This window comes from Callospermophilus lateralis, chromosome 17 (genome assembly GCF_048772815.1).
Source record: "Callospermophilus lateralis isolate mCalLat2 chromosome 17, mCalLat2.hap1, whole genome shotgun sequence".
Taxonomy (NCBI): Eukaryota; Metazoa; Chordata; class Mammalia; order Rodentia; family Sciuridae; genus Callospermophilus; species Callospermophilus lateralis.
This window is the reverse complement of record NC_135321.1, coordinates 54,836,371-54,908,459: the sequence shown is the minus strand read 5'-3', so window position 1 is coordinate 54,908,459 and position 72,089 is coordinate 54,836,371. Positions and strand designations below refer to the sequence as shown.

The following is a 72,089-nucleotide window of genomic DNA, read 5'->3' as shown; positions in this document are numbered from 1 at the left end:
ATGGGCCTGAAGTCCCAGCTGCTCTGGAGGCTGAAGCAGGAGGATTGCTTGAGCCCAGGAGTTAGAGATCAATCTGGGTAACATCGTGAGACCTTATCTCAAAAATAAAATAGTTGCCAAAAGGTTCAGTTTTTCCACTCCTAAGCAGTTTCAAAACCAGAAAATTTTTAAAAGAAATAGTCATAGAGAGCACATGTATTCAGAGCAGAATTATTCATAAGGGTCAAAAAGTGTAAACAATTCCAATGTCGGTCAACTGAATAATGAATAAATAAAAGTTAGAGTTTGGTTGATCCACACAAAGGGTACAGAATTACTGATGCATGCTTCAATGTGGGTGAGTTGTGAAAACACTGTTAAGTGAAAGAAGCAGATACAGAAGTCCCCATAACTATGTGATTTAATTCATTGAAATATCCAGAATAGGCAAAGACACAGAAGCAGAAAGTAGAATAATGGTGATGGGGTGGGGGTGGTGCATGCCTAATGGAGAGAGATAGCTAATTGCTTGTATTTTGGGGGGGGGGAATGATGAAATTATAGAATATAGAAATTATAGATGAAATTATATAGTAGTGGTGGCTATACAACTTTGTGAATATATTAAAAACACTGAGCTGTACACTTAAATTACGGATTTAGGATATGTGAATTATATCTCAATAAAGATGTTATATATTCTATTTTTTAAAAAGAGGAAACTCAGTGCATGCCTCAACTTCTTTTAGTTTTCCAAGACTTAATTATTAGCCTGTTCCCATCCTCCTGCATTTCACATGTTCCAAAGGATTGTAATTGCCAACTTAACTTCTTTAACTTTATTTCTGAATTGCCAGCATCTAGTCCAGTTGCTAGCACAACATAACAAAATAGTAGTTTTGGGAGACGTGCGTGACCTTTACACTATTTAACGCACTATCTATTTTTAGAGTGAAATGATCAACTTGGTCATTGTCTGTGAGAACATGGGAAGACCTCACAGCCTCTCTCTCAGCAGAGATGGTCTTATCTGGAAAAATCAGTTGGGTAATTCTGCCCACGCTGGCCATTCAGCTCCTCTTCACTCTTGCTAAAGAAGGAGGGTCCTGCAGCTGCAGGCTCAAGTTGAGATCTGAGATGTGGACTGGCTGAGGGAGCAAGGGCAGGTGGAGAATTGGAATGCCAGACAGGCAATAGGAAAAAGGATGAGCATCTCAGAAAAGCAGAAGGTTCCCTAAGATGGCTGGGTGCCATCTTAGGGAGCCTGAAATGCCCATGGGAACGGGAAGAGACAGACTCAGGTTCCAAACTGCCTGAATTAAGGTAAAGGCCAGACATAGCACTCCTGGGTGAAAAGGGTGGTGAGATGATCTTCTATAAATGTCCCTCTGCCCCTGTAGGAAATATGGGTAGAGAGTGAAAGAATTAGGGCGGCTGTGTGGCTGCTGGAGCCCAGAAGGAGATTAGGGTGGAAAGCAATGTAGGCAAAATAATGATCCATAAGCGTCCTTTCCCTTCCCTGGGAGAAGAATCTCAAAGGGATAATGGCAGATGGTATAAGAATGCTTAGCATGTGTCTGATGTCACGTGAAGGACCTACCGAGGTTCCCCACTTAATTCCCATAACAACCCTAAGACAGGTGCTATAGATCACCACCTTAGGGATGAGGAAACTGAAAGGTCAAGTAGGTGAGTCTGGTTTACTCAACTAGTGGGCACAGAGCTGAGAGACAGGTCAGGTGCTACTCAGAGAGGTAAGAATCTGCCAGGGAGTTTGCAACCAGGGGGGGTCTTGGGCTCTCTCCCCCAGCTTGAAAGGGGTGGGCACAGATGAAGAACGCGCTGAAACATAAAGAGCCAGGGGTTCCTCTGGGTCCTCACTCATCAGTGAGTCTCAGTCTTGCACTGGCCAGATGCAAACTCTGAACTTGGCAGAGGCAGAGGAGACAGGCTGGAGAGGGAGTTGGCAGCAAATCCCTGCCTTGTTTCTCAGTGATTAAGGACAGAAAAATAAAAGACCGTAAAAAGTCTGCTTGAAAACTCACAGTACTTGCCCATCCGGAAAGACAGAGCTTTGAAATTTAAAACAACAAGTCAGGTTAAGCGTGTTTCAGAGCCAAAAAAAGGAGAAAATTAATTGGCTTGGTATATATACCAAGGTACCTGCAATCTAAAGAGAGAGGAAAAGAAACCCACAAATAGAATTGACCCTAATTTTCCTGTGATTCTGCTAGGTGTACACTTTCTGCAACATGTGCTTTGAGGGTCTGTTTTGCCAAAGAAAAGTAAAGGAAGAGATACAGAGGCAGAAACAGAGAAGAGAGAGAGAGAGAGAGAGAGAGAGAGAGAGAGAGCGCGCGCAGGAGAGAGATGGACCTTGGCCATAGTACATTCAAAACTGTTTGGAAAGCTGAGAATCAGGGGCCCCTTCTACTCCCATCCCTGTGTATATCTCCCCAAGTCCATGTATATAATGGGACTTTGTAGGGGAGATATGGGCAGGGGCTAGGGGAAATCAGTGGTGCTTAAGTGATTTATTTATAATCCTTCCAAAGCACATATCAGTGTTCTTGATATCAAACTAAAAGCATGTAATCCATTCTATATTAATATTTATATTAAAGGAGCCACAGTATGGGGATTCATGTGGATGGGATATGTAATGTCATGATTAAATGATACGGATTTCACAGTGGAGAATTTATTTTCAGATTCTAATTAGAACCAAAATGAGCCATGTGAATTCTTGTTAACACACATGGATTATCTTGTACATTATAATATTAATAAACTTCTCTTCCTGTCTCATTTCCAAAAGAGCCAGGGAACCAAAGTGGGTGACCACGTGGAACAGCTTTCCCCCAGGAACTCTTGGTCCCTGGGGCCTGAGGAAAGGCCCATGGCTGACGCAAACACAGCCCAGAAATCTCACTGAAGGTCACCGGAGATGTACACAGGGTGCTGGGGATGGGACTCGGTCTTCGGAGAGGGATGACCTTCCCTTAGTGCCCAGTGATCCCAGGACTATTGTTCTTGAAGAGGTCATTCTGTGTCCCTCCTCTCAGGACAACTCCCTTGGGGATCCACAGGCAGGAGAGAGAGACAGGACTTTGCTGCTTCTGTCCAAAATAAGGTTCCTTTCTTGATTCAAAAAATGGGCAATCATCCAAATTGCTGTTTACTTAGGTCATCTTCAGCCTGGTGACAGGGGTTTTTAGCCTGCTATTTGTGCACTTTTATTCAGGCTCTTAGAACAGGTACCCTTGGGCCAAAAGACTCCAATGCCTCAGCTAATTGAGTATGTGGATTTTACCCATTTGCCCGAGTCATTAGCAGTAACCAATTTCAGTTCCTCTCAGGCTCTTGCCATGTAAGAGGGAGAAGCATCTTTGGACTCGCTGGTAAATCAGAAACCAGTGAGCCTGTTTCCATCGCACGCATCCTTAGACTTTGAGCAACACAGTGTGCTTCAACCAGTAAAAAAGAGAGAGGAAAACAGTACTGATTTTTTGTTGATTTGGTTGTCCCTACCTGCCTGTACATGTCCTCTTGTCTGATTCTCCTGGATCCCCAGAGGGAAGCATTGCCACCTGCCTTTAAAGATGAAGAAACTGAGCCCATGGAGGTAAAGCAGGGGGCTTGTGGTCACACTAAGAGCTGGGTTAGAGAAGGAGGCTTTCGCTTCCATGTGGGTCTTCTGCAGGGCGATAGGTAGTCTGTAGTCCTGGCCTTCTCCCATAGGTCCTCAGGAAGGTAGTACTCCAAGTCCCAAAGAGGGGGCCACTCGCATTCTCCTGGAAAAAGATGCTGCATCCCAGAGCACCCAAAGAAGAAGACCAGGAACTGGAAAACTGACAGCTCAATGGGATCTGACCCATCCCCAGGCCTCCCCCACCCAACCCCAGAACGTAAATAAATAATTGAGAAAACATTCTCTCCCCAAGTTTGTTTAACTTCCTGTGTCTCCAGACTGTGAGAGTACGGGCATTGTTCTCTGCTTGAGACAGTTTTCATATAAATAAGGGATTCACTGCGACTCCTTTCACCGAAGTTAAAATCCCATTTAAAAATAAATTGACTTCCTGAAATATTCGTATTGGCAGCAGTGGCTACCCAGAACCGGTGTCGCATTTTACATTTAGCATGGTGGTGTTTGCCTTGACAGATTCCATACTTTTTCATACATAAATCAATAGAGGGATGTTTGAAGAACTCCAATCTGTCTTTCATATCCCCCCCCCCCCGACTCCAACCCCACATTCTGAAGCCCATAAAGAAGTAACTTTCTAGCAGGTGTCATTTAGTGGGAGAGTGTTATTTACAGCATTTGACTGCATCACCACCAGCTATAAATTCAAAAAGCAAATGCCAGGAGGGAGAGCCAGGAACTTGCTTCTGAAAGGAAGCATTTAAATGATTAAAGAAAGATATCATATGTGTGTATACGCATGTGTGCGCATATATGTGTATGGGCATGCATGGGGGGTGTATAGTATGTGTGTATTTGTGTGTGCATATAGATGAGTTCACTGGAGTGTGTGTATGTGTGTGTGTGTGTGTGTGTGTGTGTGTGTGTGTGTGTGTGTTTAAGACAAATTGCACAGAATTTTTTCAGAACTCCTTACCTGACCATGGTAGACTTGAGGCAAGGAGCCGCCAGTTAAGCCCAGAGCTCCAAGACCAGGCTGAAGGGGCTGCAAGAAGGCAGGGAATGCACAGTGGTGGGAATGGGGTGGGGAATTCTGATAGCAGGAGTTCTGACATTTCAGGAGATTGTCATTGGTCATCTCCCCAACTTGCTTTATAAGATTAATTTTATTTCAATCTGAAGCATTCTGATTTGTTTACATTTCTAAAAATCACAGAATACTTTCTTTCTGTGATAGTTCACTTATAAGGCAAATTGACTAGGTTAAGGGATGCCCAAGGGGGCTATTAAGTTATTATTTCTGGGTGTGCCTTGTTAGGGTTTCAGGGAGAGATTAGCATTTAAATCTGCATAGTCCACTCCCACCCAGTGCAGAGGGCATCATCCAGTCTATAGAAGGCCCCAGAGAAGAAAATAAAAATCTAAAAAATGAGGAAGGGTGATTTACTGTGCCTCTTCTTGAGTTTGGGACATCATCTGTCCTTGGGCTCCTGGTTGCCAGGCCCTCAATCTCTGGGACATTTACCAGCACCTTCCCCAACTTCCGCCCTTGGCACATCCCCTAAGCTCAAAGCCTTTGTTCTCAGACTGAGCTGCATGACTGGAGCTGGCTTCTCTGCTTCCCTTTACAGACAGCAGATTGGGTACTTCTCGGTTCCGTAATCACATGGGCCAACTCTCATAATAAATTCTATCTTATATACCTGTATATATTCTGTTGGTTTTGTCTCTTTGGAAAAGCCCTGCCTTATACATTTTCCCCAATGTTTATAGCATCTATAGTTTCCCATAATTTAATTTTTTCAATAAATGACATGCTTTAGAAAGAGAATCCGATGTGATTTGAGACTTACTCTTTTGTGAGTCCATCTCTTCTCATTTTGGGGTGAATAATGAGGGTTACTTATGTGACTCTCTGGGGACAGGTAGTGGTCTCTGTCCTCTTGGTCCCTCTGCTATATTGAATCAAATGCTCAACCAACAGAAAAGGCCACATTTTCAGGTGAGTTGAGCTTGGAGATAGAAATCAACTTTTATTAGAAAATGAGATCCCTCTGTTCCATTCTTATGTATCAGGAATGTGTGCATCTGGCCTTTCCTACCGAGCAGTCTAATGTAAAATTTAATTTGGTGCAGAGGGAGCACAGCAACTACTTAGATCTTAGGCCTGGACAAATCCAGCTCAGCTTAATTGGAGTTCTGCATTGGGATTTAGGCTCAAAACAGGCAACTCCAGCATGCCTCACCCTTCAATTAGCTAATCATTGTTTCTCAGATTGCTAGAAGGGGCTACTTAACAGGGGTGTGGTATTAATAGTCCTGGTTCACTGAGCAAATGCTCTCAGAAAACCTTCTGGTGGCTTCCAATCTCACCAATCTAACAAGTCCACCAATAAGTCCCCTGATGAAATCAATAGTTGGGGCAAAAAAGATAATTCAATCAATTGGGATGCATGGCTATGAACTGAATTAGAAGAACACCCTTTAGAATCACCAATTTAAAAAAAAGTCACTTGGTGAAAGCAGAGGAAGATAAACCAGTCTACTCAGTGTCCCCTGAGCCCCCCAGTTGAATTCCCTAATAGAGCTGGGCGCTGGTATAGGAGTGGTGGTTAATGCAGTGGTCACAGCCACTGTGCAAATCTTATTCATTCCTCAAGATCCTGTCCAAGTCAGAGTCCTGGCTCTGGTGCCATAGAGATCTTTCCAGAACTATCTGGAGTAGAGGACACTTGCTTGTTCTCTTGGTTGTGATTATTTTTGTTTGATAATATTTTTCTTCTCAACTAAATTATTAACATCTTAAGGTTGTTACCATAGTTTATATTTCTCTGTTCTTTCCACCGAGCCTAGCATAGAGCCTTGAATATAGCATGTGCTCATATGTTATTAGTGGATTTCTGAATGAATAATCTAATACTAGGGGCATGTATTTTCCCTGGGAAGGGAAAACCCACTCAGATTTTTGATAAAAAAAGAAAACTAACTTTTCAAATTTTCATTTACAGACTGGGATTGTGGCTCAGTGCTAGAGTGCCTACCAAGCATGTGTGTTCAATCCTCAGCACCACCTAAAATAATAAATAAATAAATAATTTTTTTTTTTCATTTGCAAGGCTACTCCTGAATTGCAACAAGAGTTTCTTTGGACACCTTCTTAGAACACTGTCACTCCTATTTATCAGAAACTGCACTTACATTAGAAAATAATCTAATTTTGGTCAGAATGTTCAGCAATTCTAAAATACGCATTTTTTTCCTAACATTAAAATCAGGTGATCTTTGTAATTGATAGCTCTTTTCATTGGTAGCATATCTTCCTTTCTCAAAGTTATGTAAAGTAACAGTGTCTCTTATAGTCCAAGGTGATTTAAAGCTGACAAAATACAGGGTGTTTATATTTCTCATTTATCATATTTCTAGCCAGTTATTCGTCTATAATTTCACGCAGTGGGCTTTCCCTGATGAATGGATGTGGAAGCAGTCCATAACTTACGTCAAAACACCACAGTCCTTACCCTGTGCCTTCCCTGGCTGCCGCCGACATGCAAGTTCTCAGACTTTCCCTTAGGGCTCTATCATGTTGGCAGTCTCAGAAGTGGGGAAAGAGGAAGTTACTTAAATAGAAGGGATTTAGTATAGCATCCAGCAGAAGATACCCGGGCATGGGTGAATCCAGCAAATTTGTTGGTGGGTCACCTCTGCCTCCATTTTACCCCACCGTTTGTTATTTCTTTGTGCTGACTGAAATTTCATCAACCTGTGATTGACTGAAGGGAGAGGAGTTGCAATATCTTCTCCTGTAAAACAAATACCCGAGTCACTGACTTATCCATCTTACTGTACTATTGACCCTTCTGCCTTATGCCCAGGACTTTCAGGGAAAACTTGTCCCTCCTCATCCACTGATTGGCTTAAGTCAATGAGCACATCTCATCCCATAGAAAGTGTTTTGAAATAGACATTTGACCCAATTTGGGGGTCATGAGATGTGAGAGTCTGAGAAAGAATCTTTCTGCTTCCAAGAAAGCCAGTGTTTCCAAGGAACACTTTGAGCAGTGTGGTATAACACTGGAGTATCCCATTCTTTTTAAAGTCACATTGATTTTTGTAGACTGACCTGGTAACCTAGCCAACATTTCTATATTTTTTTTATTATTTTTAGTGCATTATAGTTATACATAATAGTGGGGTTTGACACATTCATAAGTGCAAAAGACGTAGTTTTCTCCATTTCAATCTGCAGTATGACCTCCTTCCCTCTCCTCCTCTCTGCCTCCAATTCTCCTCTTTTACTCTATGGGTCTTCCTTCTATTTATTTATTTCATTTTAATTGATACATTATAGTTATATATAAAATTGGAATGCATTGTGGCATATTCATACATTCTCCTAGTATAATTTGGTCAAATTCATTTTTATAGTATAATTTTTTTTTGTATCTTTGCAAAAACCAGTTGACTTCCAACAAGCTCTTGGAAGCCATCCTGTACATCAATTAGAGAGTGAAACTGGTCATTTTTGAGTCATAAGAGTCAGTGATATGTACCAAATAAGTGAAGAATCTTTTCTATCATATTTCAAAAATTTGAGAGTGACACTGTATCCTGAAGTGATATATTAGACTTGAAGGGAATATGACATTCTGATATAAAAAATGCAAGAAACTGAAGTAATTTATGAAGTGCTAGCAGCCGACTTCATGTTAACTCTCACTGTGTGGGCACTAAATTACTTTGGATGTTCTGGTGAGAAGAAGCTTCAGTACATTGTACTATGAAAGTGCCAGGTTCAAGGGTCCAGTGGTAGAAAGTGGCCTCTGGCTCAGCTCTGGGGAAAGGGACCTTCCCAGCTCTGTCCTGGCACGTATGGAGAGTAGTTTTACTTCAGCCCAATCAGGTCCCAGATGGGGCCCCAGGATATTTGAAGGTTGATAACCATTTGGACCCAGGATGGCCCTCAAAGTTGCTTTTATCTGTAGATAATCTTCAGATCCACATAATGAAGAGATTAAAAATAATAACCACAGCCAATGATTTTAGAGGACTTTATGTTTTGTAAAGTGCTTTTGCATACATATCTTGTTTGGGCTCAGTCTAAGCAGCATCCCTATTCTAGAGAGCAGCAAATGGGTAAGGGACATTTAGATACAGCACTCAGGGTCTGGACTCCAACAGGCTCCCTCCTAACTCCCAAACATAAAACTTGATTATCTTAACTAACCCAGATGCTTCCACAATATCTTGCCTTGAGCTTTACTCAGAAAATCAAGACCACCAGGTGTGAATTCCCTTGTTCTCCATCTTCTCCATGTTAATGTACATTGCAATCATCTGACTTCTCCATTTTCTCTCGGGTAGCTCATATATACCTGAAGCTCTATCTTAAGTTTACCTGTGTCGACTGCTCCTCTTTTCTTCCCCAGTTCTTTCTTTCCTGTCTCCTTCCTCCTTGCTATTTTCTCTGCAAACATGGTGGACTCTGCCCTATGCAGTAAAACAAAGCTTTTATCTGCTGTCCCTAGCCTTAGCCTTTTTCTTCATTCTATTTCTTCCTTTGCAGTCTCTCTACATGCATCTTCACCAAGTGCCCTTCTCCCTCTAGATTTATTTCTTCTTATGCCCAAGGAAACTATCCTAATTCAAGCCTTGCATACCCGTGTTACAGGATGAATTGTGTCCACCCAGAATTCCTATGTTGCAGTCCTAGCCTCAGTACATTAGAATGTGATTATATTTATAGATACAGCCTTGGAAGAGGTATTTAAGGTACTAGGAGGACACATGAGTAGGCCCCAAGGCAATATGCCTGCTGTCATTTTAAGAAGGGATTGGGACATACACAGAGGGAGGAACTTGGGAAGATAACTATCTGCAAGCCAAGGAGAGAGGCCTCAGAGGAAACCAAACTGCCCACACCTTGGTCAGGGACATCCAGCCTCCAACAGTGAGACAATACATTTCTGTGGTGGCACTTTGTTATGGCAGTGCTAGCAAATGAATACAACCCTCGGGCTCAAATTAGCTCACTAGCCAGTTTCCACGCCACCAGTTTCTTCCCTTCCAATAACAATTTCCTTCTGCATGGCTTAGGTTAAGAATAATGTCCCTAAATCACCACAGTGACTATGACATTCGTCAAAAATTCCAATGGCCCCTTCTTACCTGCATCATAAATTTGAAAAGCTTCCTACTGACATTTAAGGCTCCCATAATTGTGTTACACTTGCCCTTTCCAGTTTCATCTGCCTAAACTTCCTACCTGAACTTTCCGTCTCCTTTGTCTTCAACTGCACAGTTGAAAAGTGAAAAGCACTTTCCTGTGCATATCCTGTCTCCTCCTGCCACCCCTCAGTGTCTCTATTTGTGGAATCCCCATCTATACGTTAGGCCAAAGCCATTTGGCAAACATAGAAATTCTTACCTTAATTTTTTTTATCTTCTAAATTACAGAGAAAATACTATTACTCTACTCCATGGGACACATACCCACCCCATTTAATTTTATACTCACGTGTATCCTGCAAGTAGCTTAACTCCCCAATTAGGAGTTAATCAATTGGAGGGTAAGGATCAATATTTAGTGTTTTTTTTTTTATTCTTTATACTTCTTGCCAGAGTGTTTTATACATAGCAAGGGAGCAGTAATTATTAATAGTAAATTAATCAAATACAAGTTAAAGTAAGTACCAGCTTTTCCTTCTCTTAAGTTATTAAATAAACAGTATTTTTTTGAGTGAGGAGTATAAAAATGTGGGATACAGCTCAACATTCTATAGTGATTCTTCTTGATTTTTAAGTACCTATCATCCTGTTTATCTCCAATGTCTTAGCTATGGATTGTTTTTTGTTGTTGTTATTTTTTATCAAGTTACAAAGAAAGTGTTGGTATAGAATCCTACTCTACTCCGCTCGGTTCTCACTTAATTACTTTTGTAATGTATTCATTGCATTATTTGAGGCAAGCAGTTCCTGGGTAACTTCCAAGATTGAGTGTATTCATTTCATGAAGATTGGAAAAATGGAGAGCAAAACCACTTTTATTATATGTGTTATTAAGACAAGCACACTATGGCTTTATCACTTTTTATTCAGAGAGAATTTCCTTTTGTTTACTGTACAGTGGTATAATTCCGCTCTTCCCTTCCCCCCACTACTCTCCAGAATTGCTATAGCCCTGGCATGGCTAGCTGGCTAGACAAATATATCACTGCAATTGGAAAAATATCATAAGAGGGACAGGTCCAGGTTTGAAAATAGGGCAATTAGCTCTCAGCATGAGAAGGTGTGTCAGATGTTCCTGAATTCAAGTGACAGATAATATTGGCTTAAGCCAGGCACAGTACCAAGAGCTGACAGTGGCCGTGGAGAATTTGTTCCTGCTGGTCTTGGCCAGAGAGAATTGCTTCTGAGCTGATTCCACTGCTCACCCCAGCAGAATTTGCAAGGAGGTAGTTGTGTTGCCGTGTGTTTGTGTATGTTTGTGTTTATGTGGATGGAAGAAATATTCATTCTCTCTTGCTGTTTTCTGTGTTAATACAAGAAATTCTACTGTACAAATAATATGTCGACCCTTGGGAAAAGTCCTTATTGTAAATACCTGATGTGCATATCAAAAACAAATCCTTTCCTTTGGAGTACAGTTTCTGTACCCCCAAACTCTTTCAATCTGGCTTTCCCTCCACTCCTGGTGTTTCTGGTGGGGATGGCAACCCCAATCACTGAATACCCAACTCACCTCCCTGAACAACAATGACATCAGTCCAATGCCCAGTGACTGGTTGTACTAGGGGACATATTACCATGCTGGCCAATGACAGATTTTGTATGCACTTAGGCAGGAACAAGAGGCTCCCTGTCCTTTGGGGTTGTCACTTTTGACATGAGCCTGGTGTAGCAGCTCCCCCCATGCCAAGAAGATATGATCTGTTTGGTTGAGAAGGGAAGAAGCCAACTCAATCACTAAGGTGATCCATGTAGAGCTGGGGTGAGGGTTAGAGAGAGAACATGATGGGCTTTGCTGCACCCAACCTCCCCCAAGGTTGTTTCTCCCACTGTCTCCCCAATTACACAGGTGCACTATCCTCTATTTATTTTTATCTTACACTCTGCACACCAAGGTGGTAGTGGAGATGGGTTGTGGAAAGGTGGGAGACTGCCTGTGAGTAGTGGCTCTTTGTTCTCCCTGTGAAGCACTGTGCTTGGATGTGCCAGGAAGGCTGGCAGAGGGCCATAAAGGTCACACAGTGTCCTGCCTCAATCTCATGTGAGCTGGGTCATCTGGTAGGATAGCCACCATGGCTGTGGGTGGCTCTCCAGTGCACTCTGTACCCCCAAACTATCTCAATCTAGCCAAGAAGATATGACAACACACTCCAAATAACAGAGAACAATCTATGGCATGCCGATCACGTGAGTCCACCAACATTCATGTTGTGTCCATTGGTGCTGGGCGGGCTGTGAAGAGATGCAGACAAGTGGAATTTGCAGAATTGTAAGGGTTTCCTGGAGACAGTGGCCCTGCGTGAAGGACTGGCTTGGAAGGATGGCTCAAGTTCATAGTCCAGTGTTACTCCAACTCTTTCATTGACAGGGTCAAATGATATTCTCTTCAGACTTTTAGAAAAGCTGGAAGTGTTTGATCCTTGCTTTTCTAGGTTTTTCTTTTTATCTTACTCTTTAATTATTACAAGAATTACCTGGGCCACACCCAAAGTGCAGGCCAGAGACAGCACAAATTCTGGTTTTGGACAAGCAGGTCACCTTGGTATCACCTCTATAGAGGAAAGTATGTCGGTTTGCAATGAAGCCAGATGGGAGACTGCTACCACTTTCTCAACCTGCCTCACAGTGCTCTGGTGACCAGCAAATAATATAATCTATGTGATAACTTTATAGAAAAGCAAATAGAATCAAATGAATATTATCTAATCTATTAATGCATCTCATCCCCAACACCAAAATATAAGGACCACAGTCTTGCAAATTTTTTCTACATGGTTCAGCATGGTCCCTCCTCAGAAACATTAGGACCAGAGGGGCTTGGGGATTTAATTCAGAGTGCTGTTCTGCCCAGTGATCCTGACAGATGCTCTCACAAGTCTGTCTTTACACGGAAAGAACTTATTAATGAAATCATGAATGTGACATATAACAATAAAGCATTTTCAGACTTCTGAAATTTATAAAACTGTAACATGAGTATAAACTCATGATATAATGTATTAAATATTTTTTTTAAAAAAAGATAAATAGAGGGGAAGAGAGAACAGGAACAAAAAAGGCATGTTTGCAAGAAGTGCTCTGCCAAGTCTCAGAGCTAGAGACTTTTTTCCTGCACCATCAGGGGGTCCCTGGGAGGAAAAAGTTGATGGGGCCACTTCCACCCATCCCTCTGAGCACTAGCATCTTGAGAGAAATAGTGAGCAGCTTTTTAAGAGATGAGTCTTCATTCCATGGCAAACATGAGATTTCACAATTCATAAAATGACTTGAGCCAGATTGACAACATGAATAGTGACTCTCAGTTAATGTCATCCATAATAAAGGAGGAAGGATTCTCCTTGTTTCCGATTTGCATTGCCTGGCTTATATCATGTTTTGGTTTTTTTTTTGTTTTGTTTTTAAGTAGCCATTTTCTTCTCACAGTCCCCTCAGGTGTCCCTTATATATTAAAGTACTGTGAAGATGTTTTAATTCGGGACCAAGACAAGGAAGTTTCTGAATCTCTCAATATTTCTCCATACCTAAGTTTGGTGATCAAAACATATAGACTATATAATCTCTTGAGCTTCTTCAAATTTCCATAGCTAGTGGGAAATTTCCTAGCTAATTGTAAAGTATGTCTAGCTCTTTGGATAAAATAACTTTTTGATGGAATGTGCCTTCTTGCCTATAGGAGTTTCCCCCGGTATCCATGGGAACTGATTCCAAGATCCCCTGCAGATACCCAAACTGGAATGCTCAAGTCCCCTATGTAAAATGGCTCAGTGATGGAATATAACCTAAGCACATCTCTAGATGACTTATAATACCTAATCCAATGTAAAAGCCATGTAAATACTTGTTAGTCTGTATTGTTTAGAGGATAATGACAAGAAAACATGTCCAGATGCAGCCATACATACATGTGGATGAACATATATACCTTAGTGCATACATGAGATGCAATGAGGTATGTTGGAGAGATCATTGAGGTCTGTGAAGTGGCAGGAGGGCACAGCAGGATGTGCCCGTGCATCATGTCATTGACAGAGATCTGGTGTCGTCCTCTGGGTATGGCAAATTCAAGTTTTTGATTTGGGGAACTTGCCGCGATTCTTTTATTCTGAATATTTTCAGTCGGCACTGGACTGAGTCTGTGGATTTAGAACCCGCAGACATGAACAGCTGGCTGTGCTGCCTCCCATGCCTCCGAAACCATCTGGGTTTGTTCAGGAAAGCAAAGCCATCCTCAGTAGACCACAACAGGAAGGGACTGGACAGGGGGAATTAGGTGCTCGTAAGACCACTGGAAGCCTGGAACAGGGAAAAACTAGAGGCTGCCATAATATTTAGATTTGCTGTTAGTTAAGAGCTGAGGTTGCCAAGAGTCTGGAATCTATAGACAGTTATTACAGAGTTCATTGATCCTCTGCAAACCAAAGGAAAGGAGGTGCCAAAGCTGAGGCTTCTAAACAACCCATCCCCTGCAAGAGCACAGAGGCTTCCAGAGGAACAATCAAAACAGCTCTGTGACCCTTCCACCTTCCAAATGTCAAGGGAGGTCATCTCCCTGATAGAAATTTAAATGTATGCAGAACACGCCTAGCAAGGGAAAAGGGGAAATATAGTTTTTAAGCTTCTAGCCTGTAAAACATAAGAAAAACCCCACAGCTGAAAATACATTGCCAACAGAAATCAATACTCAGCACAGCTCCATCCTAAACATTTCTAGTTTGGCATTTTTGCTCATTGTCCCATGCATTGCCTAGATAGAAAGGCCATGGCCAAGTTGTCTTCAAAGTCATTTTTCATGCACTTCCGTTTTCTCTCTTTCAGACCTAAAGCTTCCCAATTGCTTTCCACCTCTATTTTTTCCCGAATTCAAACCAAAAATACTGCATAAGTAAACACCCTGACAAAGAATGGGAATGCCAATATGCATCAAGTTTATTAGATCTGCCAACAGAGTTGTTACCATCATAATGAAAGCTATTGAGGAGTGTTGTCACCACGTCTAGTTTAAAAGTGCATTCGTTCAGTTCCACGTGTACATTTACATTTCACTATGACAGTTTGACATGCTCCCCCCACTCCCACACACAACTTGGTCTGTTGGGTGTGCAAGGTAAAATCCTGCTAAGAAAACATGAGGCTGTCATGGTGGGAGGCCATGAGAAGCTAGGCGAGGACATTTTCTATGAATCTTCTTGCAAAAGAAAGGAAATAAGTTGTGCCATGGTGCAAACTCTGAAATTTTATGTGACAATAGAGCAATACAAGGAAATGAGTCAAAAGACTACATTCTGCCCTCTGGGCCAGGAGCCACATGATGGAGGACCAGGACTTCAATCCCAATGGCTCTCTTTCATCCTGCCAGTGTCTGGGTTAAAGCCCAGGGGAGGAGAGCAATTCTGAGTGAGCCAGTGACTCAGACGTTGTCTCTGGGCTACAATCCCATTCTGCCTGTTGGCGGGAATGGGCCAGGCCACATCCCTGGGTGCCTCCACCTCCCCATTAGGTTGTGCCCGGGACGCACCAGAGGGAGCCAAGGAGGAGGGACTTGATTTTCCTGCCCTCACCCTGTTCCCGAGTGTACCCTGGCAGTGCATTTCTTTATCCCAGCAGAAGGACGCCTCTCCACAGCAGCAGCCAAATGCTGTGTTTCGGACACTCATAGAACCAACCTCATCACATCCATCCAGAGACCAGCACCATACCCAGCCCCATGGGCGCTCTGAGGTTTTAGATCCCAGCCACAGGGGTGGCAACAGCTCCTGCTTGTTACTGTCTCCCTGGAACCTGCTATTCTTTATCTTTTTAGTTCTCTAGTTAACAACTTTATGCACGGTTTACAATTCTTTGTATTATATTAAATTCTCTTTGGATAGTGAGTTCCTGGGCTGGACCTGGCTAATACTGTAAATAAAATGAACTTGGGGAAATGTGGGAGTCTTCTAGGTAGGTAAGTACTCACTGGATGAATAAGTGAATGAATGAATGAATGAGCCAATGTTCCTGGTGCTCTTTGGCAGCCGTTTATGTTCTTGTGTACTCTGTAGAAGTGCAGAGAAGTGCTGCCACCGTGGGAATTCATCAGTGTGCCCCAGGAACTCAGCCTTGCCACCCAGACTTTCATCCAGCTCTCTGGAAAGGCCCTTTGTGGGTTCTCTTCTAGGTTCTTCTTGCCTAAGAGGTCAGCAGACACAGTCTCCATAGCCCAGGGTAAACATGCTCCTGTCGCAGCAGGAGAGGCTACTTGGACCCACCAGGAGGAGCATCCATCTCTGCAGGGGAATACAGCATCTCAGCATCTCTGCCAGACCTAGGCTTCCAACTCCTCAACTCAGGCACATCTCATACCCCAGATCTACTCCAGGAAACAAAGTAGCCAGGGAGAGAAGTCTGCTCACTATTACCCAGTTGAAGTCACACAGTAGGAAGCAAATGAACCTGATTAAAGAAAATGGAGTACATTTCTGGCTTGGCAGGGGAAAAAAACACATAAATACAATTTAAAATGCACGTGAAATTTTCCCTTGTTATCCTTTTACTTAGGAGCTGGAATTTTAAAAACCAGAGCGCCACCTGCTGTGCACAGCGAGACCTGGAAGTCTTGAGACTTCAGAGGAGAAACTCAAAGCGAGGAAGTTTTGGATAGAAGGTTCTGTTACTGTGGTTTGAAGGCACACAAGCCATTTAGTGCCCCCCCCCCAAGATATTTGTCCCTATCTAGAGCAGGTGAATCTCCCACATCACTGGAATAATTCCGAGGAAAACGTGTTCCTGAGCATCCGGCTCTGCTTGCAAAAGATCTGAAGGATTCTGGCAAAACTCTTGGCAGTAGAAACCAAAACTGAACAGTTAATGTGTGGAAATAAGTAATTATAGGTGCAGATTAAATACAACGAGAGGATTCCAGAAACTGTTTCCATGGAATCATTGAAGCATGGGAGGTTGAAGCTAGAAGAGGGTGTTGGAATCTTAATGAGAAAACCAGAGTGGGCCAGGTGGGGAGGTAGTGACTTACTACTCATGTCATCCATGACTCATGGGTGTCATCTGAGGGCATTGGAGAGGATGGCACCTCTGGAAGAGCTTCAGAACTATGGAGTGGTGGTGATGATGGTGATGTTGGTGAGAAACACTATTTGTCAGCAGCTCCCCTGAGGCAATGGGGACACCTTCCCAATGGGTTTCCAAAAATTCTCCAACAAGAGACAAAGCTCTTTAAGGAAAAAGTGAAAAGCGTGGATTAAAATGCAAATGAAAATGCAAAGAACACAGAAAAGGAGAGAACCCTGACTCACAGAGGTTACTCTAAAGAGCAAAGTTTTGCCTATTAAAATATTCTCCTGAAATAAGTTTTGGAGTGTGGCAGGTATGTGAAGACTGTGGCTGGCATGGCAGACCTAAGGATGAGAACCCAAAAACAAATTTGATGATGAGGATCAATTCAAGGGGCCAAAGAAATCACAAAAAAAATAAGTCAGCCCCCAGGTGATGTGTTGCTACCCAAGGCTGAGCTCAGAGCGACGTGGTGGGAAGATGGGGCCTTCCACTTCATTTTCCTGCCAACTCAGCCCCTCTACCCTCCAGCCCAGGAAAGTATGAGGAGGGACAATTTGTAGCCACCACCCTACAATCTATAGAATCTTCTGGATGGCATGATACTGCGGTCTCCCATGTTTGAGGGCTTTTTTTCTGCTTTTCAACTTTTTATTGCTTCCTTCCTATTTTGTAACTTTGTTGTGGATATGTGATTTATCTCCTGTCCTACAACCAATAAAATTCCCCATTATAGTCCACATGCATCCATGCCATCTCTCTCTATCTACCATAAAATTTATCTTGACTCTCTATTAACTGGCACAGGAGCAGAATCAAATGATATTCACAGCCAGACACCACAAGATCCTAAGTGCTTCTGAATCAATGACTGGATTACGTCCAGTGAAATGTTAGTGTCAAGGATATTTCCCTGCATTTCAATTTCCTAAAATTGAACACCCACATTGCTAAATGTGACATTTGGTGACTCACTGTCATCCAGGGTCTCAGTTGACCCAAAATCCTCTTCCAAATATTCTTACACATCATTTGCACTAGAAGCAAATAAAGTCAAATTAGTTTCTGTGCTGCCATCCCATTTTTAGTTCAATGATAATTGAAGGCTTTCTGGGCAAGAGAAATGTACCTGAAGGTAAATCTCTAACATCATTAAAGAATATCAAAGCATGACAGTGATAATAGCTACTTGGAGAGTCTCCACAGTGCTTCAGACTTTGTGCCCAGCATCAGCATCATAGGAAGAAAGAGGAAATAAAAAGAGGTTGTGCCTTCTCTGAATGTTTTGTTAACCACTGTCTCCTTCTCAAATTAAAGAATTATTTTTAAAATTGATATTTTTTTTAACTTGAAAGAAAAACTCCCCCTGCCCAGTAACCCCTCCTCCCCATACACTCTTTCCATTAGCCTGGTTTACTTTTATAAAAATATTTTTTTAAAACATTTATTTATTTTTTAGTTGTAGTTGCACACAATACCTTTATTTATATGTGGTGCTGAGGATCGAACTCAGGGTCTCCAGGTGAGCGCTCCACCGCTAAGCCACAACCCCAGCCCCTGTTTACTTTTCTTCATAGCAGTGAACTCCATCAAAAATAATACATGATGTTTATAATGTAAAACAATGTAACAAACACCCACAAATATACCACCATGGTACATTTCTTTCCTTGAGGATGTAAGGTCTTTGAGTGGAGAGACTTTGTCTCCTTCTCTTCTGAATCCTCAGCAATGGGGATTATGTGATAAATGTTCAGTAATCATTTGTTGATCCAGGAACAATGACTGAACACATCCACATCAATATATGTTTGGGCATTTTTACACGGGGTTACTTTTTCCATTTTAAGAAAACCCAGATGTTTCAAATTTATGCAAAATGTTCTCAAAATTTAGAAGGTGCTTTAATTACTATGCATGATACATTTATAAAAAATGAGACCTTTTGTAATCCATATAGATCTTCCTAATTCATTCATTTCCTACCAAATTATGTGTCTCACATTATTAAACACATCCCTTAGGCAACCATCTTTTACTTTCTAGTCATGGCAGACTTTCACATTAAGATATATCAACTCCTGCAATCATTAATTTGAAACAGGTCAGGTCCTGGGCATTTCTGTTAAGTGATTATGTGGGACCAATTGTTGAGTGAATACTATGTGGCAGATAAGTGCCAGCACCTTGCATATGTTTAATTTTAACTACATGAAAACTAAGAATAAATGTCCTCATTTTGCAATTTATTACTTAGTTGGTCTGAGGCTCAGACCAATTTAGTAATAACCTTAAGTTTAACATTGAATAAATGTTGCAAATGGGTCAAACTCAGTTCTAACTCCCAAATCCAGGCTTTACCATGGCCTACGTGGGAACACATTTTGTATAAAAAAAAAAAAAGTGCACAAAAAAGCATTGTCTTTTCTCCCATAAAAATAGAACACAATGCTGTTTGTCAGTAATACCAGTTTACCAGTAAATGTGACACTTTCTTCCACTGATTAGATATGTAAATATTAACTTATGATTCAAGACTCTCAAATGTCTCAAGCAGGGCAGGATAAGCAATAAAATTTTAGGAGTGCTGTGACATCAAGGTTATAACAAGATCACAGGTGCTGCCTTTGGGGTGCAATGGTTTCATGGGTGCTATGAGATCAGGAGTGTCCACTTAATATTACCAGGGGCTGAGAATTGCTATGAGCTCAGGGATTCCATGAGCATACGGGTGCTATGAGTTTTAAGGTGCTGTAATTTCAGAGTTCTCTAAGCTCAAGCATGCCATGAACATAGGGGTGCCATGAGCTCCAGGTGCCATAAGTCATGACAGGTCCACATAGTGACTTTTATCAGCCTTAACCAATGATTTCAGGAGTTGATATATCTTCATGTGAAAGTCTGCCATGACTAGAAAGTACAAGATGGTTGCCTAAGGGATGTGTTTAATAATGCGAGGCACATAATTTGGTGGAAAAATGAATGAATTAGGAAGATCTATATAAAACGTCTTTGCCTTAGTTGCCTCTTCCTCTATAAAAAAAAATATTTAAAAAATATATGACATGGTTTGTTGGTATGCAAACTATAGTGCAGGCTGGATTCATTATTGTATATTTGTTAATTTCATATTTATTTTTACATCTGGTCTTTAAAAAAGAACTGTAAGTTAAATATTTTCATAGACCCTTAAAACTCTTGTGGGCCCTGAGTTTTGCCCTCTCTGCCTAACAGGCAAAAGTCAGCCCTGGCCAGGGCCTGGGCTGAGTGCCCTTCACAAATGTGTGCTTTCTTCTTCCTGAGGTCCCATCATCTCAAAGTTCTTCATCTAAATCATCCATCTGTGAAAGTAAAATGCCACTGGAGGAACTGGTCTTGAGTTAGCACCTTGTATGCAATTTAAATGGACAAGCAATGACCCACCTCTATGTTCTCTGATAAAGAAAGGAATTCAGGGGGCAGTGTCCCAGCTTCAGGGGTGGAGGGTGCTGACCATCAGGCTCTTTGGGAAGATGCCTCAGAGCCTTCATTCTCTGACAGTCCTCCGTAGGCCTCGCCTTGGCAATATCCTGGGTTTTCTGTCTACACATCTAGCTCTGCCCCCACACCTCCTTCTTCAGTTGTTCGACTGTTTGTTTACTTACAAAAAAAAAAGCACCTTATAGAAACCAACATATCTTAGCACATTTCTTTTCAATCTTTTTTCTATTGTCTGTATACATATGTGTGCACACACAAGTATTAAAATTAGTGTCATATCGTATATGCCAAGTTCGACTTATTTCCCCTTGTTCTTAAAGTTTTACTACTTTTTTAAAGGTTCTTTGCTGAGTCTGTTTTAAGTTTTTTTTTTTTTTTTTTTTTTTTTGTTGTTGTTGTTGAGTCGCTTGATTTTGCCTGCTTTTGTAGGGTACAAAGATTTGAACATCATGTCCTATTGTAAATCTCATGAGAGCTTAATTTTAAGCTATAAATGTATTTCCTCATGGATTTTATTAACTACAAGGATGAAACCATGATATGGTAGCAACTGGGTTCTCCACACGTGAGGATATATTTAGCATTGTCTTAATTTAATATCATCTTCTGCATCCCAGGCTTCATTAATAAATTTTGGGGTTTTAGACCAATCTTCTCATATTACATTACAATTTTTCTATCAAATATAATTCTATATTAAATTCGAAATTTTCAGGATAAATTTAATAGCTTTTGTTTTTCACTATTAGTTTTTTTGTTTGTTTGTTTTGGGTTTTATTACCAAATTTTAGTTGTATAATGTTTATTGGGCACAAAGTAGTGCCATTTTTTAGTACAATGCAAACTGATTAAATATGCAAATACTCATTTATATAGTAGTCACCTCGAATATATAGTATTTTATCATCAGAGCATTTAAAATTTATTTTTAATGAAATTTCATTGTATAATACTCAGTTACTATATTCACCATGATGTGCAATTGATTTCACATAAAAGAAAAAGGGAAAAAAATGGAAATTTTTTCTCCTAAGAAAACAAATAATTCTATTGAGAGATGAGCATCAGACATGAATGAACATTTCCATACAAATGGGTAAAAATATATTAAAAATACTCCGCATCACTAATCATTAGGGAGATGCAAATTAAAACCACAAGGAGATATCACCTCACACCTGTTAGGATGGCTGTGATCAACAAGATAAAAGCAAGTGTTAGTGAGGCTGTAGAGAAAAAGAAATCCTTGCACATTGTTGGAGGAAATCTAAATTAATACAACTATTATTTTAAAAAAAACAGTGTGGAGGTTTCTCAAAAAACAAAGACTAAAAGTAGAGATACTATATGATCCAGTTACTCCACTTCTGGATATTTACCCAAAATATCTGGATTCAGTTTTTCAGAGAGATATCTGCACTCTCAAGTTTATTGCAGCACTGTTGACAACAGCCAAGGTGTAGAGTCAACCTAAGTGTCCATCCAAGTAAAATAAAGAAAATATGGTCTATAAACACAATGGAATACTACTCAGCCTTTGTTAAGGTCTGTAAACAAGTCAGGATGGCACCTGTTATTTTGCCAGAGAAATGTTAGAGTCTGTAAACAAGTCTGCCTGGTGCCTGGCAAAATGCCAGAGGGAGTGGTTTGTGAAGTAACAAAAGCAAGCCATTAAGTGTGGAGATTCCTTATTGGTTGACTGCTGTATCTATTTTATGCTAATTAGATAAGCTGTGCAAAATGTATAAATACCGCTCCTGTCCTACAATAAACGGCTCTCACTCCTGCTGTATCAAGGTACACAAGTCATTCGTCACCCCACCCCCCCCCCGTTATTCTGCTGCAGCCGGACTGCGGCAGATGGTGGCCCGTTATGGGGAGCCCCGGGACACTCGGGGGTAAGTGATGAAAAAAAGCTGCCCGTCCATAGATAGGACGGGAGCAATCTGCTTGTCCCTAGGCAGATAGGGCGAGAGGAAAAATGGCCATTTTGAGAAAATGGAGAAGATTGATGCAGTATGTTTGTGTCTTGTTTTGTCTTGAAATGTTGTATTGTCTTTGTGATGAAAATATGGAAGGGGTGAGAAGTAAATTGATAAGGGAAAAAGGCACCCCAGTGGAACCAAGAATAATTAGGGCATGTGTTGATAAAAGCCCAGAAACTCTAATCAGAAAGAAAAAGAAAGTTCAGAAGAAGAAGGATTATCAGGAAAAAAGTTGCAGAAAAGGCTATTACTGAATACTTTTCGATACAGGAGGGCGTGCGTGAAACGACAAGGCGGCTGCCACCTGCCCAAGCCGATCATGGCGCAGCAAGAATTTTCCAAGCGGCAGTTGCGGGGCTCTTCCCCGCCCCCCTGCCTGGGGGAGCGGATCACCACTGTGAGCCCAAATCTAGACCTGACCTGGAGGCACAGTCTCGCAGGCTTTTGCTCCCTGTGCCCAGAAGCAGTTTGAGCCCAGGACTCTCCCCAGGGCCATCTGGGGCTGCCCGGGATGCTACAGCTGGCAGCTGGCAGAAGACGCTACTGGCGTCCCTGAAGTTTGATCATTTCCAAGACCAGTAACTACAATGGGTCTCCCACACCTGGAGGCTGATGAGTAATGAGTACTATTAAGGCTTATTTCAAATGTAAAAAACCTTGAGATAATGTACTAAATTGTTCAGAAGGTTGTTTTCTTAGTGAAATGCTACAGGATTTTCTTTAGCCATCCAGAGTTCCTGCCTTCGTCCCAGTGCTGGTGAAAACAAAGGTGAAAGAATTTACAGTGTTGCTGAGAACCAGAGGAAACTTCGGCTGAGAACCCAACGAAACTTCGGAGCTGTTGCTGTTTCTGCTGCTACAACTTAAGCTAGCTGCCTGCAGAACTTACCTGGACTGTGATTTACCTGGACTGTGAGTTAATCTATTGAGACACTGCTTTATCTGGATTGAGACAACAAACTGTAATCTACAACAAATTGTAACTCGGTGTCTTTGCTAACGGTGTCATTGCTGGTATAATTTTTCCAAGGGCTTCTTGCATGGAGCCATCAATTGGCTTGGTATTGTAGCATTTTGTATCCTCCCTTTCTGTTTCTAGCAGGTTATTTATGGTGTTTCTGTAAAAAACACTATGGTCCTTATTTAAATTAAACAAAAGGGGGAAATGTTAAGGTCTGTAAACAAGTCAGGATGGCACCTGGTATTTTGCCAGAGAAATGTTACAGTCTGTAAACAAGTCTGCACGGTGCCTGGCAAAATGCCAGAGGGAGTGGTTTGTGAAGTAACAAAAGCGAGCCATTAAGTGTGGCGATTCCTTATTGGTTGACTGCTGTATCTATTTTATGCTAATTAGATAAGCCGTGTAAAATGTATAAATACCGCTCCTGTCCTACAATAAACGGCTCTCACTCCTGCTGTATCAAGGTACACAAGTCATTCCTCACCCCACCCCCCCCCACCCACCCCCCACCCCCCCCCCCCCCCGGTTATTTTGCTGCAGCCGGACTGCGGCAAGCCTTAATAAAGATCTTCTGCCATTTGAACACTCTGAGTGGAATTGGAGAACATTATGCTAAGTGAGATAAGTTAAACACTGGTAAATAAATATCATGTTTTCACTTATATGTGGAATCTAAAATAACTCACAGGAGCAGAGATTAGAAAGGTGGTTCCCAGAGGCTGAGGAGTAGGGGAGAATGGAATTATTGATAGTCCATGGTACAGAGCCTCAGTTAAGATAGGACCATTAGCCCTTTGATATCAAAATTACCCACTCATTAATAGCAATCAATTTCTTGCTTGGCTTGAGAATGTCTGAAACTACTTTTAACGTCAATGCCTATTTCTTGAACTTTGCATATTTGAGACTATCTTTCTGATGTCCTCATAAGATAATTGGGTATATATTTGGGGTTGCAATCATTTTCCTTCAAAATGGGAAATGTTCTTTCATCAGATTCTGGCATTTACTGATTCTGAACTTCTGTAGAAAGCCTGGTTTCTGCCCAAAGTAAAAAAATATTTTGACTATTATTAATGTCATTAACCTCATGTCATTAATCTTGGTGACCTCTTTCTAATTGCATGCTCTGATCTTTCTCTTAGCCCAGGCTCTGGAAGATTCCACACCCATACTCTCCACATGTCTTTGATTTTTATCTCACTTGAGATAATAGTTCCACTTGTTTGATTTTCCTCCTGGGGAACAACCTTAGCTTTTCTCTCCCACCAGAGTACTCCGAGGAGTTGCCTGTATCACTGATGAAAAGACCTGTCCAAGTTCACACAGCTGGAGCTAAGCTTCAAATCCATGCGAGACCTTGAAACCCAGGCCCTTTCACTCAGCCCTGTTCTTTCTCCCTTTTCCATCCATCTACATGTGTCTTTCCTTTTCACGTGAGATTTCCTTTTCTCTTCATTCTAAGAAAGCACCTTGGATTTTTCTTCCTCACACGGATCAGATTTTTCCAGTAGGTCATTTCATCTTTTAAGCACATCCATGTGGATGAATTCAGCACTGTATTTTTCATTACCTTGAATACTTCTTTATTTTAGTTATCTCCCCTTTCTCCAAATCCCATTCTGGTTTCCTATGGGTGCATTCTCCCTTTGATATTTTGCTTCTGTGTCAAGCAGGCAATGCCATCTTTTATTCTGCTAAGGAAGAGAATTTTTTTTCTAAAACGTTTTAATAGCTTTTGTAGAAAAAAAACCTCACTTACAGTGAATTGTGAGCACGAAATTCACATCAGCTGGGCTGGAAGAGTTTTCATAGACTCACCCTTGCTCCTTACTCTCATTCTTGTCCAAGAAGGCAGAACTCCACCCAGCACAGCTCTGCATCCCTGGACTCTCCCAGTCCACGTGGCCTCTGGAAAAGTGAGGGATGTGCAGGGTTCCTTTCTCGGTTACCAGTGTCTATGACGTTTGAAGCTAGCCTGTCCCCTGCCAAACTACGAAGGGAGTTTTTCCTACCATCACTGTCTGAACTTCTGACATCTTGTAAAATTTGAAGACCTGAAAAATAACAGCCCTCAGGATGCATGGCCACCAGGCTCTTCTGGACCTCTGTGCTCTCCAGGTGTGCTTTAGGTGAGGCACTACGTCCCCCAAAGATGCAACATTCTCTCATAGATACCCCAGAATTATCCAACTAGATCTAACATCAGGACTCTTTATAAGCAGAGGAAGAAAACATTTGTGTCAAAAGAGTAGCACTTAGAGAGTCAAGGCATGGTAGTTCTGCTTGTGACAAAAGCAGGTTCTGAGCCAGGGCAGAGCATGGATTAAGAGTGCTCTAGTTTAGAGGTTGGATGCCCCCAGGTCCTTGTGTTAAAGGCTCGGTCCTCAGGGTGGCGCTATTGGGAAGTGGTGGAAGCTTTAGGAGACAGAGCCTTGTGGGAGGTCCTTAGGTCATTGGGGATGTGCCCTTGAAGGGGATCCTGGGACCTCAGTCTCTTCCTCTTGCTCTTTGCTCCCTGGCTTGTGGTATAAGTAGTATTGTTTCACCACATGCTTCCACCATGGTGCCCTGCCTTGCCAGAGGCCCCAAGGTACAGATACACCTGATATTGGACCAGAACCTCCAGAACTGTAAGCTAAATAAAACTTTTCTCTTCATAAGTATTTCTCCTTATCGTGGATATTTCACTCTAGTGACAGAAATCTGACTATTACCAGGGATAAAATTGGCATGGCGGCATTCCTCAGAGGCTAGCTGGCACAAGTTAGCTACTACATTTTCCACTGAGTTGCGTTGGCCCTACAGTTTGTAAAATCTCTTGCCAAACTTGAAAAAGAGATTGACCATAAGTCCTAGATTTGGGAGTTGGGAATATATTCTTTTTTAAAAAAATAAAATATTTTATTTTCAGAGAATTTTTGGAGGACTGAATCCAGAGCTGCTGACGGATTATGTTTTAAATGAGATATTCTCTTTACATTTCCTCCTCCTGATATAAACATCACTGAGTCACTGGATAACTCCAAGAGAACTTAACATGGAAAGTTTTCAGTGTCTAATCAATAGATGGATAAGAGGGAATGATAAGGATATCATTGAAGAATACAAGTAACAATAAATGTTGGTGAGGATGTAGGGGGAAAGGTACATTTGTACATTGCTGGTGGGACTGCAAATTGGTGCAGCCACTCTGGAAAGCAGTACAGAGATTCCTCAAAAAAAAACTTGGAATGGAACCACCATTTAACCCCGTTATCCCACTTCTTGGCATATATCCAAAGGATTTAAAATCAACATACTACAGGGACATTTATCAATGTTTATAACAGCTCAATTCACAACAGCTAAGCTATGGAACCTAACTAGGTGCCCTTCAACAGATGAATGGATAAAGAAAATGTGATATATATATCTCACATCCCAAATGTGATACACACACACACACACACACACACACACACACACACAAAATGGGCTAGTACTCAACCATAAAAAAGAATGACTTTATGACATTTGCTGGTAAATGGATGGATCTGGAGACTGTCATACTATGTGAAATAAACCAAGCTCAAAAAACCAAAGGTCAGATGTTCTCTCAGATAGGAGGATGCTAATATATAAGTGGTAGAAGGGGGAATAGAAATTCATTGAATTAGACAAAGGGGAATGAAGGGAAGGGATGGGGGGTGGGACTAGGAATGACAGTGGGATTAATCAGACATAACTGTCCTGTGCTCATATATGAATACACCATCAGTGAAACTCCACACCATGTATCACAAGCTGAGTGACATTTACTCAGTTTCCCCAAACTATGGTGGTGAGTCAGATTAGAAATATTAAGGGTATGAGAAATTTAAGAGATAAAGACAAGACATGGAAATAAGTGAAAAGCAAGGGCACAGTGGGAGGATCCAGCTCTGATGGAGACTGGCTCTAACAAAAAAAAAAAAAAAAAAAAAAATGGAGCCTGCATGCTTTATTTAAATGGGTAGGAAAACCAATGTGATTCAGAATGAAGGACTTCCTGAGGAAAACAGGAAGAAGATGGCAAAGACAATTTGGTTGGGGCTCGGCAGGCTAAGCCCACCTCCTCTACTTTCAGGCTGCTGCATCTGAACCCAGGGCTGTCTGAAGCAATGGGCAGGGTGCAGTATAATCTGAGCAGTGTTCAATCAGTGGAATTTCACTGAGAGTTCTCAGAACAGCAAACCCTCTGCATTGAGATGGCTCAAACAAACCCGTAATTCATTCATGGCCCCTGACAATCTGGTACAACCACAAGAATGGGATCCTAATCAGAATAAGTGCTATTACATATGTGTATAATATGTTCAAAATACACTTTATTTTCATGTATTTCTAAAAAGAACAAATAAATATATATATAATATATACATGTTTATATAAGCAAATTGACAATAGATAAAAACCACCATATAACCTTGTTTATTAATATGAAATAAATATTTTCAAATGAAAAAAAAATCAAGACCTCCAATCCTCTGGACCCAGAGAGATGAAAATAAAAGTATGCTGACCTTTTTCTTCAGCTGCGTGCCACTGTAGAGAAACACAGTCATCCTTTGGTATCCACGGGGATTGATCCCAGGACTCCTTGCAAATAGCAAACCTGCAGATGTTTAAGCCTTTAGATGAAATAGTGAAGTATTTGAATACAACTAACACGCACTCTCACTTTAAAATCATCTCTGGGTTACTTATAATACCTAATGCAATGTAAGTATTTATTATATTGTGTTGTTTGGGGATTAATGTCAAGAAGGAATGCCCGTATGCGTTGGGTACCGACACCATTTTTTTTTCCCTGAATATTTTCAATCCTAGGTCATTTGAATCTACAAATCTGGAAACTGCAGATGCAAAGATCCAGCTGTATCTCAAACTTCTCACTTTCCCATAAGACTTTTTTTTTCTCAATAGTTTTGCATTTATTTTTGAGATGTGATGGAGAAGAAATCGCTGGGTGAGATAAAAAAAAAAAAAAAAAAAAAGGCTAAAATGTTAAAAGGATGCAGAATACAGACCAAAGTCACTGGTGAACACAGGGTGGGAACAGGGCCACAGCAGGAGGCCAAAGGCGAAGCAAAGAGGACACTGGGAGCTAAGTGGACAGGGAAGAAGGGTCACCCCGTATGGTCAGCTTCTCTGCCTCCGCTCTCTGAAGGGCATCAGTGGTACAGGTGGAACCAGAGAGAGAAAATGGGAATCAGATTTAAAGATCCTCTACAAATCTATGCATGACATATCAGAATTCTCCTACAATAAATATTGTCAAGACACTGATTTTGTCTGGCCATCTTAAAACAACAAACACACAGAAAACCAAGTGTCCAAGGGAGCAGCTACATGCACACGTGCACATATTCTAGCTGTCTCAGTTCCAGTGTGCCATTGGGTTCCTGGAAGCCACTGGGCAAGCTGATGGTCTGCCCTCATCTCTCATTCCAGAAGAGCATTTTAAAACAGCTGCTTCAGACACATCTGCTAAATAAGGGAAGATAGTTCCTGGCAGCTCCTGTGTAAATAAAAACATTTCAGTGGCGCAGCCCGTAAAATCAGTAGCCTTTAACCTCTGGAGGCTGGGACAAATCCTGCTCTCTTTGCCAATAACAGAGCTGGTTATTTTCCAGCCTTTGATAGATATCTGGCCACTGTCCCAAGCTGTATAATTGGCATCCTCTACGTTTATCAACCAGAAAATACCAAAGATGAAGCTCTGGAACTAGCAGACAGGGAGGTATAGACTATTTGGGGCTGGCTAATTAGATAATTTTCATAACCTAAGTGCATTGACTGATAACCTGGAAATTCATGCCAAGTTTGAAAGCCTTGAGCAATGAATTGTTTGTGCGGAGAGTGAAGTCTCCGGCCTCCCCTTTGGGGTTCTGCTTTTCTTCGTAACTGGAAGACACACGTGGTTTGTGCTGAGCAGCAGGTAAGGAGGGCGGGGTAGAAGAATCCCAAGGTGATTGGCAGGCGACTGACAGGCCACAGGAGCAACACTGCTGGCCCATTGGGTGAATTTGCAACAGCATTGTGGAAGGACTTAGCAGCCAGAGAAGGAGACCAATGGGACACAGTGACAATTGTCTTTATCTCCCTCAGAGGTGGTACTGTTTAATTATAGAATGAAAATAAGACAGAAATGGATACCAACTACTTAATACATAAATTAACAACTGTGCCCGTGAGTTGATAATTTAAGCAGTTCGGTTTTGAAATAACAACTCTATTTTGTGTAAGCCTGGGAATTCTGAATAAAGCTTCTCTTTTCTTTTTTTTTTTTTTTTTCTTTTATGCCGTTAAATAGAAACCTGAAAGTTGACAAAGCCTCAGCAGATCCCCGTTTTTTTGTGGACAAGCAGATCAACTTCCAGCTGGGAGATGTCTATTGTACGTCTCCTCCAAGCACAGCAGATTCCAAGTTACAAGGTAGGAGATAAGCAGAGGTACTTTTACCAGCGTCTTGGACCTGAGGATACTGAGAAAGAGACAGAAAGAAAAAATTTGTCTAAGTGTCCTATAAGCTGTTATTTGTTAATTAGAGGAAAAACATGCCCAGGTGAGTGGTAAACCCACAACCCTGGGAGCTCAGAGATGAAGGGACTGTCCTCCCTGACTCCAGGGGATGCCATGATTTAGAGAGCCACTTTCCAGCCACTCAGCTGTCTCACCAGGGAGTGCTTTAGATTAACAAATGCAACACTCTAACATCACTGGAGGGATTATTCCATTGCATTAAATATTTCATTTATCTGACATGACCCTACTGACTCACTGCTATGATTTATTAAATCGGCCTCACAGTGAACTGATTTGGTAGTTTCTCACGGTGAGACTCGACTTTGAAGGTCCTCTTCTCCCTTCCCTGAAAATGCGCTCCTTCTCTCTCTGCTTCTATCTGACCCCATTTCCCAGGTGGGATACATAGGAGCTGGTGTGGTCCTGGCTGCATGGGTCGGGTAGGTGGATGGGTTAAGAGGTGCTATGATTTGGAAGAGTGTCATCCACAGGTCTAGGGGTTAAACTCTTTGTCCCCAAGGTGGCACTACTAGGATATCCTTAGGAGGGGGTAGAGTTGGTCTCATCCTCCTTAAGTCAGTGGGGTATGGTGGGTGGTCCTTAGATCCATTGGAGGTATGACCTTAAAGAGGACTATTGGAGGGCTGAGGTTATGGCTCCGTGGTAGAGCACTTTACTAGTGCTGTGAGGTACTGGGTTCAATCCTCAGCACCACATAAAAATAAGTAAAATGAAAGGTATTGGGTTCCTCTATAAACAAATAAATAAATAAATAAAATTTTAAAAGAAGGATTACGGGAGCCCTGCCTCTCAGTCTCAATCTGCTTTCTGGCTCCTGAGGTAAGTGGTTTGTTCCACCACATGCTCCTGTCATGGTGTGCTACCCTTGCTAGGATCCCTCAGAATGTGATCATGGACTAGAACCCCTAGAACCATGAGTGAAAATAAAACTTTTCTCCTTATAAGATGATTAATTCAGGCATTTCATTAGAGTAACAGAAAGCTGACTAGTGTAAGAGGTAAATGGAGAGGACTGGCAAAGGGAGATCCAGGTTTAGTAGAGCTGATGTTGGTGGACATCTGGTCAGTCTGATGGTCAATCAGTACACCGATATTGGGTCTCTGAAATTGATATCCTGAGTATGGTGTTTTGGCTTCATGAGCAATTTGTATTAAAAGAAATTGGGAATTCCTTAGAAGCTGCCTCAGAATCAAGGACTTTCTAATCTCTCCTTTTATTTTTGCAGGAGTAGGGAAGGTGTCTCTCTCTCTCTCTCTCTCTCTCTCTCTCTCTCTCTCTCTCTCATTCTCTTATCTGACTGAAGAAACATCTTCAAAAAGAAATGAATTGCCTTAAACTCTCTCCCTACATACCTCACCAAATAACCAGGAAAGATGAAGCACTTAAGACATGAGACTAAAAACTCCTTGCCACACTTACATGGGACTTTTCCTTTTATCTTCTGAGAGCAGCTCAGAAAAATTACCTGGGAGGCTTATATGCGTAAAAACACTCCAGGTGAATTTCCAACCCTCACCTTCCCTTAGTTCTTCCAGAGCTCGGAAGAACTTTGTCCCAAGCTACTGTCTGTTTTCCAGGCTCCTTTACAATCATTTATTGTTTCCCAAATCATTTACCCTTACTCAAAATTGCCAACACTCCCTCATTTTCTTCTTCCCTGTAAACAAAGGGCTTATCGGCTCCTGAGTCTCACAGTCATTTTCCCATGACACCCATTTCTACTGTTAGTCTACCTATTGTCAGTTAATTCCATCAGACCTCCCAGGGGTGGTGAAGAGATTCCTCTCACCCTGGCAATAAGCATGGAAGGAAGGGGCAGTCTGCAGGTCCAGGTGCCTGAGGCTGGAGTGGACAGAGAATGGATGACTTGAATCCTTGGAGTAGCTGGAATGTCCCATCAGAGGTCATCAGCAGGATGGCACCATGGAGGGCATCTTGGTGGAACAGCAACACACCTTTGCCTCCATCTTCCCAAATACAGATTCATTCAGCTCATCCAGTACCTAAATCCTTTATCTTTTCATTGGAAGAGTATTTATAGAGCAACTACTATATGCTAGGTATTTCAGAGGGATTGATGATGAAATCTGGTCCCGGAATTCAGGACTTGGAAATCAAGTGGAACAATTGCTTTTTTTTTTGTACCAGGAATTGAATCCAAAGGCAATTTACCCCTGAGCCATATCTCTAGCCTTTTTCTGTATTTTATTTAGAGACAGGGTCTCACTGAGTTGCTTAGGGCCTTACTAAGTTGCTGAGGCTGGCTTTGAACTCAGGATTCTCCTGCCCCGGCCTTCTGAGCCGCTGGGATTATAGACATGTGCCACCGTGCCCAGCACTGCTTTTGCCTTATGCTAGTTGCTTTAGAGACATCATTTTCAGTTCCTCCTGCAATGGGAAGCATTATAATTAGCATGTAATAAATGAGACAGGAAGTGCATTTTGTGAGTTTGCATAGCTCAGAAGCTGCTGGCCTTGACCTTGTTTTAGACCTTTGTGACACTAAGATCCTGCCCTTTTTGTCATAGAAGAGATTCTATTCATTACTAAATAAATGAAACACAATGACTGTGATCCTTCATTGGACCCTACAGAGTCAAAGGGCAATGTACTCCCACCTTGGACTTGTCATTGAACAATCAGACATTGAGCATAATATTAGTCTGTTTTTTGTTACTATAACAAATTGCCTGAGGTTGGGTGATACATAAAGAAATGATATTTATGTAGCTCACAGTTCTGGAATTCTAAGAACCACTATGGTGCTGGTATCACGAAGGGGTTAAAACATGATACTTCATTTTTTTTTTGTTCCTTGAGGTCTAATGGGCAATGTTCAAGTTTTCCCCGGCAGCACTGAGATCTGTGCTCTTGGGTTCTTTCATTGCAGTCCTTTCTCATAGCATCTAATACCTGGTAAACTTCCACCCACCTGGAGTCTGAGTCTGGGTCTATATTCACTCTGGGAGCTTTAGAGGGAGAAGCACGGAATCACCAAGTATTCACCATTTTTCATCAATTTTAATAACTTGGATGAAAAAAGCCCCTGTGCACTGCAGTCCATCCATCGGAAAGCGTTAAGAGTCCAGGCCTTTGGAGGGGTCTGAGGTATGGGCAGTCCTACCACTGTCTCAGGGAGAGGCCCACGATTCTGAACTCATTGAAGCTTATAGAAGCATTGTTATTTGTAAGACATAAACGATCTTTCACTCCCATTCCTAACTCCATCTTTCTGTTAGAGATAGCTCAAACATAGCCTGCAGCTGGCATTTGAAAGATGGAAATGTCATTTCTGCATGGCCTTTATCCTTTATAGCTGGACACTCTACCAGCCTTTCCTGGCTAGCCCTGTTCCTTCAATTACGACTCCCTTGTGGTTTTTCTGAGTGGGTTCTTTTGATTAGATCCACCAGGATAGATTACGCCGAGGAATGGAGTGTGTCTTACAAGTGGTTAACTGATCTGCAATGACCTCAGAATAGGAAGGGAGAGAAATGATGCTCTCCTGTGTCTTGCATCTTGAAAGAATTACCCTCTTCTAATTAAATAGCTGTAACCAGAACAGTGCTTTCTCAACTACTTAAAAATAGACAGCATATCAAAAACTGGGCCAAAGTTGATATAACAAAGTAAGAATAGGGTTGCATCTGGATGGTGGGATTAAGGATGATATTAAGTTTATTCTTGATATTTTTCTGTTTCATTTGGTGTCTATAATCAGCATGGAATTGTATTATGATAAGGACAAATGCAGTAGCCATTTTGTTGAATCTCATTTTATAAAATATTACAAAAAAATGCACACCAAACTGTTTTTTTAATATTCATGCATGAAGTATTTAAAAGCTAGAGATATAAGATGTAGCTTTTCAGAAAGTCTCAGGCTTTTGACTCTAGCACCATGCAAAACCTGAGTGAATATCCCACTTAAAACAACTATCTGAGTATCATATTTTTAAAAAAATGTGTATAGATATTTTTAAAATGTCTATCAATAAACAGGAATCCAAAGAGGGAAGGAGTCTTTGAAGCATGTATTTTCCAAACCAAAACATTTGCCAAACTAAAATGAACATGAGCATTAAGTTTCCGTACCTTTGAAGATATGAGGAGAAGGTGTCAGAGTCTGCAGTGTGCCCAGAGTGAGACCGCTGTCCCCTTCCTTGCAGAAAAAGCCCATGTCTATTCAAATGGCAAACCCTCAGGGTAAGGGAGAACTGGAAATAAACCCCATTTCAACCTCAAAGATATCTAGAGAAGCATTCCATTTTGAAGATTGGGTTTGGGAAAAGGAAAAGAATCACCCAGAACTTGTAATAATATACCAGGTCTCAAGCATGAGTGCAGCCCGATTTTTCACTATGAGAGTTGTCCAAAGCTTGGATCCTATAGATTAGTTTGAAGTAGTACCAGGGAGTTGAGGCACAGCAGAAGCAAATGCAGACTTTTTCCTGGAGAACTTCCACTCCCTGTCTCCTTCAACCTAGGCTTCAAAAGATTCCTTCAGCTTAAGTTCCACAGTTAAAATTCACCAAATTTATAAAGAGACAAGGCCTATGACCAAAAGGCAATAGAACAAAAATTTGAAGTGGAATAAGATGATCCATCTTGGAAGAATCAGACACTGTATATGATATTAGTCCATACATTAGAACAATCCACATATTGGTCAAGATATTGAAACAATCAGACATTGGGCATGATATTAGCCTGTTTTCTGTTACTATAACAAATTACCCGAGGTTGGGTGATACATAAAGAAAAGATATTTATGTAGCTCACAGTTCTGGAATTCTAAGAACCATCATGGTGCTGGTATCTATTTGGTTCTGGTGAGGGTCTTATAATGCTTGGCATCACAATGATGGGAGCATGTGAGAGAGTAATCACATGGTGAAATGTGAAGATAGAGACTGGGAGAGGGTGGTAATAACAACCCCCTTTATAGGAATTAATTCCATGAGACCAGCATTAATTCCTTCTGAGGGCAACATCCCCAGTAACTTAGTGAATATTCACTATGCCCTACCACCTCTTACAGCTGCCATTTTGGAAACCAAGCCTTTTGTAGACAAATCACATCAAAACCATAGCAGATATAAAATAAGTATTTTTAATATGTTAAATGAAATGGAAAGGAAAAGGATTGAATATAGTAATGAAGAAAATTTTTAAAAGAAAACTCTAGCAGATTAGAATAAGAAACTAGAAAAATCTCTAAAAATTAAAAATAAAACAATTGAAATAAAATATTCAGTGGATATTTTTTAACTCTTCCAGACTTAGCTGAAGAGAAATTAATAAACTGAAAGGTAGACCTGAAGAAAATTTTCAGAATTCAACCTAAAGTGAAAAAAAAAACTATGACAAATAAGCAAAGAACAAAACAAAGATATTTTTAGGTAAGTAAAAAGTCACTAATATAGTCTAACTAAAGGAAATGCAAAAAGATACACAGTGAGCCAGGCATGGTGGTGCACACCTGTAATTACAGCAGCTGGAGAGGCTGAGGCAGGAGGATTGCAAGTTCAAAGCTAGACTCAACCACAGCGAGGTACTAAGCAACTCAATGAGACCCTGTCTCTAAATAAAAGGGCCAGGGATATGGCTCAGTGGTTGAGTGCCCCTGAGTTCAATCTCTGGAAACCTCAACCCCAAATAAAAGATGCACAGTAAAGAATAATTTCCAGATAATAAATACAAGCTGATAGAATGATAAAGCAAAAATGGGCTTTATTTTACACAAACAGGCAGTCACAAAGAAATCATGAAAATATTTGTGTCCTTTTTTTAAAAAAAAAAAGAGAGGGAAAACTAAAATACAAAATATGACTAAAAGTAAGTAGGGAAAGAGGTATAAGAGTTCCCCAATGTGTGTGCATTTTTGCTTTCCATGGTGTCAGTTACAGAAATAAATGGTTCATAAGATTTTAACTGACATTCTGAGTAGCACTGATGAAATCTCATGCTGTTCCATTCTATTCTGCCTGTAACATGAATTATCCCTTGTCCAGGGTATCCATACTGTATATGCTACCTGCCCCTTAATGGTTGAGAGACCACATTAATGTCACTTTTATTACCATATTTTGTTATAATTGTTCTATTCTATTAGTCATTGTAATCTTTTACTATGCCTAACATAGAAATTATACATTATCATCTCCATTTATGTACAGAGAAAAAAAATAGTACATATAGGTTTTGGTACTATCTGAGGTCTCAGGTACCCAGAGAAGTCTTAGAATGTACCCCCTGTAAATAATGGGGGACAGCTATAAAAGGAATTAAAGTATTGTAAAGACCTTGTGGAGGAAGGCTGTAAAGACATGGATTAACTTCAGACTTTGACAAATACATAGTATGAAAACGTTCTGTGTAACTCCCCAGTGAGTAGGAGGACAAATGAAATGAGAAAAAAAAAAATCAGTTCAAAATAAATCAAGAAAGGCAAAAAGAAACCCATAGATGATAGGGCAAGCAGGACAAAATATATAGTAGAAAAAAAAATCTCTTGAATTTAGAGCACCAGACCCGGAGTGTTGATACTATGAACCTTAGATAATGTTGGGAAAAGAATTAGAAGTTGTTTGGTATTTTTTCTTAAGCTACTGCTATGGATATGGGATTATTTGTCTCTTTGAGAGCAATTAGTCTTTTTCACAACTACACTACCATTAGGACTGAAGCAAAATCACATCCTCTGACCTCATTCAAACACTGAGGGATTCCTTATTACTGTAGTTTAGGGGTGGTGTGTCCCCACCAAAACTCCTGTTGAAATTTGATTCCCAGTGTGGCAATGTTGGGAGGTGGGGTTTTGGGGAGGTGAGGTTTTGGGGAGGTGACTGGGTCATGGGATCAGAATATCCATGAATGGATTAATGTTTTTCTTGAGAGATGGGGTTAGCTCTTGTGGGAGCAAGTTGTTTTAAAATGAAGCCAGCTCCTTTGGCTCTAACCCCCTTTTCTCCTCTCTACTCACCTATTTCTCCTTATTTTTCCATCACATAGAGAGTAGCATGTGGCCTACCAGAAGCCAATCATATGCTCTTGGACTTCCAGAACTATGAACCAAAATAAAACTCTTTCTTTTATAAATCATTCGGCCTCCGATATTTTGTTATAGCAACAGAAAATGGACTATGACACCTGTGGTCATAAGGGAACAAACTTCAGAATCAATGAGATCGTCCAAGAATTGGCAAACTTTTCCTGAAAAGAGCCAGATGATAAATAACTTTGGGTACTGCAGGCCACTATGTTCTCTATTGCACCTACTCAACTCCACTATAGTGTGATTGCAACCACATACAATGTGTAACCAAGTGAGCATGGCTAGATCCTGATAAAACTTTATTTACACAAACAGGGCAGTGAACTGGATTTGGTGTGGAGGCTGTGGTTGCTGGTCCTAACCTTGTTCCTAAAAAACAATAAATGGAGATGATTTATCTTGTCCAGTGATATAAATCCCAGCTTTTAAATAGACTGGGAAAATCCCTTCTGTAATTTGGTCTCTGTGGCAACTGACCCAGCTGGCCACATGCAAGGACTTATTTCAGGCCGCCATGGAGTGTGCCAGGAAATTCACACATCACCATATGGCATCCACACTGCTACAAAGCCACTGTCAGCAGAAGGCACGGGAAAAGCTGGTCACATCTTATTTGGGGAGGGCAGGGGGTACCGGGGATTGAACTCAGGGGCACTGGACCACTGAGCCACCTCCCTAGCTCTATTTTGTATTTTATTCAGAGACCGAGTCTCACTGAGCCGCTTAGTGCCTCGCTTTGGTTGAGGCTGGCTTTGAACTCGTGGTCCTCCTGCCTCAGCCTCCTGAGCCCCTGGGATTACAGGTGTGCGCCACCCTTCCCGGTGAGGGACCATCTTTTGACAAGCATTCCTCACAGGCACAGCCCTGTAACTGAGCTTAGGTGACGCTGTGATGTCAGCCCCCAAGGAGGGAGACCCCACTGGGTAATAATGTCCCAATACAGTAGAAGGATGAGCCCTGCCTGAATATATTAATAAATAAAGTGGAGGACAGACAGGTGGCTCTACCTCGGGGCTCTTTAAATTAGAGGCACAGCAAGAGCACAAGAGGTGAGTGACACTAATCCGCTGAAACCACTTAACAAGGAATGCCAGGACAGCACTTGAACTCAGCCTGCGAAGATCTATGATCTCAGAGCCACCTCTCAGCGGCAGGGAGGGGATCCCATGGAGAGTCCTGGAACCAGAGAGGGGCGTGGCTGACTTGGACCTCTGCGGGAGGGGCCTCTCCCAGCAGAAATCACTTCAGGGGGAACTGAATGGAAACCAGAGACAGAAATAGAAAAGGAAATGCGGCTGCGGTGGGGAAATGAACGCCTAACACCTGGAGACCTTTAGGAAAAGTGATGAACAGAGGGTTGGGACGGAAAGAGCTTTTGTCTGCAGGGGACTCTAGTGAATGAGGCTGCCAGGAAACAGGAAGAGCCAGAGTCAGCCTCTGAGATTTGGGGATGACATATGGAGGAGTCTGCAATAGGGCCATGCCCGGGCACCCTCTGAGAGCTCTCCACCTCCTACCAACTGGGGAATTGAGTGCCCGGACCCTGAGCTCTTAGAAGGATATCCTGGAGCACGGAAGTCCCCAGGGGATGAGATCAACTTTGTCCTACACTTAATTTTTTTTTTTTCTTTTGACTTAGAAGACGTAGTGCAAAAAGCATGCTCTATGTCAGCAGCCGGAACAATTCATCTGGGACGTGCGAGCATCATCCATCACGCTCAGCATTTTAATCCAGCGTTCTGTCTGAAGCTTGAAGTGACAGAGCTGCCACCATACGTGAAACCTGCCTTTGCTCTGTTTGCTGTTTCATTTCATCCTTGATTTGCTGTCACTTTCCAAGGTATTGAACACATGATTGAAGGGCTGAGTGCATGCCTACAACAGTCCTTAAACTGTCTTCGATTTTCACAGCCAGATATTTTAACAAGAGTTGCTACAGCTGAAACCCGTGTAAAAAAAAAAAAAAAAAAAAAAAAAAAAGCATTTGTATTCATTCAATGAAGAAAATAATCAGTAAAATGTTACTACCGTATCTGAAGGCTTGTTTGAATCAGAAATTGTAGATTTTGTTTCAGGATCACTTGGCATGTGCCAAGCTGTGAATGGCCAAGATGCTCTGGAGCCTTGGGCGCAATGGCTTGATAGGGTGCACTCTCACTGTCCGGTGTGGACTGTGATCCTGCAGCAGGTCACAGACAGCACCTGGTATAGCACAAGGAGACAGCTCCCAGCCTTAGGCCAGGGGATGCTTGAGGGAGAGAGGAACAAGGAAAGGATCATGACGAAGATCCTTCCATCAGCAAACACCAAGGAAGGCAGCCATACACACAGCCGTGAGCAGGCACAGTGGAGCAGTCAGCCTGACTCCCATATGGTGAGCTGGGGCATTAGCTACCACGAATACAAACAGCCACATGGGGCTGTTTGCGCAGCTGAAATGCAAAGCCTGTACGTTGGGGGTTCAACTTCAGGCCATCAGGAGCCACAAGACCAATGCTCTCTGAGAGGGACACATGATTTGACTGCAATAAGGGACTGTTCTCACCGTAACAACAGGAAAGCTGCAGGGGAGGAGGAGAAGCAGGGCAGATGTCAAGGAACAAGCTTTCCCAGAACCAGATAGAGACTGCTCCAACAGCTCCTGCCTGGGAGGGGGATCTGGAATGGGCAAGGATCGGCCACCTAGCCTAGCTCCTTCATGGAGATTTGACCTGTCCCTGGCAGCCTAAGCTGGAAGCCTGTGAAATTCAGCCTGCTCGGGCTTCACCCATCCCTCCCATCCTCCTTTCTCTCATTTTCTATAGCTTTGAGTCCCTGCTGACTTGCGATTCTCCCACAAAGCCACATGAGAGGTGTCTGCTGGCATCCTTTGGCCAATAGAGAACATGGGCACATTCTTGTCCTACTTCCCTTGTTGGTGCAAATGAGAACCAATAACCAGTGTCGTGGTAAAAATTTATTAAGAAATGTAAGAAATAAATAAATTTTAAAAAATGTATTGAACAACTAACATAAAAAAAAAGAAAGAAATGTAAACCATCATATGGTCTAGTCCCCTACTTTCTCCTGCTACTTCTTGGATGAGGGTCCTCCAACGCCCATGTCAGGGACGGGTGGGGATACAAAACAGCACTGTGGCATGCTGGAGTGTCCGTGCCATCTTTCTTAAAGAAACTTGCAGGTATACAAACTGGATTTAAGCTTCAGTGACTATATGGCTCTTTATTTCAATTAAGTTCTAAGTTAAAGACTCTATTGTGTACTATTTAGAAGAAAAAGAAAGGCACAGCCTACCATCATAGCCCTGATGCCCCTTGTGGGTGATCATGAAAATGTTTGTGACACTAGCCATGGTACAGGGCTTTGGAACCATGGCACTGCAGTCACAGATCTGGGTCAATGTCCAGCTCCTTAAAGTCATTTAAGCTCTCCAAGTCTCAGTTTCCCAACCTGTAAAATAGGGTAATAATGGGTAACCTTGTATTAGAGATCTGGCAGGATTTAAATGAAGCTGATTCATGGTGAGCATTGAAATAATTTAATTTATATTCATGTTATTACCATTATTTAATCATCATTATTATTTATTTCACACATCATCAACTAAGGAAACATATGTAGCTAAACTATAGCAACTAGATAATGTCCTCTACCAAACAAACAGTGAAGGAGTTGATATCGCCCATGGTGGCCATCCTGTCCCCAAGCTAATCATTTATTTATTTAACTCATGACTGTGAGTTTAATTATGCATGCACTGTTAATGTTAAAGTTAGCTTAAATAAGTGATGAGTACTTCATTCATGTGTTTATTCTTTGGCTCCCCAGGACAATATTTTTTAATGTAGCACAACTCTTTTTTTGCACAAAAAGATACCACTTAACATGGTATTTGGTTGGTATAATACATTTCAACTAATGCACAATTTATAAATTAATTATTTTCTTTTACCTTCTTTTTTTATTTGTTCTTTCCAGATATACATGACAGTAGAGTGTATTTTGATATATTATACACACATAGTGTAAGTATAACTTGTTCCATTTAGTATCCTGTTTTATGGTTGTATATGATATGGAATTACATTGGTCATTTATTCATATATAAGGATAGCAAAGATATGTCCAACTTATTCTAATGCCTTATCTATTCCTATTCCCCCTCCCCTCCCCTCATTCCCTTTGTCTAGTCCAATGAACTTCTAATCTTCCCCTCCTCTGTTGTGAGTTAGTATCCACGTATCAGAGAGAACATTCTGCATTTGGTTTTGGGGGGATTGGCTTAATTCTCTTAGCAAGATACTCTCTAGTTCTATCCATTTACTGGCAAATGCCATAATTTTATTCTTTTTTATGGCTGAGTGATATTCCATTGTGTGTATATACCACATTTTCTTTATCCATTCATCTATTGCAGGGCACCTAGTACGGTTCCATAGCTTGGATATTGTGAATTGAGCTGCTATAAACATTGAAGTGGCCTTGTCACTGTAGTACAAGTACTGATTTTAAATCCTTTGGGTATAAACAGATGAGTGGGATAACTGGGTCAAATGGTTCCATTTCAAGTTTTTTTATAAATTATTTTTTAATAATTAGATATGAATTTATTTCTAATAATTAGATCTGATTTGATACAATGTATTAAGTGCTCAAAAAGAGCAGGAAGCATGTTCTATGCTGGGTAAATACAACAGTAAGATGAAGCAGATACACTGTTGTCACAGGGAGACACACTACACAAATTATACATCTATGTGTGTGCATATGTATATAAACAAAATTCAACTAATTATACACACATGCATGTGGACACACATGTACATGTAATGTCAACTGTGGTAACTTCAAAAGAAAAGTAAGTGCTCTGAGATATATTTTAGCAGAAACCTGAAGGACATGCAGGCTTTAGCCAAGAAAGATCATTTCAGGGACAGGGAGCAGCAATTTGAATGTCCCCAGGTAAAAGAGTGTTTTTGGTGACTTCAGGAACTCAAAAAAGCCCAGTATGGTAGACATTCATGAGAGGCCACCATGGTGGGCAATGACTCTGAGGGAGCCATCAGAGCCTGAGATTGCAGGGACATGAAGACCACATTAAAGATCTTGCACTTTCTTACAAGGGCATATGGACAGATGTTAAGCAGGGGTGTAACATGAGCTAATTTACATTTTAAAAATTCCTCTTGCTACAGGGAAGATAGATGAAAAGGGGTCATGAGAAGGGACCCAGGAGACCGGAATGGGTCACCATGTGGGCTGGGATGGAAGGAGAGTAGAAGAGATGGAGAGAAGGTTTGCGAGGTAGAATCTCACGACTGGGAGGTGGGTTAGGTGAGGGGATCCAGTGAAGCTGGGGTTTCTGAGTGATGAACGTTATTTTTACTCTGATGGAGAACACAGGGGGAAGATCATATTAAATGGAGCAAGATGAAGGAAAACAACGGACTTGACTATTTGCACTGGACAGTCCTTTATTCCTGTGTGTTTGAGCCCAGATATTTACAGACAATGTGTGGGAGAGAAGTTTAGGTTAGGCAAATCTTAGCGTTTGTTTCCTTTTGGTTCTAGAGTCTGTAACTTTTGGAGGGGTTTTAACCCAGTTATACTAATAAGACCAAAATGTGTTCAAGGCCATCCCTTGAACAGAGTACCATATGCCATTTTTATTACCTTTGATTTCAAAATAATTCATACTCACTCCTCTGCAGCATCATTCTATCACCTAAAAATTTGAGATTTACAGATTTAAAGTACTGTGATAACATTATTAATAATGTCTCATTTTGGCACAAAATTCAAAATCATGTTAATTCCCTGAGTTTAAAAAAAAAAATCAGAGAATTTTTATTTGGACGCTGATAAACTCTGTGAATTCTGGAGTATGTTTACATCACTTTCCCATGGCTATGTCATTTTAGTTAGTAAACAAATACTCATCATTCTTTTCCAGAATTAGTGATGAACCAAGACTATTTTGAATTATACGTGATAGGCAAACATCTTCGCTTGCAATGACACTGCCTTATACAGCATAATGATAGAATTTTAGCTTAAGAATTATGTTACCCAGATCACATCAATGTAGCTTTATACAATGTTATGTGCCCAGTAGAATTAGCAAATCATCTCTTCTTCCAAATACTTCACATATATCCTCAAATGTATTCTTTAAAGAGGCTTTTTCTTCTCTTCCCCTTTGCCTCCTGTTTTCCCAAAGTATAGTTTTGAAAGTGGGTTGTTAGCTAGTTTGGTAGATAGTCTTTAAACTGCAGTGGTACGTGAGTAGAACAGGAAATATCAAATCAGAAATTATTCCTTACATTTCTATTCCCCCAAGGAGGAAGAACTGCAAGTTGGAAGAAAGCCTGTCACCATCAAAACACACAGAGAGAAAATAATTTCCCGGTGAGAAGGTAAAATTCTGTGGCTGTCTCTGCCATTTACACTAGGAGTGCACAGTGGGTTCAAAGACCTTTTATTAGCAAGATATAAACCACAATCAGACTATTTGACCCAGTTGTGAAAAAAAATAAGCACACAGACATGAACTTTTTCTTTGGTTCAAATATCCTGTGCAGAAATGAAACAAAATAACAACAAAAAGAAACAATGGATCACATCCTGTCATTGATACCAGAAAGGAAGTGTGTATGTCCCCCCCCCCCGTCCCCCCCCCACCCGCTCAGTGAATTGTATACAAACAGATCACAGGTCAGGGGGCAGTTTCCAGGCCCCTCACTGATAGTACCTATGGCACCAAACCTCCTCTTTGTGCATAACTTCATGGTTCTCATGCCTGTGGAGAGAATTGGGAGGAAGCCAAAATAAAAGATGACATTTAGTGAGGTTGTATTTGTTTTTGCATAAATTGGAATGACATTAGTAGTAATTCAGATAAGTAGAAGAGCCAAGAGAAGCACCCACGTTGCAGTGAGATCTCAGCAGTGTGTAGGTAGGAGAAGGCTCAGGACCCTCTCCTAAATCATATCTATCAAATTTCTCATTCCATAGTGTACTTATTCCATTGACAGACTGATGGGAAATTTTCCTGCTCAAAGTTCCCAGAGGAAATCGAAGGTGAACATTGGTTTGGCTACCCATTGCTCTAGTTCTAGCCATGGAAGCTGGAAAACCTAATGATGTTTCCTCAGATTGAAACAAATTAAAAATGGAGAAAGAAAAAGAGGGCAGGGCATAGATGGATGGACACGTGTCCAGTGAACTGAGACTTGTGTAACACCAATGTGGATCTGTGCTTGATGGCTGATTTAAACTGCTGCCAATTAGGAGGGTAAGGAGGAGAAGGCAGACAGGGTCTAAGAGTCCACTTAGAACACTTGTTCCTCCTATCTCAGATTTCCCAGATTAGAGAATGCCTCTCTTCAACCAATAATTTCAAGGGTTTTCACAAACACAATTGTGAGATCTAGATTCAGTGATATCTCATTTAGCGGTATCTGGTAAAACTACGCCCTATGGGAGTTTTTCAGATAACTGAACACAGCATTTTACCATAACATAAAGAAAAAAAAAGGTTACCATTTTTAAATCAAAACCATTTACAATGGATATTCCTATTTTCTATCTTCTTCCTGTAGGTTTTTGCCAGTATATTCTTCCAAATCTGATTTACAATCTAGAACTCTCCACTGCACTTGAGATTCATCACCCAAGTACCCACCAGCAGACCCATTTGAAAGTCTATTGATCATTTCAAAAACAGCATGTTGAAAAGCCAACTCCTGACCTTCTCCCCTAAACTCTTCCTCTCAATAAATGACAACTTTGGTCCTCGGATGGTTCATGAGGAGCCCACTGAAGTTACTCCGGTTCTCTCTCTACCTTCATGTCTAGTCCTTCAACCATTCTGCTGGTCCTATTTTCAAAACTATCTCCCTCCCTGGACCTCCACTTCTACCACTTCCACACTGGTGCAAGTGACCATCATTGGTCACCAGAAGTATGGCAATGAATAGACTGCACTAGTCTCTCTGCTGTCACTCTTACCCCTACTGCCTTTGCTCAGCTCAGCTGTACAAGTAACTCCTGTAAATGTAAGGTAGAGTGTAGTTTTCTTCTCTGTTTAAAGCCTCTGATAGTTTCCCACTTCACTCAGAGCAAAGTCCTTCCAAAGGCCTCGAGAGCCATTCCCAATGTCAAAGTGACCTTGCAACTCTCCTCTGCATTCACTGCCTTCAGCCACACTGGCTTCACTGTTGTTCCACAGACATGTAAGTCACACTGTTCCCTTTCCACTTGATCTCTCTTCTGTATGAGTTATTTTACCCTGAAATATCTACATGGCTATCCTCCTTGCTGCCTACAGGTCTCAGGAACTTTCATGATCATCCTGCAGCACCTACTTCTTCCAGCCCTATTCTTTCTTTTTATTTACATTTGAAGACCCCTGGTAGGTACCTGAAATGGTGGATGGTAGCAAATCCTATTCACCCTTCTTTTTTTTTTTAATGCAAACATACCTATGATGAAATTTAATTTATAAATTAGGTGCAGTAAGAGATTAACAACAACTTACAATGGAATGGAACTACTATAAAAATATACTAAATTAAAAGTTATGTGAATGTGGTCTTTATCAGATTCAGAACAGTGTATCTGATAACTAGAATGGCTACTAAATGACGAATGGGTGGGTAGCATATACAGTGTGGATACGCTGGAGAAAGGGATATTTATACCCCTCTAGCAGGATGGTATGAGGTTTCATCACACTATTCAGAATGACATACAGTTTAAAATATATAAGTTATTTATTCCAGGAAAGATCACCTGAGTCTTGACTTCCAGGGTTTTTATCCACACATGAGGCATGGCATGGATCAGTCATGGAGCCCCTACATGGCTACTTTAGTTCTTCAGTTTTTAGCCTCTCTAGAGATCAGACCCATATCATGTTTCCCAAGGGTCTACCATAAATGCCACCATGAAGATACATTCTTTGTTGTGGCTCAAAACCCCAGGAAAACAAAGACACTCTTATCAGGCAGGATATTCCAAGGACTTAGAGGTAAATGCCCAAGAGTTTACCAAGTTCTAGGCCTTTTTATGGAATATGCAGGTTATCAACACCCACTGAGTAGATCTGCTTCCTCAGCTCTTTACTGCACATGTTCTATGAGGTTTTGTCAAATTCATTCTCAGCCTTTATGTAATAGGCAACAACTGGGAAGGAACCAATCCCACGTGGCATAAAAGGAATGAACCCGCTCATTCTGATCAATCCGTAATGGAGTTACTTTCCTTTTTCAGCTTAGCAGAAAGCCAGCTAAGATGGTATTTGTTGTGGCAGATTCATTGACAAGAGCCTGGCAAGTTCATTTACAAATCAATTCAACCAACATATTACACTACACGGTCAAGTGAACAATTAAAATTTTCTGTAGGAAACATGTTGCAACCATATCTGGGGGATAAAACAAATTTCTTGATTATGTATAATAGAATTTTAATAATGATAATAAGATAGCATAAAGAATTAAAATATAAGGACTATTTTATCATGCTTCTGGGATGGAGTCTTTGTTCTATTTCTGTAATTTCCAAAATAAAAATTCTTAACCGTCTCTTATACATTGGCTGAGTCCAGTTCTAGTAGGAAATGGACTTTAAATTTTCAAAGTACTTATGGCAACAAGATTATTCAAGAATGCTTGTCAAACCCAACTGTAAAGTGCCCTCAGATAACTGAGGTTAGTTAGAAAAAAAACTAAAATCTTTAATTTTTTATTTGAATAATGTAGATAACATTAATTTGTAGCTTTACAAATGAAGGTGGAGAGATGAATGATATTATTAAAAAAATAACCGAAGGAAAAGTTATTTTTCAGCTCCATAAGTATCTATTTTCAGAAGCTACTCTTGAAAATGTATGTGCATGTAGACGGGGAAGCACTTTGTAGGTGGTGTGAATTTCCCAGTAACATTTCTCAACTTAGAAATACACTATGCTGTTTGTTTTTTTTTTTTTTAAGAGCAAAGATTTCAACTCTAAGTTCCCATAACATATTATTTAACCAAATATAACAAGATGCTTTTGGGTTTTTTCTTTTTATTTCAAAGGAAAACAGATTATTAGGAATTTTGTCTCCTTTAAATTTTTTTGTTGTTGTTAGTTACACATGACAGTACAATGATCTTGACATTTCCTACATTTGAATCAAATGGGGTATAATTTCTCATTTTTCTGATTGTACAGGTTGCAGAATCACATTGGTCATACAGTCACCTATATACATACAGCAATAATAATGTTTTATTCTGCTGCCCTTCCTATCCCCCTTCCCCTCCCCTCCCATCACATCTAGTAAATGGACACAAAATTTTTATTTCATTTATTTATTAAATAAAATGAACCCAGTGCCTCTCACATACCAAGCAAGTACACTTCCACTGAGCCACAACCCAGCTCCAGAATTTCATCTGTTTTAGAAACATAAACCAGAGAATTTTTTAATCAATCAAACAACAAAGCCAAATAGACTTTTTCCCCCTCTGAGACTCCAACCCAATAAGAAAATTAGAGATAGAATCCAGACAATTTGTAAGTTTGCAGACTCCTTGATTCACCTTCAATACAAGCCTACCTCATTTAATATTTTTGAATGTCAACCAAAATTAAAATTGTATTTTCTCTGGTGCTGCAAGGAGACATTAAAGCACTCCTGCAGATCACAACCCATCACCACAATGTTTTTTGTTTCACTTGAATAATCACAATAATTATAAGCTCAGGTATCTATTTACTGAGGCATTAAATAAGAAGAAGACAAAGTTAAAAAAAAAATACAGTCATAGAATTTCGGAGCCGAAAAGAGTTTAAAGTTAAGTTCATTTTAAGGTGAATACAAGGGCCTCACTTTGTAGAAAACGGAGGCCCAGAGAGGTGGAGTGCTCAGTGCCTGGGGTTCACTTTCTCATTCGCTCCTTCCCTCCCTTGTTCTTGAACATCTGCTCTCTACTAGATGCCAAAATAACGGTCATCTAGGAGCTCAGGTCTCCAGGGGCAGAGATGCACAGGAATCTCAGCAGCACCCAGAGACAGCAGAATCTAGGACCAGAGCTTTGCAGTCTCCAGTGGGCCCACACTCGGCTAGGCCAGGCTTTCTCTGTCCTGCCTTGTGACCAGAAACACCTGGAGGGCTTGTTCCAACTGCCCCTGCCAGGAGGTGCCCTTGACCCACTGAATCTGAGAGCATATCAAGGGAGTTGGACCTCTAATTTTTCACAGCTGCCCAGATGAATCTAATCACAGGGCCCCCATGGGGCTCCAATCTGCTGACCAGTTTCAGGGTCCTCCCACCTTTCCTTGCCCTCTTTCAATAGTCAGGCTCATGGCCCCCTTGGCTGATCAGACCCATAGCTGACTGCTTCGGTCAGGGCCTACCTCAGCAATTCTCCACCCAGAGAGAACAGCAGAATTACTACCTACAAAGCTTTATTAAAGTGAGAAGTTTGGGTCTCACCCAGATCAACTATTTCAGAATCTTTCCAACTGAGGGTCAAGGCTGCTCTCTTGGAAAGTCCACAGGATTCTGATGGGTAGAGTTGAGGGCCACTGCCACCCTGTGTCCTTTCAGAACCCTGGGGAAAGGCCCCAGCCTGCATGGGGGCAGAGGAAAGGCTCAGGACTCATGGTGTCACAAGATCATAATATGTCCCCTCTCCCACCAAGTGCCTGCCAACATCTTAGATTCTGATAGAAAGCAGGCACATGCCACAGAGGTGTGATAAGTGGACTTCTCTGGGACAATGGGATTGATGGGTTTTCCATCAAGATAAAGCAAAACAAAGGAAGTGTTGGGTCTGAACTGTCATGTGGCATTGTGTGCACCCCCACCAATCAGTCGCTCCGTACTTCTGCCATCCTATACTCTCATCCAAAACCCTTCTACTTGTTTACCCATCTCTTCAGTCCTGTTTAGTGGGCATGTCTTCTCTGCTCATGGACTCTGGAGCATCTAGGACAGTATTTTGTTGCATCCTCATGTCCTCAGAGTCTATGTGGTCTCAGGACACACAGATGCTCAGTAAGTGCTGAGCGATCGACATGCTTGTCTCATTCCAGAGCTTTTCCCACCATCCCACTTGTGTGCATACACAGGGTGGTGAGCATGGCAATCAGGAGACAAGGAGAGAACACAGACATCCCTAAGGGAGAATATCTGGCACACTAATTTCTGAAGAGCTCAAATTACTGAAGACCAAAGAATGTGAGTGATTATGTGATATCTGGTCATCAGCTCTAACTCTCAACATCAAAGCCAAAGCTCTAGGCTGGGGCTGCAGCTCAGCAGTAGAGTGCTTGCTGGCACGCACGATGCTCTGGGTTCAACCCCTAGCACAGAAAAAGAAAAAAAAAAAAAAGCTGATGATCTGTTCATCATGAATGTTTCTCTCACATGTATCAGGCAATACTTTGATAACTGCTTCAGTGTGCCTTTTATTTTCTGTCCTGTGCTGAAATAAGGAGTGACCTTAGAAGTAGTAGGAAATAAACTCTCTCTTTGCAAATAGACTCCTATGACACTACTAAAAAATCTGCATAGCAAGCTTCATGCTAATAGCTTTCCGTTATGCTGGTCTAATGATGCCCAAGCTCTTGCAGATTCATTATGTGCCCACTTTTCGAACCCTTTTTATTACTATGCTGTCTTTTTTTTTTAATTAGTGCTGCTTTGGATTCAATGTATAACTTGATGGGTAACTTAAAAAGAACACGGTAGGAAGTTCTGTTCTCTATAAGGTCAAGATTGTTCCTGTTATTGCATATGACACCTTTCATATTCCTCTGAATTTTATTTTTCCTTAAACTACATGAAAGACTTTTATTTTGGTGTCCTGAGTTAATAGTAATTTAGAAATCGCATTGGACTTAGTTGCATATTAAATCTATACTGGGGTCTTGTGATGCTCAAGAACATCTCACAGAGTCCTGGAAATAATTCCTGGAATAAGAAGATGGAGAGCCCTGGATACTCACATGGTAGAGATGGCATCATTTAGTATCTTCATATTGGCTCAATACAGCAGCCTGAATTTCTGCTTTTTTATTTCTAGTTTAGATCATTACCTGAACTGATGTTGTAATTTTTTTACCATCTGTATCAGGATTTCAATGAATCTATTCAAAGAGAGGACTCTCTAGAATCTATGCATATGACTGAAGTTAGCCCCCGGTCATCCTGCAGGCCTCACTTGCCTGGTAATCTCAGAAAACTGTTGATACTTGAATGACTGAGCCCATGTCCTTCGATCTTTCTTTGTTTTCAATGCTTGCTACCAAAATGTATAGCAGTAGGTGTTCTGAGGCATATGAGATGGACTTTCAAAATGCAATAATTCATTGCCAAAAGAAAAGGGGGTCTGGGAATGTATCCATACAAATAGCAACAGCATGTCCTCCTTTATCTCTTTTCCAGCACAAGCATGACTTCATCGTGAAATCCAGGTGCACGGTCCTGATGTCACTCTGTCTTTGGTTACCACAGAAAGGCAGTCTATCCCCCAAAGCCAGAGAATGGAGTACATTGCTTCTATAAGCCATTTACTAAGTCAATACGCTAAGCAATGACTACATCTTTCTTTCTAATATGCAGCAGTATTATGCATTTAGCAGTATTATTCCTTCAACAGATGTGTCTTTTCATAGTCTTCTTCCCTTCTTAGAAACCTCGAGTTTTTCTTAATTGTGTGCTTATAAGCTGCAACGGCTTTGAAAGGTATTTCTGAACACACCCTGGCATCGTTCCATGCTGAGAGCTGAGTGACATGAAAACCCCAGCATCGTCGGAACGGGAGCAGCGAGCTCCTCACATCAAGCACTCAATTAGCTTGTATTCTTTGAATAAATATGCTCTGCAGCCGATGCAGTCGTCCTCAGTGCTTTGATAGCCGACGCTTTGGAAACACCTGGAAGTTACTCGAATGTGTCTATATTAGAAGTACAATAGGTAAGCAAGGAGCCCTTCACAGGCGGTCAACAGACTGTACAATGTGACAGCGAAGACACTGAAGGTTGTGTCCGATTCCCTCCACATTAGTGTTCTGAATAACTAAGCATGTTAACCAGTGTTTTGCTCAGCACTTCCATTTATCAATAATAGGAAGCATTCACAAAGAATCAATATCTAAAGCACAACAGGCAACTACTACACTTTAATGATTTCCTCAATGCTGAGTGTTAACAAAGGAAAACCTTGCTATTATATTTTTTTGAAAGGCACCAATGGTAGCTGGCAACCAAATTGATACCATTTTTTTTTTCTTACTAAAAGTATAATAAGCTCTTGGGTCACCTTCAAAATATGGTCACATTCTTTCCCTGGAGTAGAGTTACCATGGGATCAAGTGACTGAGAAGGCTCAGAGAGGAAATAAAATGACTGCTCAGCAGGAACAGTGTGGCACTGCCATCCTCGCCTGTGTCTCTGCCCAGAGCAAGGTCATGGAGATTCAGCGTGAGCCCAAGTGGTTCCACAGCAGCACACACTAACGGGCATGACCCTGGCACATGCCCGCGTCTGTCTGACAGCTGCATGTGCTTCATCGAGAGCTCAGTAAGTGACCTGCTCAGTTCTGCAGGAGAAGCCTCGCCCTCTAATTTCCCACTGAGTCAGGAGGTCAAGTAAGAATTTCACTGATGTTTTTAAATAGTCTTGGCTCCAACCGACGAACGTGGGTGAGGATTTTGGAGTGTGCCTGTGTGTGCCTGGCAGGGATCTGCAGGTCTCCAGCTGCTGCTGGAGGGGGGAATTTTAGAAGAGACTTCTTTAGCTGCCTGCAAGTGATGTTGGTGAAGTCTCTTTGCAACGGTTCAACAGAGGAGCTCGTGCACAAATGTGCAAATGGAACTATGGTATCTGATGATAACAGCAGGAATTGGCTTCTTTCTTTTATGGATAGGATAATTGACTTTGGGGTCTGTTGGGAAAAAGCACTTGCTCCTATGAATAAGTTATTTGGACCCCCTTTGAACAGCTCTTAGAAAAAATGAGAAGGCAGCTGAACACTACAATTGCCTAAGCTTAGAACCTGAGAAAGAACTACTCATTATCCCTGCCCTTGGCCACTTTTTCCAAATGGGGCAAAAGGAGGAAGGGGAGGAACTAGGGTTAGTTGGCTGCTGAGAATGAAGGATTTGACTGATTCATCCCAATGGTATTCTTTGCTTAGTGAGATTTTGGCACTTAGGCTAAGCTGCACCACACAATGTGTTATTGTAGCCTCACCCCATTGGTCCTCTCCTTAGCAGGGATCAAGCTTTGCTACACATGGAAGAAACCCATGTGGACCCGGCTCCTTCACTGACTGTGAGCTCCTTGAGAGAAGGAACAGGATGTTATTCCTCTCGGGTTCCCAGGCCAGGGTCCAGATGGGGGAAAGTGCTGATAAATGTAAGTTTAATTGGATTAAACTAAAAGTATTAAAATGAAGTTATCCAAGTCTTGGCTGCAACCCCAAATCCTAAGTCTTCCTATTTTTTGTTGTTTGGTATATTCTGCAGACTAATGTGGAAAAAAAAAAAAAAAAGAACAGAGCAATTGGCTCTTCGGGAGCTGAAGATTCTGTATCTTCTTCAATGCTACCTTTTCATTCTAAATTTTTTTAACCCTAAATGAATACTAATGTCTTAGGGGCCTTGGCTGCTGTGCTGGCAGTAAGGTCCAATACCCTGGGTGCAAGAACCCTGCCATTGCTTGCCTGTTATCTGCGTTGAACTACTTACTTAAGCTGTGTACTTTGAAAATAAAAAACAAAGTAAGTTTAATGTTTTTACAAAGACTTTTGTTCAAAAGATCTTTTAAATGTCAATAAACTCATTTTGTAAATGTCCACATGTAAAATCCAAGTAGCAAATATTTTCCTTTTTTGCATTTTAAAAGGGTAATTGTTTCCCTGCCTCTTTTGGCTAGTGTCCCCCCACCCCGCCTCTATACACACACACACACACACACACACACACACACACACAATGATTAGCTCATCTCTGAGAAGGCAAATCCAGGGAGAAAAGTGGAATTATAATGGGGTGATTTGATTATGGACTAGTATCTTTAGCAAAGCCATGCAGAGAGAGGGCTGTTGGTGGGAGAGGGATGGGAAAGAAGGTTGAAACTACGCACTGAAATCAGTTCATTTTTATTATCTGAAAGTCATCATGCCACCCCTGTTACTCACCTCCAGACACAAACACGAGCAGTTTTAATTACTACCTTTTAGGCCTTTTTTAGAGGAAAAATTCCTATGACTGTTTCCCTAGCACTTGAAGGGAAGGCTCTGCCTGTTTTGGTCCTTGACAACGTGGAGCCCAGCTCCCACTTGCCCTTTGGTCCCGAGTCATGCTCAGAGACTGACATAGAATTTGTCTTGCTTCTTGCCACCTGGTCGCAGGTTGCCAATACAAGGGTAGAAACCATCTGAAACCAAATGATTACCGTTGCTTCATACTGGACACACCGTGCTTACTTAGTAAATATTTTGACTTTTGAATTATATCAAATCCAGATCTGTTATTCACTCTACCTAGGGCTGAATCTCATTGCTCCTTACAAGAACTAGATCAATATGGTTCTCCTTAGTGAAAACGAAAAGCCTGCTTCAATTTTTTGTTTAGAAGGAGATGGACATAACATCCTGGAGGTTACTGTGAACCCCTCCCATGGATGGATGCTCGACAGCGATACAGCCAACAGTAACAAAAGCATTGATAAATACCAACAGCTGGAGAAGGCAGCTTAGACTAGAGGAGTACCCCAGTTGACAGAATCCAGATGAGCTGGCTCCGAGTCTCGCCTTTGGTGCCCAGTCAGCTGTGTTTTTTGTCCTTCAGGTAGCTGAAGAGCATCTCCAGGCCTCCCTCCACCAGCTCCGGCAGGGGCTTGGATAAAGGGTTATGGGAAATGTGGAGCCCTTTGTCCATGGGATTCCAGGCAATCCTTGCCAACCTGTTCAGCAGGTAGAGCTCCTCCGGGAGGGTCTGGATGTCATTGTTGTTTAGGTTCAGCAGCTCTAGGCTCGTGATTAGGCAAAGTGACCTCGGGAAGGAGTGGATGTTATTGCTCTCGGCAATGAAGATCTGCAGGCTGGCCAGGCACTGGATGCTCTCGGCGATGTTTTCCAAGCGATTTGAGCCCACATGCAAGAAGTCCAGCTCCTTCAACGAGAACACACAGATGGGGATATGCGCAAAGAAGTTGTTGCTGAGGTTCAGCTTCTTCAATCTGGAGAGGTCGGAGAAGCTGGCGGGAAGCTGGGACAGGCAGTTGTGCGACAAACTCAGCACTTCCAGGCTTCTGCACAGGCTCAGCTCCGCCGGCACCTCGGTCAGGCAGTTCATGTTGACAAACAGGACTTTGAGGCTCTGGAGGAGGCTGATTTCTCTGGGCAGACTCTTCAGGCGATTGCCACACAAATTGAGGACCACGATGTGGGTCAGTTTCCCCACCTCGGGAGGGAGAACCCGGAGCTGGTTATGAGACAGATTGAGTTTCTGGACCTCGGACAAGCCCCAGAGAAAATCTGGGATGTCCGTCATCCCTTTGGTGACCAAGCTGAAGCTGACGTGGCGCATGCCCCGCTTCAACAGGGACCGCGGGTCCTTTCCCAAGAGTAGGGTATCATCCCATGAAGAAAACCTCTGTCTCCTGCCCAGGAGCGTCTTCTTGGGGTCCTTGTCCTTGGGGTTGGCTCTTGACTGCCTGGCCCCCATAGTGTCTTCCGTGCCACTCTCTTCTCTGCCACCTTCAGGGTTGAGAGTTCGTCCTGTCCCAGTTGCTAAAAGCCAGACTGCTGCAGGCAGGGGCAGTATGGTGACAGCAGACTTGTGACCAGGAGGTCGCAGTGTGGAGAGAACTGACAGGAGAGTCCCGATGAGACTTTGCTTGTGTCCAAGACTGGTTCCTGGGTGGCTCCCGGAGAGCTGTGCCTGTCCCCAAGGGTGGGTTTTACACAGTTTCTGTCTGAGCAGGCAGGCTGTAATGATATACTTGTCCCTGAGGCTTCCAAACAGAACTACTCAGTTCCCTCTGAATGCCACAAGGCAGCTGTCACTGTCATTCTGCCTGAGTTTTATTGACCTGGTATGTGCAAACAGGTCACAGGGCGGCTGCATATAACTTTACCCTCTGGGCTTTTCTTGAGTATCACAGTTGAGCAAGGCAAATAACAAGCCCATTTCTAAAAAAGAAGTGAAACTGAAAAAAACGAAGCCATCCATGCCAACAGCAGTCTGCAGGGTTGTGGGAACGCACCCTGGACAACTCAAAAGTGTGACCAGGTTAGGTCTAGTGACACAGCTGAGTGTCCAAAGTTAAAGATCATCAGATGGTGTCATCATCCCCACTGCAAATGCTGAAGAACTGTGTATTCGTGGGAAAGTAACAAAAGCATCCCAGACACTTGGAACCTCAGGGGCAAGAGGATTTTACACTACGCTTGTCAGAGGTGATTTAATGAGGAGGGTGTAAAGAAGGGTCTAAACATCCAACTTCTGTTTCAGCCTGGTTCTTCTGTTTCCCAGGGGCCTCTGTGAGTTTTGCAGGATAACTCTAAATGCTTAAAGGTCATTTAAAGCCTTAGTAATCACAGGTGTCCATTGTTCCAGAAGGATATGTGAACTCTACCTGGCTACATCTTTCTCTCTTCTAGAGAAAGTTAACTTATACCCCAAGTGTGCAAACCACTTCTTGTACATCACCCCACTGCAAATGTGTCATGTTGAAATCCTAACTCCCAGTGCCCCAGAATGTGACAGTGTTTGGAGATGGGCATGGAAGACACAAGGTGAAGACCACCATCTGCAAACCAAGGAGAGAGGCCTCTAAGGAAACCAATGCCTAATCTCAGACTTTTAGTCTTCAGAACTGTGAGAAGTTAATTTTTGTTGTTTGAGTCTGGTACTTTGTTCTAGCAGCCTTGGCAAATTAACCCAGCCGGGAAGAGGACAGACACTTGTGTAGGTGAAAAAATTCTAAAAATAGGCAGTGATTAAAGATAGAAGGAAAAGCAAGGTGATGACATGGGTTCTGAGAAGAGGGCTGGTGGTCCATGTCCAGGGCTGATTTGGCCCGGAAGCATGTGGGTTTTGCTGGCAGCTGCACTGGAGAGTAATGCTGCTCTGTGCCCCTGACCTTGAAGAACTATCCACCAGCCCAGGAGCTCCAGCTGGTCCTTGGCTGGTTGCAGTCCAGGAACCTGTAAGTCTGGCTCCATTGAGGGGGTGTCTCTGGGTAGGAGGAGTGGCAGAGGGTGAGGACAATGGGAAGCCCCTCTCTCTCTCCACTTGGCATTGAAACATCTGACCCCTTTGGACTGAGTCAGTCCCAGAATTCTTGGATAAATGTGAAAATATTGGAAGTTCCCCCGGCTTGAGGCATTTAAGTGTTTTAGCTGTAACTAGACCTAATATAATAATAATGCTAAAATTTGTACCCTAGTTTTTGGAGCAAAGCACACCATGTCTACATAAATTTTCTAAGACAATACAGGTCTACTGTTAAAGAAAAAAGTTTCGCTTCCTCTTTCCTTACTGAACATGAGAAGTTATACAGGAGTACCTGAAACATGAGGAGTGGCAGGAGCTGAGATGTTCTGAGGAAGAGGCAACAGCTTTTTTTTTCAATTTTTTTTTTTGTAGTGATTATTTTTTTCTTTTCTTAATACATTTTCCCAGTAAATATTTTTGAGCACTTATTAACAGTCAATAACTATTAAATGTTTACTATGTGAAAGTAATTGTAGAATTGCTTTATTTTCAGGATGGGTATTAAAATTCTCTCTATTTTATAGATGAAGAAAACAAAGAGAGAGGTCAAGTTACTTATGCAGAATCAACTCAGTTGTTCAAGGTCAAGTGAAGAGTCAATGACAGAATCAAACCCTGTTAGTCCAAGCTGGGAACCACAAGAAGACTCTTGGCTTACACCTGTAGACTTAAAATAACTGACAAGGACATAGTTCCTTATTTTCAAGTGCTTTGTAGGGTAGGGCTACTTCGTGCGTGGAAATTAAAGCATAAATTAGTCACTAACCGCACTCACTCCATCACCAACACAACCAAGAAGAGTAAAGTTAAGAGTCGTAGATTTTGATTCCTTCCAAAAATATTTCTGGTATTCTGCAGTGTGGTTCTCAAAGTATCAAATGGATAAGCTGTGTAAGTAGCTGATTTGGTTTCTTCTAGCTTTTTGAAATGCAAATACTGTCCACTTAGTGGATCATGGTCATCCAGCCAGCACATGACTCACCTAGGGGACATTGGTTGTTTGCGGCCTCAGTTTCTTCATCTATGAAATGGGGCTGTCGGAGCCCCTGAATTGCCTGGAGCTCCTGTCTAATATTATAAACAGGACTTCTGTGGATAATGAAAGGTCACATTTCATCCTTTTGAGGCAAAAAGTACATAAAATTGGAGACAGCTTTCATTTTGGTAACTTTGATGTTGATTTCTGGGGAATAAATAGCAATAAGGAATGGTCTATTTTGCTAGCAGAAACTCCTCAAAGCTCTCTCAATGGGAGGGACAAGCCTCAAAATGAAGCACCGTTGAACCATTTTCTGAAATTCCAAGGCCTGGTTAGGAACGTGATTGTCTTTAAAACCTAAGGTAGCTAAAGAGTAACTGAAACACGCTGAGATAGGCCCAATGTGGTGGCTGCATTTTTCCAATTGATTATTATTCCAAAATATAAAAGTTAACATAGATTGTTTCTTTAATGCAAAGTAAAATAAGACTGAAATGATAAATATGAAAGAAGGGCTTATGAAGACATCGGAAGCTACTCCTGCATTCACGGTAATAGAGTGTCTATTAAAAACAAATTTCTCTCTGTTCTCACAGTGACTTTTCAGCATGCATCCACACACCTGTTAATTTTAGGAGAAAGAATATGTATGTTCAAGTTCTTTATTGAAAGAATCCTTTCACTAACTAAAAATTTTTTAATAGAAAATATACAAAAATATAAAAACAATCCAGTACACATTTTCATATATAAATCTACATCTTTTTTCCTATGCATATCTACCTCAATATTTTATAATTTTTTTTAAAAAAAATCTGTTGTAGCCCAGTGCTATGGTTTGCATATGGGGTGACCACAGGCCTCCATGTGCTAGAAGCTTTGTCCCCAGAGGTGAAGTATTGGGAGTTGGTTTGGAATCTTGAGGCGATGGGCCTGGTAGAGGTCAGTTGAGGGTACTTCCCTGGGAAAAGGATTGAAGAAGTTCTCCAAGGAACTTTGGTAGCTCTGCAGGGAGTTGTAATAAAAGCCAAGTCTGCCCCAACCCCCCAGCTCCCTTACTTCCTACCTTACCATGTGATCACTTGCTGTTGCATGCTGTTCCCTGTTGGCATCCACTATGATGAAATTAATTCAAGAGGTCCCTCACCATGCTCTTAAACCTCCAAAAGTGTGAGCTAAATAAACCTCTTTCCATCATTATTATCCTGTCTCAGGTATTTCCTTATAGCAAGGAAACCCTGACTCCTACAACCAGAGCTTATGGCAAAAGCTTCTGAGACTAATGTTTTCTTAAGGAGCACAACCCCAGGTAAGCAACAGAAAGGGGGAGTTTGGAAGTAGGACAAGGAAGGAGCACAATAAGTAATGCCATCTGAGCTCGACACATCTCTTTCACCAAGCACAACAACCTGTTGCTAGCTTTTGCCAACATCTGTAGAGATGCCATATTAAACCACTGTGACTCAGAACAATCCATGTCTAAGCATCCTAAAAGACAAACAATAATAAACCCCAAAGTATATTACTAGATTTCCCCAACTCATGCTTATTAGTGATGGTGGATGGTAGGATCTCAATAAATGATCTTTGTTCCAAAAATGGTAATTATCATACACATGGAGTCCCCTACCCATGCCCATATGAATGCCTCTAGAGTTATTTAAGGAACAATCTCTGTGTGTTTGATTTTCTGTTGTCCTGTTCATGAACTTCACATTTTATTGAAGGTCAATCAAACCTAGAGCTATGATGCTTCCTGCATTTATCTTGCATTCACTTTGTATTTACGGTGTCTTTAGTTAGTGTCCACAGTTGTTTGGGATCCTCTCATATGTTCTATCTGATACTCATAAGACTTAGAAGGTTGCTATTATTAACTTCATGTAAATACAAGGAGGCCAGGCTTCTGTGGGGTTAAATGACTCTCCAAGTTACAAAACTAGTTAGTGTCAGTGCAGGGTCAACAAGCAGGTCTTCTGATTCTGACTCCTATTCTCTCTCTACCATGTGAATACCATGTTCTCCTGCAGTTATTATTTTTTTTTTTGTCTTAGTGAAGTGGCCTGTTATTATTCTGATTAAAGTAAGCTTCTAGCACATAGCCTATGGGTTAGCAGCACAAGCTCTGGTTGCCTTACAACCTTGGGTTTTAATCCTGGATTTGATACTTAAATGCTGTGTGACCTAGGGCAAGCTACTTAGTTCATCTGTGCTCTGATTCTTCAGATATAAAACTGAGATGATAATAGTACCTATGGTATAAGGTAGCTGTGGGAACTGAATGACTCAATATATAGAAAACACATAGAGCAGGGCTCCATGCACATCCAGGATACCTGATGAAGCATGAAGAAGATGGTCAATTCCGTGGCTGCCCCTGGGCACTCTGGGCTGAGCACCTTCACCAGCACAAGGCAAGCTTTGTTGTTTTCTTCCCTATGGTCTTCCTCATAACCACGCCACACCCAGCTCTGCCTGGGGTCATGCCTGCTTTTTTTTTGAGTGTGTAAGATTTTAATGCCAGGTTCTCAGGGAGACCGAATCAAACTGCTATTCACTGGAAAACACACTCCTCTTGCTCCGTTTATTTAGCTGATCATTCTGCTCACCTTAGCTGTTGACTCAATTAGATGGCAATCTTCTTGTCTCCTCTCTCCCGAGTCCTGGAACAATTCTGAGGATACAGTAGGTGCTCAATAAATGCTCACTGAAATCAACATCCATTTGCACCCTGAAGGGAGTTTGTGTGAGAAAAGAGCAATGCAGAAGGCTCTTGAACACCTGGTGTGCATTGAATTGCTTCTCTGTGACCATATGTTGATGTTTGCAGGTTTTTCCGTATCCTCTGTGTATGGGGATCACAGAATCCCTGATTCAACCTCCCTTTCCAGGGCTCTGTGAACAAAAGAGTTGTCCGGCCAGCTAATCTATTTCATCTTGAAGGAGATGCCTCAGCACCCTGTCAGGGAAGAATGACCCTGCTTCTGATCAGACAGTGCGGCTTGGCCCCGCCGTGTCCTCTGTAATTGGGGATAACTCTGCTTCCTCTCCCTGCGTCTGTTGAGAATATAAAATGGAAGGACTTACATAAATCCAGTAGCACAGCATCTAATGCACAAGGGCCCCCTACAGCATCCCACTGTCATTCATCATGGCCAGAAGGTTCTAGAAATCTGTTCCCTACTGCTGAAAGGCCCTCCAATGCACACTTGTGCCTACAGACTGTTCTTGCAGGCCTTGGCCACATGCTCACCTGCGTCACAGTCTCATTCGCCTCTTGGTGCACACACACTCTGTGTTCCAGACACTGAGGTGGCAAGTGGCCCCTCTGCTCGCCCCTTGGGGTTTCAGGATACTGCTCCTTTGTTTGTGCTGGCCCCTTATTCCACATGGCTCTCACCTCTTGTGCACCCATAAAAGGCACAGGGTCACCTCCTGAGGGAAGACTTCCCTGGCCACCCACCTTCCTCCAGGCCCGACTGGGTGTCACTCATCACTCCCAGAGCATCCTGGACTCACCACCCCATATGGCAACCAACATCAACGGGGCCAATTTTACCACTTGGGCAATGTTTAGCAATGTTTGCAGGTAGATTTGGCCATCAATTTTAGGAGACAATTACTGTCTCTGCTGGGCAGAGTCCAGGGCTGCTGCTGGCCTCCTACAATGCTCAGGTCAGCCCCCAAGACAAAGAACCATCCAGCCCAAATTTCCATAATCTAGACATTGAGAAATGCCACCACACTGGAATCTGCAGCTGGTCTCCTCCATTTTGCACTGTCTTCTGCATCCGACTGTAAATACATTTTCTCAGGAGGAACCTAAATCTCCTTATCATTTTTGGTTCTTCAGAGTTTAGGAATTGCCTCACCCAGTATGTCCTCTTGTTTCTGAATCAAGCCCACTGGGATTTGAGAGGTCCCTTCTCTATGTTCCCAGGGAATCCTCCTGACCACAGACATTCATAAAACCTGCTTTATTTATCAACTGTCCAAGGTCTGAGTGTTCAGAGTGACGTCACTGATACTACGCACTCAGGAAGTATAAAACCTGAACAAGGAAATCCTCCACAAACTTAAGTTGGTGGAATCTTCATTACGCAAGCCAACTGATTGACTAACTTAAATGGCTCTCAAAATACAATTAAAAGGGAATAATTGTAAAGAAGTCATGAAGAAGTACTGATAATGCTTTACAATGTTTGCAGCTATATCCCATGTCCAATTAAGTAAACTTACTCTCCACATGCACACATTTTTTTATAGTTGCAATCCTCCTTTCTTGTTCTCAACATCTCCTTGACAGCCAGACAAGCTCACTGGCCTCTTTCTCCAGCATGCAGGACTGGACCCCCCATCAGGGCTGTGTTCTACTGTCTTGAAGTACCTCCCAGAGAAAGGCTCCTGGGCATAGCCTGCCTACCCAGCTAAGTTCCTGAGGGAGGGGCTTGGATGGGGTACTGAGAATTGATGGAGTCCTGATGTCCCCGTTTAGAGCCTGGATATAGAGGGATGGTTTTTCCAACTTCCAGTCTGGTTGCCTTATGAGGTCATAAGTCCAACCAAAAAGCCCAGGGCCAATCAAGGTGAGATGAGAAATTTCTGAATTTGATTGAACAGAAACCAAACATTACTGCAAAATCACCAAATTCATCTACAGTTTTATGGATGCTCTTGTGCATATTTTTAGTTATTGGACAGCAATGATATTTAAGTTTTGTCATAAGAAAACAAGACACTTATTTTTGCATAGCTCACGGTGACTGAAAATCGTGCATGCTGTATCTAAGAGCCTTTCAAATATCAAAAACAAAACTAATGAAAACATTATGGGGAAAAAAGCAAAACATGCTTTCTTGAAAGGAAAAGAAAATCAACTTTTGCCATGAGTTGTGGCTTCATAAAATTTGTATATTTGGATTCAATTTTTCCTGTAGTTCAGTAAATTGAAGCATGTCATGATTACTTTGGTGCAGTTCATATCCCTGTAAATGTATTTGTCCTTCAAGAAACAAACATGTCCCACATGAAGAAGTCTAGAAAGGTAACTTCTACCCCCAAAATCTCTTCTATCACTTTGTAAGCATATGAAATACCCAGGCATAGGATTGAATTTTCTTTCAGAGGTATATTAGTCTACATCACTGTGACAAAATACCTGGAAAGAAAAAAAAGAGAAATGAGGTAAAATGTCATCATTTGGAAATTATTATTCAATGGACAATAAAATAAGTTGAAATTATTTCATCAATGAGAAAGCAAATTATCACACAGTGGGAGATGGGAGCACATAGCAAACTGAAGTTTCCAATTGTATTGGACATACCTAAAAGGAGTTAGCTTTGTGTATTTGAGAAGTGGGATGGAGAATGAGAAAGTGTGGTGGAGGCAGAAGTTGGTGAAAGTGAAACTTTTTCATTTTTGCAAACCTATTGCTCAGTACACGAGTCTCACTCCTATGACGGCATCTGATATCTTGGGAAAAATCTCAGGAGCATGTGACAACTCTCTTCACCTGGCGTGGAAATTAACTTTCTCTCCATTCTCTCCTTCAATGACGTTTGTCAGTGTTTTTAATTGTTTTCAAAACTCTCTTGAGTTTCCAACCACCTCCTTTAGAAAAAAGAAAGAAAGAAAGAAAAGAGAAAATGCTCAATGAGCCTCAGGGAGGTTTGATTTTGATTCCTCCTTATTTTTATTGCACTTGGTGCATCAAATCTGGGCATGCAAACACTTAGTTTTCCTTTACCTTTCAGGTTTGACCTCAGGAGAGAATTTTAGAGCTGGCAGAACTCTGAGGCCCATGTCACCAGATGTTCCAGCTGCAGTGGAAGAGTCTGGAGAGGCAGAAAATGAAGTGCGTCACTCAAGGTCAAGTGCATCACTCAGTTCAAACAGGTGGTTAGAGGTGAGGCTGAGTCAAGGACTTGGTCTCTGGGCACCTCATCTGGTGCATTTTGTGCTTAAGCAGAGTGGATCCTCAAGATCTTATAGCTCCACTTTCCCTGTGGATCTGGGGAGTTTGGAAGACAGTGTGTTGGGGACCAGGAAAAGATGGTGGGGCAGAGCCTGTCACCAAAGCATGATAGAGCTCTTTCCACTCCAACACCTCATGCACTGGGTACCTCTCCAAGTCAAGATCTTACCTACATTTTGTTTCTTCTGTTCTTATTTTATCATTCTCTTTAAATAACACAGCATTTTTCCTTTAAAATATAAAATTGTTGTTTTTTTTAAAAAAGGAAAGAAAACCTAGAGAAAGGATTTGAAAATGATTCAACAGAGCCCAGAAAAAGAGAAAGACACAGACAGGGGTAATGGGCGGGGGAAGGGAAGGAGGGAGGGAAGGAGGAAAGCAAGAAGGGAGGGAGGGAGTCTGTTTCATGTTAACTTCAAAATCTTGGACGTGCCCTGGAAAGACTAATTTTCTTGGTGGTGGACAAGAATTGGGAAGTAGAAAAGTTTACGGGCAACCAGACTCAGGAAGTCTGGGCACTTCAGTGGCAGACCCAGAGCACACCCCGTGATATGGGGGGGGCTGCCCCTTAGACACATGGACAGGTACATCCGTTCCTCACTCACATCCCAGATTCCCATGTGTCCTCACAGGACACAGCATGGAAGCAGATGCCTCTTGCTAGCTGTGGCTCTCAGGCAGTATGCACATCTCCTTCCTAATTTCCCATCTTCCCTCTGACAATATCTGTCCCCAGAAGAGTTGTCCTGACTTTTAGGGAAAAGGAGACTTGGAAGGGGAGGGTGATGGCTGTCGGCTGGGAGGACTGTCTCACAGGAAAATGGGGCAAGTGTCATAGGAAGAGCCTCTTGGAGATCACATTTCTGTTTCCTTTGCACCTGATTTTAAAGATCCTGATTCTTTTGACTTGAGTGCACATGAGTGCACATGCATGTTTTCTACCCTCACCTTGGAGGATGATCTCTCTATAAGTTGATTCCTCAGACACAAAGGGAGAGGAGCCGAAGTTGGTTTGTGTTGTCAAGGGGCTGGCCTACATTCCTGGAGCCCCATTTTTCCCTTGTGGGTTGAATTGTAAGGGTCAAGTGCCCCTTTAGCATAGCGTCTGGCGCACAGGACGTGCTCAATAAATGATAACTGCTATTGTTTTCATTGTCTTATTTCTCCCTTATAAAATTACAGAGGTGACTTATCAACTCTTAGGCCTCTCATTAAATGAAATCAGGGCAGGCATAATGGACCAGGAAGTACATTAGGAAAATGTGGCCCTGGGCATCAAAGGAACTGAATCTGCTTTGTCTTCTCTTGTCCTCCCCTTTCCAATCAGTGTAGTTTATTATGCTTGACACCTGGTGTTTCCACCTCCCGATGTCTTCTTCAGTCCCACACTATGGGGGCCACTGTGGCATGTGCTAGGGGGAGGCACCAGAACGTTTTCAAGCGGCAGGAGGAAGGGGGGCTGGGGAGGGGAGGCTGAAGATTGAAGATGCTGTTTGAAATTAGGAGGGTTGAACAGACCTCTTGCAGTATAGTGATTTTTATTAATTAATTGCAAAGCTTAGCATAATCCCAGGAATGACTTTTTACAGGTTGAATAGAATCAGCAGTTCTACCAACTAGTTAGATTAGCCCCAATGACACAATAAAATTCTTATGTTTACAGAAAGTCTATAGATATTGAACCCTGGGCATTTGTCCAAAGAATAGAATAAATGGTGAAAGTGAATGGAATGCAAATGGTGTTAGGTTTGGGTCTTAAGCGTCCCCCAAAGCCTCATGGTTGAAGGCTTGGCGCCCGACTGATTGCGCTGTTGGGAGGTGGTGGAACCTTTAGTAGGTGGGGTCCAGGGGGAGGAAGTTAGGTCATTGGGGGTGTGCCCTTAAGGTGGTTATTAGCACCCCTGGCCCTCCTCCCTCCTTCCTGGCCACCATGAGATGAGCAGTTTCCTCCACCACATGCTCCCCACCATGATGTTCTCCCTCGCCACAGGCTCAAAGTGATGGAATCAACAGACGATTATCTGAAATCAAAAATCAAAATAAATCTTTCTTCCTTTTGTATTGTTTATCTCAGGTATTGTGTTACAGTGACAGAAAGCTGACTATAGAGGAAGAGAGGCAAAGAGAGAGAGAAGGAGAACAAAGAAAAACAGGAGGGAAGATGGGAAAGAGTAAGAGACAGAGAGGAAGAGAGAGCGAGAGAGAGAGAGAGAGAGCAGAGGAACATTGAGAAGAGAGAAGAGAAAAGAAAGTAAGTTCACTTAAGGTTTGTGAACTCCCTGAGGGTAAGAGCTGAACAGAGCTGGGGAAGGCTGTTGTCACCCAAAGCCATTATAGGAAAGTGCCATCATTCAGAATCAAGTTAACACAGCATCATCTTTTTTTAGAAGACAATTCAAAAAAGATTTTCTTTTCCAGCCACTCAACAAGTATCCTTTGAAATGGGGTAACCACACTCCAGTCCTTACATAAAGTTCTGCCAAAGTGTTTCACAACTATCTTTTTGGAGCCAAGCGAATTATTTTTAACCAGTAGACACTGAAGACTGTCTGAAGCAGATCATCAAACAGAAGTCTGTGTTCTTCCACTGTGGATTCTAACGTCATAATTCAAAACAATTGAAATGTCTAAACATCAACAAAGAACACAGGAAGTTTTACAAAAGCCCACTGTGGTCAGCTGGAAGAACTCTGAGTTGATATATCATTGAATGGAGACCCAGACTGTTGAGCAATGTCCCCAGAGACGCACAGCCAGGGGCAAGGCTGGGGTTGAACTGAACTCCTACGTCTGACTCCTGAGTCAGAAATCCTCCCCTCTACATCATGGTCTTTTCCTGAAAACTCTCCAAAGACCAACTTCCTCAGGACTAGTTTGTTTTGTGTAGAGCCAAATCTTCAAAATAAAATAGATGTTGCTCTAATTGGTCGACTTGTGGGCTTTCAAAAGTAGGTAGAAATAGTTTGATCACCAATGTACCCTTCCTTGTGCTTGAGATCAGCCCAAGAGGAGGGGTGGTCGCCGTCTGTCCTGCAAGACCAGCTGGGAGGGTGGAAGAGAACTGGAGTGGCGTGTGGAATGCTCTTCATCCCTTTTATCCACATAGAAATAGAAAAGAAGCCCTGGGGAATGTGTCATCATGACAGGAGATAGGACTGGCTCTGCCATGGGAGATGTGACTTTGAAGCTACTTCCTTTCATGATTGTCCGAGTAGTTTGTCTCTTGCTCAGACTTTCTGAGCTTCAGGCTCCTCATTATACAATACAGAAACCATCTAAATCAGGAGGTATGAAAATGTTTCAGCAGAATCATAAAATGTGGTCACTTATTGTAAATAATAATTCACTCCATGAATTTAAGTTATTATTATTAATAATAATTAATAATAATAAAATGTAGTTAAAATAGTGCAGTTTTTTTAAAAAATTGAACACTCCTCTGACTCTTGCCACTTAGCCAGTTAGCAAACACCTTGATAGAAATATTCAATGTGACCAAGTCAATGCAAAGTAATAGTTAAGAGAGAGAATTTTGACATTTGACAAATCTGAGTTTTGATACTTGTTCTAGCCTGGCTGCCATAGTCCATCGGACAAGTTATGTACTCCTTCGAAGCCTAGTTTCATCGTGTGTAAAATGCAGATGATAAAACCACCCCTCTCTCTGGTTAGCGTGAGGATTGAATGATTTCACACGTGCACAGCACTTAGTTCAAAGGCTGGCATGTTCTTAACTCTGCCTTGAAAATGCTAACTAGTTTTATTAGTAAAAGAAGTTAAGGCTCTTCTTCTCTAAAGAACTAAGAGATGGAATTTGGTCCCGAGGGCTGGAACGAGGCCAGGATGAAATGCCTTTGAAAGAGATGTCCTAAGGCCAAGCAGAGGTGGGACTGGAGACACTCGGGTGCCCTGGCCTGGGCTCGCCCTTCCATTTGACAAAGGATGCTGTTCCTGTAGGTGTTGTGAAAATCAGAACCGGAACACAAACCTCCCTGAATCCAATGCTCCTTCTAGAATCCCTCGCTGAACCTCAACACAGGGAAGGGGTTAGGGGTCCCTATTACGATATAATGGGGGAACTTCGTAAATGCAATTAGGAATATAAATTAGGCTGTATTCATATCATTTAATTGGATATATTCTTTAGCTGGAAGATTTGTTATCGGGTAATTTCAATTTAAATGGAAAGATATCCTTATTTTCTTAAATTGGTTATTGTTGCAGTATTCTAAGATGAAGCGTTTTTCAATGATATACTGTAAATGAGCGCAACCCTAAGAGCGGGGACGGGAATGCAGATGTGAAGCGTATAATCTGAATACTTTGTGCCAGGATATGAAAAGAATTTTTGAGAAATGATAACAGATTGGCACCCTGTCATTTTCTGGTGTGCACACTTGTGTGTGTGTGTGTGTGTGTGTGTGTGTGTGTGTGAGAGAGAGAGAGAGAGAGAGAGAGAGAGAGAGAGAGAGGTGTACATGCACAACTTTTACTGCATAGAGAAAAGATGCTGACATTTTGCTGCAGGAGTCTCAGAGCAATGGTAAAGGTGTTGTGTGACCCCTGAAATGAAATCTGACCACCAGAGAGTCACCTGAGCCTTCAGAATAAAGACAGACGTCCCCCCCCAGGCCCTGCACCGAAGGTCCTTGCACCCTGCCCCCACCTCCCCAGCTCTCCCAATGGGCTTGCTCCCTCCAACCCAGCCCCCAGAGGACCTTCCTCTCCACCTTCCCCTCTCTTGGGTGCTTCTCCCTTTAGACATAGATGTGCACATACAGTTGGGGTTCCCTGGGTTTGTCCATCCACTTAGAGCCCAAACAGCCAAGGAAAGTCTACTTCTTTTAGAAATCACCTGCATAATCCATTTTGCTTGGATGAAAGGTTATAATGCTTCCTACAGTTTACGTGATCACTTTTGGTATTTATCATTTTAAATAGTCTTCATTGGCTTTTAAAGATCTGTTAAGGGTTTCGGGAGTGAGAAACAGAGGTCAGAAGTTAAAAGCCAGTATTCTGCTCGTCCCATCTCATGGTGATCTCTCTTGGTGCCTTAAACTCTGATGTAAAGTGATGGAAAAATTTATTCCACCAGAATTCCCTTTGGGAAAGTCATTGTATGAGTTTGAAAAAAAAATATTTGAGGATTATGATTGAAAGGGAGACTCTGGGGAGATAAACAAGTAACCAAAAAATGACTGGTTTTCTAAACTGCTTTCAAAGGAAGTTGGGACCTGTTACTGTAGAATTGGTAGCTCTGATGAGCAATAATGAGAAATTTGGAAGTTCCAAAGGGGAGCTGTTCCTGGTATGACACTAAATTTTTTTCCCAGAATAGAAGGGAAAGAGCCTCACTCTGTTTTTAAGAAGTCTCAGAGTGACAGGGAAAAGCCAGAGAAGCTGTCATCGGAAAGATGAGCAGCAAGCTTCCAGCCAGCTCTGTGACCAAGAAGTGACACCAGTGTCCATACAGGACTTTCAAGTTGTTTGCTGAGGAACCTGTGTTTTCCCCCTTCTATGTCTCTACTACCTGATGTGCATGCCGGTGCATTAGCCTGAAGACCTCTGAGTTAGCTCAGGGGACAGAGACAGCATGTGCAGACAGATGTCTGGGATATGGGGGAATGTCACCTGGGTTACCCTTGAGCAATGCAGTGTAGGTATTCCGTACGTGTGTGTAGGTGTATGTGTGTGTAGGTGTATGCATATGTGTGTGTGTCTGTGCATATGCATGTGTTTATGTATGTGTTCTTGTGTAGGTGTGTAAATGTGTTTGTGTTTGTGTGTGCCCATGGTAGGGAAGCTCCTCTGGCCCCTAACTGGTCATATAAAACTGTATCCACTAAGTCTAAGACCAGGTCTCGGCCTCACGAGGGGGACACAGACAGGGTCCAGAAACACAAGGAATCAAGGTAAAGCTCTCATTCTTGTCCTGACTACAGCCCAGGTGAGCAGGCAGAGAAGGACCAAGTTTTCCTCTTTGCACCTGTGGCTTGTCCCTGACTGCAAACTGGCAAGTAGTCCCCTTTGCTCTTTCCTTACAACGTCCCAGGTTCCCTCTCCCACAGGTTGCATGATTGGGCATCCGAGCTCACCCCTGCAGACTCCTATTGTCCCTTCTGTTGCCCGGCTGCCATTCAGGGGGAGCTTCTGTTTGATTTAATTGTCAGTTCAAAAAAATAAGCAGAAGTCGAAGACGGAACTCTGATCAGATTTGGAGCCTGCGGAGATTGCCAGGGTCCCAGTGGAAGCTGGTGACACCTTGTAATAAAACATTTATTAGGATTGTGATTTTGCAAATGACAAATCAATTTGGAGCCGTGTTCCTTCTGCTGGATGGAGAAGCACAGCTGGGCTTCCCACCCATCACTGGCTGACATTTCCTTGAACCTCCCAGCTTCAGCCTTTCAATGTGCAGCAAATGTGTGACACAAATGTAGCAGAACCGACTGCTCCTGCAAGGCACAGACCGCCTCTGACAGGACCAGCACGGCAGCCCGTGCGCCCTCCATAAATAAAGCATCAGCAGATTCGGGGAAACAGGAGGCGTAATTGAACTGAGAGGACAAGAGTCAGGTTTTGTAAGATCATCCCGAAGAGGATGCAGCTAATGGCTTTATCATTTCTTCCCAAATCTGGTTGAATGGCAGAGTAGGCAGCCCTAGGAAGCTTGGGGCCATGAGGGAAGGCCAGTGGGCAGGACTGCCAAGAAGCCCAGGCTTTGTTGGGGAAATTCTTTTTAGAAGGCCTGGGGAGTGGATGGAGAGAGAGACAAAACACACACACAAAAAAAAAAAAAAAAGAAAAGAAAGAAAATGGAGTGGCATTATCTTCTGTTTCACAAAGAAATCCTCATGAAAAGCAGTTTTCCATAAGGCCTTAGACTCCAGTCCCTGTGGGAAACTATGGCTTATGCAAATGTGAAACACCTGCTGGGTACCCTACCTAGATGCCCTACCTAGAGAAGGGACTCAGTGAAGATGTATTGGCCTGATTTTACCTTTAACTTTATTAATTCTGTGTTCCTTCTTTCCTCCAAATCCTTGATTTCGAGTTTTAATATGGCATTGGCTTCATGAAATCCTAACACTTACTTAGAAGTGGACAGGCAAGCAGAAAAGAATCATGAGAATGTAAATCAAAATAGTATAAATTGTAAATTTATGACTTTTGCTTCTAGTCAAGATGGGATGTCTACAAAACAGGACAAAAGACATGTAATAATACTTGCAGTCACTTCTGATTTTGGACAGTGTGGGACAATGACTTCTGAGATACAGGATACAAAAAAGGTGAGCCCTGGGATTGCCCAGCGTGGAGATGAGGGGGACCAGAATTAGCTGGGCAGTCTTCCCGAGTTCAGGGTAGGGTGCAGGGAAGATGGGAAAGGCTGAGGCTGGAGTTGGCAGAGGGGACAGCTGCATACACAGAGCTCCAGAGAACTCCAAAGGGGCCTCCAGTCTGCACCAGACACTGTCACACATGCATGTGATGAGGGTACCCAATGGCAGGAAAAACCAGCCCAAAGATTGCTGTGAGCAATCATTTAATCTCATATGGGCCCAGCAAAGGTCTGAGAAGCAGAGGGGGAAATGTCATAATGCACCCCTGTACCTGGTAAGGTTTTCTCATGGTATTGCCTCAACAGTGAGAAAACTTTCAAATGAGGTCTCCTTGACCCAGTCAGCAAAGCTTCAAAACAAGCTACACACAGAGCACACAATTGTCAAGTAATTAAATGGCATTCCACACAAAACTCAACACAAAATATCCAGCACCTCACAAGGTAAATTCATAGCATAATTATTTGTAATAGCCAAAAAGAGGAAAAAAAGAGAAATATCCATCCACAGGTAAGTGAAGTGATATATAAGTTGTAGAATATCCACAAAGCAGATTACTACCCAGCAATAAAAAAGAACCAACTATGGGCACGTGCAACAACATGGATATATCTCAAAATAATTATGCCGAACGAAAGAAGCCAGGTCACAAACAAGCAAAAGCATATACTTTATTATCCAATTTACAAAAAAATTATTGAATATGCAAATGAATCCTTATTGAAAGAAATCAGATCATTGGTTGCTTGGGGATGCTATTGTCAGGAGGAAACCAAGGCCTGGAGGAAACACTTTGGGAGATTTTGGTTATGTTCATTATATTGATTGTGCTGGTAATTTTACATACACACATATGTCAAATCCCATCAAAATGTACAGTTTGAACACCACAGTTTATTGTATGCCAAATAAATCTCAATAATGCTTTTTTTTTTTTTTTTTGGTGCTAGGGATTGAACCCAGGGGTGCTCAACCACTGAGCCACATCTGCAGCCCATTTTATTTTGTATTTTGAGACAGAGTCTTGCTAAGTTGCTTAGGGCCTCACTACGTTGCTGAGGCTGGCTTTGAACTTGTGATCCTCCCGCCTCACCCTCCCAAGCTGATACTACATCCAGCCAATAATGCTTTTTTATAAAGTAAATTTATCTCCTAAACTGTTTAACTGGAAAAAAGAAAAACTTACATCTTTATGATGAAACCTTTAAGTTTTTAAACACTGCTTTCATTTTCTGATTTTTACTGTGAACTCAGGAGGTTGAACGGTTCTCATTTTCCTGTCTAATGAAGGATACCCATTTCAAGAGGTGAGCGAGCTGGTTCAAGGTCACGTGGCCAAGCAGTGGCAGAACCAAAGTTTCAGTCCAGGTCTTCTGACCCCGGAGCCATCGCAGCAGCTGCTCTGCTTAGCCACAAGGTCTCACGGGGACACTGGAGTTGGCCTGTTGGAGATTCTGTTTTCATCAGCGGAATCTAACCAATAAATCTCCAAGATCAATGTGCTTTAACGGGTTACTAGATTTGGAATAAAACCAAAGATACAAGTGACAGTTCG

At 41.9% G+C, this 72,089-nt stretch overlaps 1 protein-coding gene and 1 long non-coding RNA gene across 3 annotated transcripts; one reads left to right on the top strand and one right to left on the bottom strand.

Annotated features, from left to right (window-relative positions):
• Positions 1–51,374: 51,374 nt before the first annotated feature.
• On the top strand, positions 51,375–66,043 carry LOC143382852 (uncharacterized). 2 transcript variants are annotated; one of them, XR_013089064.2, is made up of 4 exons: positions 51,375–51,529; positions 52,222–52,366; positions 62,971–63,122; positions 65,266–66,043. It is a non-coding gene; the product is annotated as an uncharacterized LOC143382852 (long non-coding RNA). The 2 variants fall into 2 exon arrangements; XR_013089065.2 differs by having other exon boundaries at positions 51,519–51,597.
• Lrrc30 (leucine rich repeat containing 30) lies at positions 53,132–54,925 on the bottom strand. Its single transcript, XM_076837089.1, has one exon. It carries the CDS (start codon positions 54,679–54,681, stop codon positions 53,779–53,781), a length of 903 nt encoding a protein of 300 aa, XP_076693204.1. The 5' UTR covers positions 54,682–54,925; the 3' UTR covers positions 53,132–53,778.
• Positions 66,044–72,089: the final 6,046 nt, after the last annotated feature.

What these genes read in the sequence shown, in the direction of transcription:
- Lrrc30 (XM_076837089.1), bottom strand. Translation starts at nt 54,681, where the DNA reads ATGGGGGCCAGGCAGTCAAGAGCCAACCCCAAGGACAAGGACCCCAAG.